The sequence below is a fragment of the Mangifera indica genome, chromosome 19 (assembly GCF_011075055.1).
Source record: "Mangifera indica cultivar Alphonso chromosome 19, CATAS_Mindica_2.1, whole genome shotgun sequence".
Taxonomy (NCBI): Eukaryota; Viridiplantae; Streptophyta; class Magnoliopsida; order Sapindales; family Anacardiaceae; genus Mangifera; species Mangifera indica.
Genome location: NC_058155.1, coordinates 6279129 through 6351217, shown reverse-complemented (window position 1 = coordinate 6351217; position 72089 = coordinate 6279129). Strand labels below are relative to the sequence as shown.

The following is a 72089-nucleotide window of genomic DNA, read 5'->3' as shown; positions in this document are numbered from 1 at the left end:
AAAGGACCAATGTTGTCCTTCATGTCATCTAGTATAGATGATGCTAGTCATCCTCTAGACAACGATGAGTCCTTCATCTGTCATAGGGCTATCGTTCACTGATGAAAATAGTCGGATTCAGGTTTAGTATCCTATAAGAGAAAAGTAAATTTTTTTAAACTTAATTTTGGTATAAATCATTAGTTTTATAAACTAAAAAGAAAATTAAGATATAATTTTAATTATTTTAATATTACTGATAAAATGATGATTTTATTTCTTAATTTTAAAGAAAAAATTTTGGATATATCTTAATAACTAAAATTTGAATAAATATTTAAAATTTTTAGCAATCATAAATATATATTTATTATTTTATTAAAATTTAAATAAAAAATAATTCTCCGACCCTTATAAAGTATGAGGGACGATAGCTAAAAGTAAGGCTGTACAACTATTGTTGACCACCATCAGATTTGTTAATTTTCTATTAGGAAAACTAATAATTAAAATTAAAATCAATGATTCGGTATCAGTACCGGGTGAATATTCTTGAATCTTGATTAGAATTTAAAGTTGTGTTTATATTAGATATTAATTTTTGCGACGAAAGTAGGCTTAAGTCTAGCCGGTAAGGTTGTTCTAGCTTGATTGACGGCGTTAGAACAGCGCGTCTGCCTGCCAACGAGGCTGGCCGCTGTCCTAACATGCCATTACTTACTGGCATTGCACGTGTTTTTAAAGTCATTTTAATTACTGTCACTAACTATTTCTAGCGCACGTTTTGGCAAAACACAAGTAGCAACGGATTCAAATTTGAAAAATTATACTTACCTTTCAAATCTTATTATTTTATTTTAAATATATAAATTAGAAAATTTAATTATAATTTTTTAATCAAATTTAAATCAATTATTTTTACTTCAAAATTGAGCTTTTAAATCTTGAGTTTATCAAAGTCAAACTTGATATATACACAATCAAGTCAAACTCAAAATAGTTCAAATCAATTATAACTTTAGTAGAAAATTTATATATAAGTTGCATTAAATAATATTTTACTCTTTTAATTAATACATAACTTATCGTATATAATCATATATGTTTGACATTTATTTTTAAATTTTATTCATTCCAATGAAACCTGTTACATATAATTCAATTAAAAAATTAGGTCTAGAGGTATTATTGTTAAATTATTTATCTTGTTTGGTAAGTTTATTTTATCTAAGATATAATTGTTATTATATATGTTATTATATAATTATGTGTTATTCTATTTTTAATTTAAACTTATCTGATTACATGATAACACATATAAATATATATATATATATTTAAAATAAGTATATATAATTTTATTATTATACATAAATAATATTATTTTATAGTTAAAATTTGATTAAAAGAATTTAGGTTTAAAGATATTTTTTAATATTTGAAAGATGTGTGTACGCAATGACCAAGTAGCCCTTCTTAGGCATTATGATTGCGAGGCAGACTTTAAAGTATAGTATAATGCAACTCAAATCATAAAATTAAACTAAATTATTCAAAAATTATAATTTAATTTTGATTAACAAATTAAAAAAACTTTATAATTTAAGTTAAAGTTTAAATAATTTTTAAACCAAACTAAACTATAAGTTATAATATTTTTAATATATATATATATATATATATGTTACAAAGAAATTTTTAATAAATAATTAGATATCTTATTTATTTTTATATTTAATTTATCATTTTTTTATATATTATTTTATGTATATTTTATGCTCTAAATATCTATAATTTTATTATTATTTATTATAAACAAAACATTTGAAATGTTTTTAGTTTAATTTAATTTGTTTTAAATTTTAAAATGATAAAATTTAATTTAAAATTTTTTAATTTATTTAAAAAAATTTCTTAAACCGTATTAAATTAGGCCATTCCCACCTGTACTGACTTCGGTTTTGCATTCCATTAAATCTACAGCTTGTAATGGATATTAATTTAGTAATTAGACAATACATTTAATTCAAAAATTTTGCCCTTTTCTAAAATGATGTTTTAATTTTATAATATCAATTTTTTTCCTACTTGCTCCCTCTACAGTTCTTATCTCTGTAGTCTCTCCAACCTTCCGTTTTGAAACACTGTGATTAACCAAGTTTCATGCTAAAACTGAATTGCGCTCTGTTGAGGAAAAAGAAAGGAGTTCTTTCAAGTACTTTGGTTGCTGTTGTGCAAGTAATTTATGAGGGTATTTTGTTTGTTTGTTTGTTTGTTTTGACTATATTTTTGAATACCTAACTATCAATTCCAGTTGTCATGTGCCTTGCTTCATTCTTGTCGTGAAAAAGGCGAAGTTTTTACTTTAGTTAGACGATTCTTGCATTCAGTTAGTGTCTAATGATCTTTAAGTTTTGACTTCACCTAACGTTCTAGCGGTTTGATTGACTGGCGGGTGTGTGCTGGTTTGTTTGTTTGCTTGATGGGGTTAAGTATTGTTTAGCATTTATATAAAGTTAATGATTCCAATACTATATTTCTGAGCCGTCTTTGAATTCTGATTCTGGCAAGTGGGAATTGTTGCTCAACGTGTCAAAGTTTCTGGGTTCTTTTGGTTTTACTTCTTGATTAAGAATTAGTGAATATGGGTTGAATGTCGGAATTTTTTATTGAAGGGTTTTAGAGTTGTGAGTTTAGTAAGTCACCGATTATTGCTGGTTGAGATGGAGGATTTGGTATGAATGATTGCTTTAGAATTATGACGCATTGTTAGAGGGCTTTAGAGCTGTATGTTTGGTTCTTTACTGTAGTATTGCACTTTTTGAGTTTTAATAAGTGCTGTTAAATTGAAAAAAGTTGGGTGCCGAGAATTGAAATTTGGGGGCTGGCGGAGTTTAGTTATTGAAGCTGTGGTTTGTAAAATGGGGAGCAATGGGTTTAATCATCCATTACAAAATTCAGAGAAGGGGGAAAGTGTTAGCCGGAACAAGAAATTAAAGGAGTTGGAGCAGACTGATGGGGCTGATGAATCAATCAAAGTGGATTATTTGTCATCAGAAGAAGACTCCAGTGCAGGCTCATTTGGTGAGGAAGAAAATCAGGGGACAAGTTCATCAAAGCAGCCATCAGTTTTGGAGATTTTCAAGGCTAGAGACTGGAGTGTTAGTTCTTCACCTCGACGAGGTTAGTGCCCAGTGACTCTTAATTGTAGTTCCCTTTGTTCTTTTATATGCATTACAGGTTGTAATTGATGTTGTCCTCTTTTTGAAGTAACACTTCATAATAGCTTTCTCTCTGGATGTGAAATTAGGTATCAACAACTTATCATTATTAGTTAAGTTCTGGTACTGAATTGGATGGATGAATTTTAAATGATGGCCTAAAATGTGTTTTGCTAAAGTGCACTGAAGATCTATTACAGAACTATAGCGTGTAAGTGGATCTAGTTTTTTGTTACTACTTTATCTGAGCTAGAAGAAAGTGACTGTAAGATTAGCAATATATAATTAGAGTGCTGACATTCTATTGAAGTGATTAACTAGTAATATCGTGGAGAATATAGATTGCTTGTTTGTATTCTATATTCGTTTCTAAATTTGAGGTCACCTATTAGTAATACTAGAATTGCACTTTGTGCTGTCTTTCTTTAGGTTATTTTGGTAATAGCTTAGCACTGAATCCTTCAACTTTCAATATATTTTTTGTTGACTGTTCTGCGTAAAGAAGCTGCTAAATAATTGAGGAATTTTTTGTTTTCCTTTAATACAAAGTTTATTATTATATTCACTGATGCTAAAAATCTATTCTTGAAGGCTTGGATCATTGCACCACTGCACCTATAACTTCTCGTGACAATCCATTAGTTGATGATGATGAGATCATATATTCAAGGTCCTTGACAGAAAAGAAGACGGTACCAAGGCATGACCTGAAATTGGACAGACTATCAGAGCGTGAAAAGGTACAAAATTACATGCATTTGACAAGTTTTATGCCCTTGCTCATGAGAGCCTGAACAGTTAGACACAGAACTGAATGCACAAGACTATGATTTTCCATATTCCTGCTTTTTCACAAACACTGGTATACATCATAGTGCAAATAAGTCATGAACTAGTTTTTATACATTGGAAACATGGATTGGATTCATTTCTGTAACTGCATACTGTGAATGCTTTTCCCTGTTTACTTACTTTTGGGGGGATGATGTTGGCCTTGTTTTACATCATTATACACCAATTTAGGGTGTCTGGAGAGTTTGACATTATAAATTTACTGATGTTATATATTCATTTAATTAGCAACTTGGGTGACTGTGGCTACATATCCATTTCTTCGCTTATTACAAGTTATGGCTGGCTCTGTTACATATAGAACCATTAATTGTGGCCTTTGTGTGAGCCACTCATCCTTTAATGTTATTGAGGAATGCATAACAGTGCTTATTTTGTATTTCTGTCTTGTCTCAGTGTCTGTCCTTGCGATTGTTTTGAATTTCCTTTTATTTTCATTCCTTTAATTGTTTAGGATTTATTCTTATCTTTTCCCTTCAGAAAAAGCTGATTGTGGAACTAGTCAGGATCCAAAATGATGGCACAGTTGAAGTTGATTTAGATAAGGGCAAACCTGTAGCTTCAGAACTATTAGAGTTTCAGCCTGTTGAAGTGACACCTGTCTCTTTTGAGAATACCAGTTTTTATGAATTAAAAAAATCAATCCCAAGATTGAAGATTGCCATGCTTGTTGTTGGGACAAGAGGAGATGTACAGACATTCCTGGCTATGGCTAAGAGACTTCAGGCATGTTTGACGTAATTTATTTATTTTTGATCTTTCTCTCCTATGCTATAAATTATGTTCTCTTGTTGCCTTTTCTTTCTAAAAATTGTGTTAAACACTTTTTTGTTGTTTTTACTGTGATATTCTGTTCTTATTTCATTGGTTTCTGTCATCTCATGTTCATATTCACAATATATAAGTATATGGCATTTAATTCCCAAAAGGATAGCTTAGTTGGTGGTCGGTAAGAACTTTTATTGATTTTTCTTGTTGGGGGGTTGTGGGCAAGGGTACTAGTTTAATTTGTGGTTGAGCTTTAGAGGATGTGGGATAGGGTGTGGTACAAGAGGTTCAGCTTCTTTTAGATTCATACTGGCATAATACATGTATAAATTACATATCAGGACTACTAAAGTGCTCTGAAAAAAAAAAAAATCTATGGATCAAGTGTATTATGTGTTCAGAAATACGTGGTTTCAAAGATATGCATATTATAGTTCACTTCCATTATGCAATTTATAATTCAGAAGGCCGAGGAATTACTTAATTGCAGTATTCTGCTGTATTTCATCTGTTTCTCTAATATGTTCTTTTTGATAGGATGTTATCTAATGTGGTTCTTTTTTTTGGCATTCAGGAGTTTGGTCACCATGTTCGGTTGGCAACACATGCTAACTTTAAAAATTTTGTGAGGTCAGCTGGTGTAGAGTTTTTTCCTTTGGGTGGTGATCCTCGGATTTTAGCTGGATGTAAGGTCCTAATAAGGGATTGTTCTCGTTTTTGTGCTTTATTTTTTATTTTCCAATTATTTCTTCAATTTAGAGATCTCTTTGTTTTTAATTTTTGTATCTTTTGGTTCTACTACATTTTGTTTTAAGTGATCACTTTGTAGGATCCTTTTTTGTCCTTGTATTTTCTTAAGTTTTAACACTTATGTTTTTTATATTAGATATGGCCCGGAATAAAGGTCTGATCCCTTCTGGACCAGGAGAAATATCGGTACAAAGAAAGCAACTGAAGGCCATTATAGAATCTCTTTTGCCGGCATGCACAGAGCCAGATATGGAAACTGGTGCACCTTTTAGAGCTCAGTCAATTATTGCAAATCCTCCTGCTTATGGTGAATTCTCTCACATGCTGTGTTGCTTTAATATTATCATCATCCCTTGAATCACTGCTGTGCTAATTTTTTCATGATTCTAGAGAAATGTGAAATTTGATAGATGTGCATCTACCTTGTGTATGCGTTTTATGAGTGTTTCACATTCCTTTGAAATTAGATCTGGATATCCCAATATTTTGGGAGGGGAATTGGTTTACTTTTTCTCCATTTGATTGGGTTTTATATTTATATATATTTTTGTGCAACATTAAATTTCAACATGTTTCTGGATGGCAGGGCATGCACATGTTGCTGAAGCTCTTGGTGTACCGCTTCACATTTTCTTCACAATGCCATGGACGTGAGTTTGATTATCCTTGCTTGTTAATAAAGCATAAGTATACTGTTTAAATCTCTAACGTATTAAACTTGTTGTGCAATTCAACTGAGAAGATACTATATGCAAAATTTCATTTTCGGTTATGCCTTCTTACTTCTATTTTCAATAGGCAGGCCAACTTATGAGTTTCCTCATCCACTGGCACGGGTACCCCAAAGTGCTGGATATTGGGTATGTTTACTGTTTGATATGAATTTTTGATTACTTTATTGGTTATGCTTGATTACTTCATTGACAAATTTACCTGTTCATTTGTCCTTTTCTCATCCAGCTTTCATATATAGTAGTGGATTTACTGATATGGTGGGGCATAAGGAGTTATATTAATGACTTCAGGAAAAAAAAGTTGAAGCTTCCTCCTATTGCATACTTCAGTACATACAATGGATCAATAACTCATTTACCAACTGGCTATATGTGGAGTCCTCATCTTGTGCCAAAGCCAAGTGGTAGGGATGCCTTTTTCCCTTTCACATCAATGTTATAACTTGATATTTGTTCATTTAAACTGGGCTGTCTTTCACTGTGGTCAACAGAGTTATTTTTATGTATATATTGATCCACATCTTGCTCTGATCGGTGTTGTATTTTCTTCTTCATGCTCAATCAATTATTGTCTGGATGAGTGTCCATTGCTCCTATGGTATTAAAATTCAGAATCATGCTGTGTTTCTTGGCATATTTGTGAATCTTTTGCTTAAGCAGCATAGAGGATGGTAATATAAGATGTTACATCTTCCTTTGCTCTTTCTTGCTCCGATGGATGTAACTTGCATGGAGGAAACTAATTCACCTCTAGAAGTGTGTATCTTAATCTATTGGACCATTGAATACGTCAATGTTTTACCTGCTGACACAGTTCATTTTATCTCCCCCAGGTCTAGTTTACCTAGGTTCTAGCCTGATAGAACAATAAAGTCTAACCCTAATATAGATCCAATTTATTCACCCTATAAAATAAAAATCACATCCTGTCTACACTGAGCAGAATTCACTTTATCAGGGAACTTCCACTCTCAAACTAAAATTCATCCTGATGGCTGAAAGTTTGTTTGGTATAAAACAGAAGTATAGAACTATCAATGTATTAGATCTCCATGCATGTGCTTGTGTGTGTAAGTATATGGCTTCTCTGATATCAATATTGTGTAGTTATGCTATGGCTGCAATTTTGCATCTCCAAACTTGTTTGTTGTTTAAATACCAGCACAATTTACCACTACAAATTGTGTGGCGTAAAAATCATAATGTTATTATCATTCTGGAGTGAGTTCTTTAATTGGTGAGAACTTGAATAGAGAAATTTTTGAACATAGTATCATTCTCAATATCTTCTCTTGACAAAAACATTAAAGCTATCACTACTCCCAAAAAATTGATCTTCTTAGTTTGCTATCAACTTCTTGCGTTCTTCCAATATGAATTAGTTACTTCTGTTGATACATTAAGTTTCCTATCTAGGTCTTACTTATATTCTTTTATATACCTATGCAAATATTTATGCCTTCTATATTTACAGCTTTGACAAGTTGACTTCAATTAACTACTTGCAGATTGGGGACCTCTAGTTGATGTTGTTGGATATTGTTTCCTAAACCTTGGGTCGAAGTATCAGCCACAGGAAGATTTTGTTCAATGGATTGAAAAGGGACCAGAACCTATATATATTGGGTTTGGTAGCATGGTAGATGACCTTACTGATATCTTTGCTAATTGATTTATATTGTGACGTGATTTGTCTGTCATCTGCTATAGCTTCACGAAATCATATTTTCCCTTGAATTTGATGAAATATTATGAAATTATTTCTAAACCTCAGCATATAATTTATATTCCCAGCTGGTCTACTCTTATATCATTTGTGAATTAAGCAGTCTTCAATTCGGTTTGCATTTTGCACCTCACATTTGTTGATCAGAACTCATATATGTTTTTGTCACTTATTATTGATTGGTTGATTATTAAAATGACCATCTACTTATAAACATGTAATATTATTTTTTTTTTCCTACTTGCTTCTTAGCCTCTTGATGATCCCAAGAAAACTACAAATGTTATATTGGAGGCACTAAAAGATACGGGACAAAGAGGAGTAGTTGACCGAGGTTGGGGAGATCTTGGAAGTTGTAAGTATCCTTTTTATTTGCCATTGTATTTTACTCACTTATTGATATATCAAATTCTATTTGGCCTCTCGAGTAATTTACGATATTAGGTTTTAATTTGTATTATTACTAGGAATATATTATCAATTAGGAACATTAGTTTATTAGGAATTATTATTGAAATTAAATAATTTTACCAATTAAGATTAGGAGTCCAATTAGGGATAGATATTTAATTCAATAAATACTGGGGTGTAAGGGAGTATTAGGATGAGCATTTGGGAATCTAATTTTAGTGTAGTGTTGTATACCGGGAGGTAGAGCACCATCGGTAATCTCTTGGCAAAGTGTTGAAGATATTAGTTTCTTGATTGTAATCTTTATTCTTTCCTTCAATAAAATTCAATACATTCAATGCAAAATTCAAAATTGTTTCTTTATGATCAATAAGTGTCAACCATACAATCCATGTTCACAATAAATGATATCAGAGCTGACGATCCAAAATCTATAGTCAATATCAGAATGGACGATTGGGTAGAAGCATTGAGAAAGAATTTCAGGAATTAAAATAATTGTGAGAACAGAAGCAAAATGAACACAATAATCAATTTTAGAAAGCCAGGCAGAAATCTGAGTGGAGCAGCGGATTGTGGAGATGTTGACTCTGTTGGCGGTATTGGGGAATAACCTAACCGAACAACAAGGGATCACCGGATCCACTTCTGTCGATGAACAATCGACAGTCCATTTTGTCCAGCAAGCCATGATTCCAGCTGCACCACTTAGCCATCACCAGAATCACAATTGGCTCCGCGCACTACCCACCATCCACCTAGCCAATTCCATCAACATCACTACCTATCCACTCTATATTACATATCAACAGATCACTCGCATATCACCCACAGCCCACGCTTCACAGATCCAACCCTGGATCATTACCAAAATTACCTACAACAAATAATTTCACAACCCTCTTACGGTCCAACCTCACCAATGTATATAGCCCCCCTTCATCAAGTTACTGTCCTCAGTCAACCAAATGCATGTCAACACTGGCTTATTTACCAAGCAGCCACCTCCTTCACCAATTTGTGAGTGGAATGTCAACAAGCTGCTGGGCCTTGAACTGTTGCCAGGGAACCTGACTTTTCGTAATATAGCCTTGGGGACAAGGCTGTTGTTAAGGGTGAGGATGTGTTAGCCCCTTAGGTAATTTAAGAAAATTAGTAATTTATGATGTTAGGTTTTCATTAGAAATATTAGTAAGAGCACATTATCAATTAGGAATTTTAGTTTTTTAGGAATTAGTATTTAAATTAAACAATATTACCAATTAGGTTAGGAGTACAATTAGGGTTATGTTCTAAATTCAATAAATAGTAGGGTTTTCGGGAGGATTAGGATGAGCATTTGAGAATCTAATTTAAATGTAGTATTTTATTCTGGGAGGTGGAGCACCACCAACAATATCTTAGGAGAGCACTGAAGATATTAGGTTCTTAATCTTTATTCTTTCCATCAATAAACTTCATTACATTTAATACAAAATTCAAAATTGTTCCTTTACAATCAATAAGTGCCAACTGTACAATTCGAATTCGCAACAAATTCTCACTGCATGATTGAAGAATATATTATCTATCATAGTATTTGGGTTGATGAACCTCCAATTATTCATAATACATATTCATAATGGGGTTGGTTATAAGTTCTTGTTAGGAATAGAAATCCCATTCTATTTTTGTTCTATAATTACTACTATAGGTCAGTTGTCTTTCATCATTTTATTAGTAGAATTCCCATTCTAATATGTTTTTACTAGCAACTACAATATCAGAGCCTAATTTACCAAGTTGCCTTTAAGTTGAATCCCTTGTCTTCTTAATAAAGTTATAGAAAGGGTTATGTTCATGGTTGTGGTTGTATTGATTCCACATGCCTTACACATGATTGGGCATATTAGAGCTTAAAATACCATTGTTGGGCATTTGCATATAATATTAAACTCTATGAGTACTTTTAGAGTTCATTTTCATTGTTTAAACTATATCCATTACATAATTGAATGTTGGATTCGAGTCGAGTTTGTTCGAGCTCGAAAATGAACTCGGCTCAAGCGAGCTCGAGCTCAAGCTCGAGCCTGAGAGTTAAATATTTTCAAGTTTGAGCTTGAGGGGTGTTCGATTCGTCAAGTTCGTGAGTCTGGAAAATTTTCATATGAATCGACTAAAATGATATAATTTTGATTAATATACATAAAAACGATATCGTTTAAACATTTTTTGAGCTTGGCTTGATCAGCACTATAACTGAACTCAAGCTTGAACAACTTTGAGGGGAGTTCGAAGAGCTCGAGCTCGAGCTTGGCTCAGCTCAAATCTGGCCCTTATTGAATGGTAAAGATCAAACTTACTAATAATCCTTGAGAAAACATATGACTTCATTATTCTAGTGTTTTGACGGTAATAGTAATTTTAGCATTCTACAAATGAAGATTGTCGTGAATGAGTAATATCATTTTTAGAACTTTTTTCCTAGTGATTGCAGCAGCCAAGCATTAGCATATTTTGGCTTTTCATCTAAGTCAATAAGAACTTGTTAATTATATTAATTGTATGTTTAAGAATATAAGTGCACAAGTTTGTTCCCATTTTTTACGATAAATAGGCCTGCATAATTTTTCTTACAATATATTTCACATTGTGCAGTGACAGAAGTTCCTGATAATATTTTCCTTGTTGAGGACTGTCCTCATGATTGGTTGTTTCCTCAATGTTCAGCAGTGGTAAGTCTTCTAAACTTAAAGTGAACTTTGGGACATGGATGCAATTCACCAGATAGAGAATTATGATGGCTGATACCACCGCCTATATATTTAGTGAGAGGGGAAGAGCATGGAGCAATAAATGAATCTTTCTAAACATGAAAATCAAAAAAAAAAAAAATGGTCTTCAGTGTTGAGAATTGTGATTAGTTAAATTTTACATAATGAAAGAAAAAGCAATATTAATACAAAAGCTGTTAAATATTCTTTCTCTCTCTGTATTAGAAAATTTATACAAAGAAGAGATTAAAAGAGCATATTAACTTATCAAGCTGTTGGGATCAAGTATCAAGATTTATTGTGAAAAGCAACAATCATTATATAAAAAGTGAATTTGGTTTTGATTTCACTAGGTATTAGAATTAAGGTTGGGGAAGTGAATTTTCTATAATTATGCGCATAAAATCCCATTAATGTTGAAAATATATTGCCCCAAATTTGCAGGTTCATCATGGTGGTGCTGGAACAACAGCAACAGGACTAAGAGCTGGGGTAACATTCTTTTTACTTTGGGCTGTTTTCATTTATTCTTCCAGATTGTATTTCTGAATGAATCTTTTTGCTTGGTTCATTGCGCCTAGTCCTTAGGTTATTGAAGACATAAATGGAATGGCTGATCGCTTGTTTAGAAATTGTATTGCTGGTTGGTTTTGTCTAACCTAGAAATTGTTAATTGCAGTGTCCGACAACTATTGTTCCTTTCTTTGGAGATCAGTTCTTTTGGGGTGATAGGATAAAGGAGAGAGGGCTTGGACCTACACCGATACCAATTTCTCAGCTTACTGTCGATAATCTTTCAAATGCTATAAGATTTATGCTACAGCCCGAGGTAATGTTGCATTTTGCATTGTGTGTCTTTTATTTTTCTCTATTGTGCTATTTGAAGGCTATTATATTTTACTGTCAGTTTAGGTTATATTAGCACATGATACATAATTTACCTTTCTATTTTCATGAACTTAGTAGCGATAATCGAGTGTGCTTCAATACTTAAAAGAACTTTTGTTTCTGAACTGGACATTGATTCTTTCAGGTGAAATCTCGAGCAATGGAGTTGGCAAAGTTAATAGAGAATGAAGATGGTGTTGCATCTGCAGTTGATGCATTTCATCGGCATTTACCTCCTGAGCTACCGCTGCCTCCCCCGTCACCGGAGGGAGATGATGGCCCAAACCCTGTTCAGTGGTTCTTTATTCAACTAGGAAAGTGGTGCTGTCAGCCTTGTGGTGGTGTGTAAACTTCATAGTGAACTTATAGCTTGATATAGTTAGGCATTTTTTCTCAATTATTCTATTGCTATCATCTTAGTTGATTCATTCATTTCATTGGCAGTTTTCTTCTATCGGCTTCGTTTCCTTAATGTATCTCTTATACCTGTTGGATTGACAGAGAAAAAAGATATACAAGTGCATAACAGTGTAGATTTGTCTCATAAACAATATCACATTGCTTGTCTTTATTCATGTATTGTGAATCTGAAGTACTGAGAGGTTGATTGTCAAATCCACAACTGGGTTGTTTCATTTTTCATGTCTTCTACAGTTTGACATCCATTCCGAGTGAAAGAATTCTGCACTTGGCTGGTATAACGGTTAATGACATATTCTAAGAACATTATTGTGAACATAGCCGAGTGATGGTTTGTGTGAATTGCAAAGTCCCATGAATTATCGGAGCTCAGACTTGAAAGGCTTGTAATGCTTGTAAACCCAGAAACTTTAAACTCCATTCCGGTCATTGCAGCATGCACTCAAGAGCATATTATATGGTTATTGTCTGAGAATGGTAGTTGAGTGAATACATCGTTAGGATCAGCAACACATTACTGAAACTCACTCAAGAACATAGAAACAGCAATACCAGGAAACTGCAGCACTAAAAAGTCTTCATTTTCATGGAATAATAGTTTATATTTCTGAGAAATCTAGATGCTCGTTAAGCAGTTTTAGCTAACCATTTGCACCCTGAGAACATATCTATATCCAGATATTCTTGAAGTTAAACAAAATAAGAACCTTTGTTTGTTGCCAGAAAGCATTAGAACAGCAGTAAGATTGTTTCTATAATGTTAAAAAGGATGTTAATTCAGAATTTTGAGTTTGCAAATGAAAACACTTGTGTCAAATTTTGTGTATATATTTGCGATCTTGAGGGTGGCAACTGCATGAATATTTTGGTTAATTATTACGCCATGGAAATCTGTTATTGGGACAGTAAATCTTTAGTAAACTATATGAACTCCTAAATTTTCACATTTACCTCTTAGATTTTAATATCTCTACCGGTACTTCGATATTTTATTTTTATTCTATTTTAACCCCTAAATTTCATTTTATGGTGAGTAGAGATAATAATTTTGACAGGAATTTAAGGTCTCAAACCCTAATGGAGAGAAAATTTCCTAATAGAAACAAGAAAGGAGAGACAGACAGAGATGAGGAAAAAAATATCTTCGCAATCAGGATGAGTTGGGGACAAAGATATATATGTTGCCTCCTCTCCTCACCCCATCTCTGCCCCTTCGTATTAATATTTTTACCTAAAATAGTAACATATTTTTATAATTTTAGATTATTTATGTTTTTTCAATTTATTTATATGTTTGTTGTGCATATTAAGATGATTGATATATGATATTTAAAATAGTGAGTTGATTTTAATTTTAATTAATTTTGTTATTTAATAATTTATATTATATTTAAAGGGTATGAAGAAGAAATATTTTTTCACAAAGATGGGGATAAAGAGAAAATTTTTTTTCAATAAGAACAGGAGTAGAGATGGAAAAAGAATAGGGAAAAGATTTTTCTTTACGAAAAAGTGGTGAGAAATTCTTATTATTCTTGTAATAGAGACGAGAATTGATATATTTTATAAAAATAGAGATGGGGATTGAAATCTTTTTCCTGTCTCTCTCCATTGCCATCCCTAACGGGACTATTCGCATGAATTTGATTTTTATGCGTATAATCGTGTTGAAAGTGAGTCCCATCCCCATGTTATTTTTACCTAGTGCAATGTACATGCGGCCAATCGGAAGCTGGGTTTCTATTAAGAGGTTTGTGTAAATTTTTTCATTAAATTTTCTCACAATTTCGTTTTTTAATAGACAATTTAACGTATTTTTGTTATAATAATTAACTTGAATCATTTTGGCACATGAATATACGAAGGATAAAACAATGTAAAACCATAAATAAAATTATAACAAGAGGGCAAAAAGACAAAGATAAAACTATGTGAAATAATTTTCGCTATATAATTTATATATATAGTTGATTTGTTATTATCTGATTGAGTAATTTTAAATTAAAAAATAAAATAATACCTAATCATATGATGATATATTATCTTTGTATATAAATTATATACCAAAAAGAGATATATATATATATATATATATATATAACATTGTTTAAAAAACAATTAAATGATTAGGTGTCAAGATGTAATCTAATCGAATAAAATAGTGTTTAACTTAAACTCCGTTGATTAAATTTAGAAAGAGTTCAAACTCTTTATTAATTTTAAAATTATTAATTTAAATATTATAACTTTTATATTTATTTATTATTCTTATATTTAAAATAAATATTTTAGAACCGGTAAATATATAATTTAAAATTTTGACATTAAAAATAAAACATAAAAATTGTAATATAATATGGTTGACATGTTAAATCTATTAAGTTTGTACAACAAATATATATTTTTATACCAATTTTTATAATAACTTTCTCCTAATATGCTTTTTGAGTAATGTCAAAAATTGTGTATTTTAATTAGATATTATAATAATACTAATTTTATTTTGACGCTAAAATTAAATTTGTCCCAAATTATAGGATATGATAATATGGATAAGAAAAAATTAATCATTAATTAACACTAATAATAAATTAAGGATAATATTATGTGTATTTATTTTTGGTATATAATTCATGTATATAGTGATATGTCATCATATAATTAGGTAATTTTAAAATATGTATCATTATATAATTAAAAAATATCTAATCATATAATAATATTTTATCTATATATATAAATTGTATATTAAAAATAAATACAGATAGTTTTATTGATAAATTAATTAAATATTATCGTTAATGAGTTATTACAAGAGTTGGGTAGTTGGACTTTGGGCTATAACAGGCATGACGCAGAGTCATGCGGTTCCGGGCGGCGGCCAGAACCTGCGGGGGCCTCGGCGTCGCCGCAATATCCTATGTCGTAATTGACTAATTGCGCCACATTTCGCTGACGTGGCACGCGCGTTTGCAGCCGTTGCTCTGGACCGTACTGGCTCTGATTGCCGTAACTCGCGTGCCCTTTTACAAGCACTGGAACGCTGAGTTCAAAGCTGCAATTCCGTTTCTCGCTTCTATGATTTTCATGCTTTCCGCTCTACTGTTTGAGGCTCTATCAGTACGCTTTGTCACGGCCGTGCTTGGCCTCGATTGGCATAGGTAATGTCACTGACTTGACTTTCTTTTTTTTTTATTTGGTTTTGTGTTTTTTATTTTGAAAGAAAGTTGAATCGGGTCGAATTTGGTTTGTATAGTTTTTTCTTTTTTTTGGTTCTGGGTCGAGCTTTATTTGTATTCTAGTTTTGGCTTTTATGTGTGTATTATGTGATTAGTTAAGCTTGATACTTTGTGGGTCGAATTTGGTTTGTATCTCCTTTTCCACCCAGATGGTGAATTTGTTGAAAGTTATTGTGGCGTTGTTTATATATCTGTTTATTTGCTGTGGCCTGAGTTTGGTTTTTGTTAGTTTTAGATTTTGTTTTTATGCATGGAGCTCGATTCTTTTTGGTTGACCTTATTTTGTTGGAAGATGAGGTTTTAAGGGCATTGATTAAAGAATTTAGATTTGATGTGCTTGCAAAACATCACTCTTGTTTATAATGAATTTCAATGCTGCCATTTGTAGGCTTGATGAACTATAATTAGTTTATCGATCACGATTTCTTTAAAAGATTTATTTCCAACATGCTTGTTTGCTTTATAACAATGTCCCACTGTTTATTTTGCATGCATATTTGAAGGAATTTTGCAGTAATAAGTTTCAAGGTATATTTTGGATCGCCATAATGTTAATAAATTTAAATTTTGGGGTCTTACATCCATGGGTGGGGATTAGTTCATGGGTGTGGTTGACTAAGAATTGAGACCATTGACTACTGATAAATATTTATTGCTACGGTAGAAATTTATGCTTCTCTCTTTCTGTTCTCTCACTCAGTCTCTCTTATCTTGGTTATCTTGTTTAAATTGCATCTTTACCAACACGACTGGAACAAAAAAGCTAGTGCCAAGGACTCACTCTCAGAGTGGCAGCCACAAAGGCATCCCCTTCTACATTCACTGGTCCTTTGAGTTCCATGCAGCTAAAACATTTCTTGTTTCCATATTGTTCATGCTTTCTCACTCCATCGATTTCCATTGTTAATGGGGTTGTTCATTTTTTTGTGATTTTAGCATTATTATCTGGGTAGGTGTCGGTGTACAATGCTTTTTAAATTGCTTATATGACTCAAATTTGTACCTGTTCTTAGTGACTTTGTCTGAGTCTCTCTTAATTTAAATCCAAGGCAGAATATTCCAGGCAGCTAAGGACTCGGACATGGACAAGATCAATGAGCTTCTCAAAGAGGTTGAGTTGGGCCGCCAAGAGAGCCAGCACAAAGGCCTTAGCAAAGGCATGTGGTTGTTCCCCTATGCAACAATATTCTCAGCTCTCACCATCGTTCTCCTTGCCTTCACATGGACAAGTGATGGATGATTGATTATCGATTAATTGTCATCTACACGGGTTCTGACTCTGGTTTTTGAGGCTAGACTTTACTGTATTTGTATAAATGCAATATTTTGTTGTTACAGAAAGTTTGATGGGGGTACTTTTTATAGATACTCCTGTGAGAAATGGCCCTGGAAATGAGCCAATTATGAGGCTTTACCACGTTAGCTAATATTATCCGAGCTTGAGATGGATCCTTGAACATTTGTTGGTCACTTTCTTTTTAGGGAAATTTTAAAAATTAGGCAAAATTAAAGGGGTCTAAGCGAAATTGCCCAAAAAATTCAGGTTAAAGCAAAAATGCCCAGGTTTTGTGAAATGACGAAAATGCCCCCATATATAAACACAGCAAATTTTCACTGTGTAATTCAAAGAAAATTCGAATTTTTAACGCATCCCACGGCAATCCCACGGCGAACGTCATTTTCGCCGATTTGCTTACTTTCCGGCAACCGAAAATGGAAAATAATGTTATCACATCTCCCGTAATCTTGTTTGGATCAAGTTATTACTCATATTATTGAGATTTGATTGAGATATTTCGATTTGAAATTTTAGGGTTTACAGTTTGAACAATGCTTAAAATGTTTTGATTCTTGGTTGTTTTTGTTGAATTAATTGAGGGGTTTTGTGTTATACAACGTGTAGATTAGATTTATGTAAAAATCGGTGGCTAAAACGACCAAAATTTGGCCGGAAATGACTGCCGAAGCGATCGGCAGTCGACTGGGAACAGTGTTTCCCACGTCAAAATCAATATCCCACGTTCAGCCTAATTTCGGGGGGCGAACTTAGCTTTTTAAAACAATTGGGGCGACGTGGGAAATCCTTAGCCCACGTGGGGTTTTTTTGATATTTATCACGTCAACGTGAGTTTTGCAAAATTACGAAAATGTCCATATATATAACACAGCAAAAATTGCTATTTCCCACGTTAATATCAGCGAAATTACTGTGTATTTCTCTGAAATTTCAAAGCATTTTCACGTCACCACGTTCATCCCACGGGGGAGCTGATTTCCGTCGATTTCCGTCGATTTTCTTGATTTCCGGCACCCACAAATGGCAAAGAAGGTTAGTATATCTCCCTTAATATTGTTTGGATCAAATTATTGCTCATATTATTGAGATTTAATTGAGATTTTTCGGTTTGGAATTTTAGGGTTTACGGTTTGAATAATGCTTAAAATGTTTTGATTCTTGGTTGTTTTTGTTAAATTGATTGAGGGGTTTTGTGTTAGACAACGTGTAGATTTGATTTATGTGAAAATCGGATGCTGAAACGACCAAAATTTGGCCGAAAATGACTGCCGAAGAGATCGGCAGTCCGACGTGGGAACAGTGTTTCCCACGTCAAAATCGTCCAGTCCACGTTCAGCAAAGGTTGGCTGTTTTTGGGGGGGAAAAGTAGCTTTTTTAAACTATTGGGAAGCTGGGGAAATTCCTTAGAACACAGTGGACCTTTTAGATTTTCAGTTTTCATGAGGGGGTAAATTGATATTTTTCTTATCTAGGGTTTTTGAATGTGTACTTTTCGAATTTTATATCCGTTTTTTCTGTTCTAGGGTTTTTCAACTTTTAGAATTCGAATTTCAAATTCGTTTTTTCGAATTTCATCGTTTTACGCGATATAGACTCGTATTTTTAAGATTTCCGAAGGATTTTTCGATTATTCCCATTCTAGGATTTTTCAACTTTTAGATTTCGAATTTCAATTCCGTTTTTTCGGATTTCATCGTTTTACGAGATATAGACTCGTATTTTTCAGATTTCCGAAGGATTTTTCGATTATTTCCATTCTAGGGTTTTTCAACTTTTAGAATTCGAATTTCAATTCCGTTTTTTCGGATTTTATCGTTTTACGAGATATGGACTCGTATTTTTCAGATTTCCGAAAGATTTTTCGATTGTTCCCATTCTAGGGTTTTTCAATTTTTAGAATTCAAATTTCAATTCCGTTTTTTCGGATTTCATCGTTTTACGAGATATGGACTCGTATATTTCAGATTTCTGAAGGATTATTCGATTGTTCCCATTCTAGGGTTTTTCAATTTTTAGAATTTGAATTTCAATTCCGTTTTTTCGGATTTCATCGTTTTACGAGATATGGACTCATATATTTCAGATTTCTGAAGGATTTTTCGATTGTTCCCATTCTAGGGTTTTTCAACTTTTAGAATTCGAATTTCAATTCCGTTTTTTAGATTTCACCGTTTTACGAGATATGGACTCTTATCTTTCAGATTTTCGAATGATTTTTCGATTGTTCCCATTCTAGGGTTTTTCAATTTTTAGAATTCGAATTTCAATTCCGTTTTTTCGGATTTTATCGTTTTACGAGATATTGACTCGTATTTTTTAGATTTCCGAAGGATTTTTTGATTGTTTCCATTCTAGGGTTTTTCAACTTTTAGAATTCGAATTTCAATTCCGTTTTTTGGATTTCACCGTTTTACGAGATATGGACTCTTATCTTTCAGATTTTCGAAAGATTTTTCGATTGTTCCCATTCTAGGGTATTTCAATTTTTAGAATTCGAATTTCAATTCCGTTTTTTCAGATTTCATCGTTTTACGAGATATGAACTCATATTTTTCTGATTTCCAAAGGATTCTTCGATTGTTGTCATTCTAGGGTATTTCAACTTTTAGAATTCGAATTTCAATTCCCGTTTTTCGGATTTCACAATTTTACAAGATATTGACTCGTATTTTTCAGATTTCTGAAGGACGTTTTACGAGACATGAACTCGTATTTTTCAGATTTCTGAAGGATTATTCGATTGTTTTCATTCTAGGGTTTTTCAACTTTTAGAATTCGAATTTCAATTCCGTTTTTTCGAATTTCACCGTTTTACGAGATATGGACTTGCATTTTTCAGATTTCCGAAGAATTTTTCGATTGTTGTCATTCTTGGGTTTTTCAACTTTTAGAATTCGAATTTCAATTTCGTTTTTTCGGATTTCATCGTTTTACGAGATATGGACTTGTATTTTCAGATTTTCGAAGGATTTTTGGATTGTTGTCATTCTAGGGTTTTTCAACTTTTAGAATTCGAATTTTAATTCCGTTTTTTCGGATTTCACCATTTTACGAGATATGGACTCATATTTTTCAGATTTCTAAAGGATTATTCGATTGTTTTCATTCTAGGGTTTTTCAACTTTCAGAATTCGAATTTCAATTTCATTTTTTCAGATTTGATCGTTTTACGAGATATGGACTCGTATTTTCAGATTTCTGAAGGATTTTTTGATTGTTGTCATTCTAGGGTATTTCAATTTTTAGAATTCGAATTTCAGTTTTGTTTTTTTGAATTTCATCGTTTTACGAGATATGGACTCATATTTTTCAGATTTTCGAAGAATTTTTCGATTGTTGTCATTCTAGGGTATTTCAACTTTTAGAATTCGAATTTTAATTCCGTTTTTTCGGATTTCAACGTTTTACGAGATATGGACTCGTATTTTTCAGATTTTCGAAGAATTTTTCGATTGTTCCCATTCTAGGGTATTTCAACTTTTAGAATTCGAATTTCAATTCCGTTATTAGGCAGTTAAATCTTGTTTTTTAAGTTTTGTTATTTCCTTTTTTATTATTTGGTATTTTCCATCTTTTATATTTTTTCCACGTATACATTTGTTTACATATTTGTTTTTACTCATGTCTAACAAATTTTTTACATTGTCTCAGGATATTTCTCGCAAAAGAAGACGGGTTGACAGCGAGCTGCGAGTCCCCGACGAGACCAGACACTTCCGGGCAGAGGCGATATGTCGTGCACAGCGTGCCGCATTATCTCGGATTACTGCTACATTGACCCCAGATCAGCTACGACTATTTGGGAGGACATGTTTCGGGTATCTCCTTCGTTTACCCAAAACCAAATTCTCGGGGATGTTAGTTCATGCGTTTCTACTCCGACAGCTACATCGACCCTCTGCCAGAGACGAGTTTTGGTTTAGGGTTAGTGGGGTTGATGTGAGATTTAGTCCGTTCGAGTTTGCACTAGTGACAGGTCTATCGTTTAGTCGACGGACTGATGTCTCTTCATATATACCTCGCTCTTCCGGACATAGGATCAGAGATACTTACTTTCGAGGATTTTCGACGGTGCAGTATCACGACTTAGAGTGTATTTTCTTGTCGAGGCCATGGGGGGATGACGATATTGACGCTGTCAAGATGGCCTTATTGTATATTCTTCACCTTGTTTTGTTGGGGAATGATCGACGAAAGAAGGTGTCCACGGATTACTTCCAGTTAGTTGATCATTTGGACGGGTTTAATTCCTACCCGTGGGGCGTTGTTGTGTGGCAGATGACATACGATTCTATGTCACAGGCGAGTGAGAGAGTCTGTTCTGGACGGATGTCGGAAATCCGTAAATACGACCTTTACGGATTTCCGTTCGCATTTCAAGTAAGTTTTATATTATCATTTATATATATTAATTGACAAAAATATAAATTGATTTATTTACATCGTAAATGATTATATTACAGTTTTGGATATACGAGACTCTAGAGACGTTACATGATTGGATTGACCTTGTCGATCTCTATTCGTCCCCCCGGATGTTGAGGTGGCGTACGCGAGACGTCCCTAGTTGGACTCATATAGGGCGTATTTTCACTGGTGATCCGGTATGTACTAGTTAATTAATAAGTCGATTAATTCATTATATGTTACAATTATTTTGACTTAAATATCTTCATCATTAGGAGGATGTCACATTCCCTCTTGAGCCATCATCGATTGAGGAGGGTTTACCGTGGTACGCTGAGATTCGTGAGTACACCGGTTTACCCGATGCTGATTCTTCCTCATCTTCTTCGATTCCGATCGCTACTAGAGACGAGGCTTCTCCATCCTCATGCCCTTCAGATGTACCCGTCGAGACTTCTGAGACACATGAGGAGCCCATTCAGCATCCTGTTATGGATCAGTCGATATGTTCCCCTGTTGTTCAGAGCCCACGGACAGACCATCCTGCAGTGGAGGACCACCCTGGACTGGAGGACGATTCTACCCATCATGCCACCGAGCAGCGTCCCCCATTCGTATCACCCAGTTTTTCTACATTAGATGCTACATTAGCGCACTGTGGTGCTACGATTTTACGTGAGATATCGAGTTTTCGTGACGATATCTCTTCCTAGATGACCCGATTACGTGACGATGTCTCTTCCCAGATGACTCGATTAGAGGATCGTATGACTCGTTTGGAGGACATCGTCACGCGTACATATCCAGCCTCCGTCGCTCAGGTTGTAAAACCACTTTTAATTTATTACTTATATAAAATGTCTACAGTGTTATTATTCTGACAACTATTATTACATTTGCATAGGAGAGGGCCGAGGATATCCCATCGACATCCCCTATTGATACCGCAATACCATCCTGTCACCCACACGAGGTCCGTATGATATTTCAAATTTATATTTATTGTTAAATGACATTATTATATTATAGTATTGTTATATATGAAATGTTACTAATTAAGTTATTATTACTAATATCTTAGGGTAGTGCCCCGGAGGACGCACCGGTTAGTCCTTCTGTTGCGTCGATCGAGGGTTCTCCCCGAACACCTTTCCCGGAAGTTCAGGTTAACTTTATTTTTAAATCGTCATTGATTGATCTATCTTTTCAATTATATTATTTATTTAATGATGTTTTGACTGTTTTTCAGGACGAGCGATTATGGTTACTTGCTGATATCCCGAGCTCGACCAAAAAAATTATGGATATTGGTTCACAGGAGGAGGACTTCCAGGAAGACGATTTTGAGGCCATCCCTATTGAGGTATATCAATCATACTTAGTATATAAATAGTTGTATATATTGGTCATTGAGATGTTCAAAATTTGTATTTTCTAGTCCACCGAGGGAGCACGCGTGGTGGACTTGACCGTGCTTCAAGATTCTCCAGCTAAACCTCCTCCCGCATACGTGGAGAAGGTAAGATAAATCGATTAATGCTAATTGTTACGTAAGATGAATGATGAATTAATTATTTTTTTGGGATCATACAGATGATTCGTACAGCACGTGGCCGGATCGTCCGGAAGGGTCCGCTGGTTCGCACCCCGTATACGAATCCACTCAAAGGGAGGGCGAAACAGCGACCTACGGCCTTTCCATCCTCTGCCTCTGAGCGTGAGGAATCTTTCCTCACGTGGTACACCAGCGCCGCGACTTCCGACTCACATGATGTCTACTTCATCGGGTCGAAGTCAAAGCACAGCTTCTGGAGGCTTGTTGTAGAGTTGCGCGAATGGTTGACCGACGATGTGAGTTGTCTATACTATATAATTTGATAAAAAGTTAGATATATTTATTAATAACTAACACATGAACTTGTTTATACCATTTTAGCATGTGGATTCCTTTTTGGCTTTATTACGTCGGCAGCAGGACGATCACCAGTCGACTATCTCACAGCGTTGGACGACTGCCCACACATTCTTCGGAGGCCATATTGAGATGGCCTGGAAGAGTTGGCAGACCACCCCGATTGGCGAGTTTGAGTTTTCGGGGCTCTTCACGAGGATGGTTGATGCAGCGTACACCCCGGGATTGTTATACAAACCATGGGGGTTGGTCGATCAGGTATAGTTTATATATATTTCTATTGCATTCAAGATGTTTCAAACGACAACGATAAGTAACTAAAATGTCTCATTGTTTATAGGTTTTAATCCCTATAAACTTCGAGAACGCGCATTGGGTCGCCGGAGTTATAGATTTCCGTGAGTGGTCGATTACGGTGTACGATTCAGATATTTCATATTCGGGGAATATAGGGACTCTGGAGCAGCGCATGCGACCGTACATGACCTTTATTCCCGCGTTATTAGAGGCGACGACTTTTTGGGCAGCTTCTAGGAGGACTCCACGACGTGATCCCCTCACTTTACATCGAGCGTCGGATGTTCCTCAGCAGGGGTTGGGCTCCGGTGACTGTGGCGTCTTTATGTTACGATTTTTTGAGTGTTTGGCATTGGCACGGAGCTACGTTTTTCCCCGAGAGTCGTCTACCTCTATGCGTCGACGATTAGCGACGCAGTTGTATTTTCATTGTATCGAGTAGCTCACGGATATATATTTATCGTTATTTCTATGTTTAGATGTATATATTTATTGTATGTTCATATGTGTATGATATATTTTATTTATGGTTATATATGGATGTGTTGTGTATTTGAGTTCATTTTTTAAATAATCTTGTCATAAAAAATCAATAAAAATATATAATTACTCAAACATTTACACACTTGAAACAATTAGAGAAAATATAGTAATGATGAAATAAATTAACACTAAATTTATTACATCAAATGACAATACAATTACATATTTGAAACAATAATAAAAATATATCGGTTAGATACACCTGAAGTACAACAATGAAGAATCATATAAAAAACAAAATTGAGTATAAGCATGTCAAGATCTCGTTCCTTTGCCTTTTGTATGTGAACGCTGGGGGGCGGAGCTCGGGACTGGTGCTGGGGATTTACATTGGGTTCGTGTATGCCCCGGTTCATGGCAACGACTGCAAATCCTCGGTGTAACAATTTCTCCTTGTGATGGACGTCGATTTCTATTGGACGGACGACCTGGACGACGACTATCAAGGACGGGGGGCAATATAACTTTGTCTTCCGGTGAGTGTAACCAATCACATTGATTTCCAAGAGGATTGATTGGTTCCTCATATATTGCACGATAAATATCGGTGCGGAAGAATGGATGAACCCATGCGTGCACATTCGTTAGTCTCATATGTCGTGCAACGGCAATGGCATGCTTGCACGGAATACGTGAAAGCTGAAACTTTCTACACGTGCATGACATGTCACCAAAGTCCACAATACCCATGAATCCACCAAATCCAACAACCTGATACCGAGTAGGTGTAATCGGTCGAACATCCAGACTTGCAGACTTTGAAAGACGATTATTGATCTTATCTTCCGCCCAAGGGGTGAGGAAGTTATGACATTCACCTATAATCCAGAAAAAATATTAAGAACACATTTGGTAATATGATTAACAAAGTGGAAAAAAGTATATGAGACAATTTTTAATTAATATCGATTTGATACTTACTTGCATGAGTTCTCCTCTCGTAAAACCATCGTTGCATTGTACCACGAATAAACTCCAAGAGCATGGTTATAGGTAGGCCCCGTGCATGTCTGACAAGGGCATTAAATGACTCAGCAATATTTGTGGTCATGATATTGTATCGATACCCTGGAAAGTACGCTCTACTCCAACGGTGAAAGCCGACATCCCGTAGATAAGCTCCAGCTTGGGGGTTCATTGAGTCAATGGATTGCATCATTTGCCCAAATTCAGACTCTGTGTATGATTTAGCGGCTTTCCAATATGCACCCGCGACTTGTAAGAGGGAAAAAAATATGAAAACTCATTGTAAGCAAAATGTTTGAAAATGATAAACTGTTATAAATTTAATAACTTGTTTACAATATACCTTTGAGTCCCGTTTATACTTTGCCCGCATGTTACACAGAAGGTGATGACAACAACATCCATGATGGACATCTGGAAAGACTTCAGCCATTGCCGAGTAGATAGCATGATGTCGATCGGAGATTATTGCAAGCTCAGAGAGGTCAGGGATGCATTCTTTAATTCTCATAAGAAACCAACACCACGTGTCGTGATCTTCTTTTTTGCCGACACCGAAACCAATAGGGTATATTTGATTATTACCATCAAGAGCCACCGCAATAAATAAATGCCCCAGATATCGACCTTTAAGGAAAGCGGCATCAATGCAAATAACGGGGCGAAGATATTGACTAAACGCACGAACGGAACATCCTAACGCCATGAAAAAATTTGTAAATCGATGCTCATCGTCTGTTTCAATAGCAGTAATAGTGCCTGGATTAGTACGTTGTAAATTGTAGCAATAATCTGGTAACAGCATAAAAGATTCCTCCGGTGAACCTCTCAATGAATTGATAGCCCAATTTCTTGCCCGCCAAGCCTGTGAGTAGGAAATATCAATTTTATATCGGTCGGCGATGTCTACAATTATTTCTTTAGGTCGATAAATTCGATCAATCATCACAAACTTTGATCTCATTAATTGACCTAAAGCTCGGGCCCCAGCTTGTCTGTGATGTGGCATGATTTGATCAACTAAACATGTGTGGGTAGGATTCATAGAGTTGATCCCCCACACATCACCGACAGTGGACTTGGTTGCATGTATATACCACTTACAATTTTCACCCTTGCATTTAATTTCCCACCGTTTCTTGTCAGACTTTTTGACACCAAATTGAAATCCTTTTAGTAAGGCGAATTGTCTCGTGGCGTCAATCAATTGGACTTTACTGTGAAAAATATCACCAATCTTGACCCCATTCTCCTCTCGGATTGATCTGGAACCACTTGATGATGTTGCTGGTTGTGGAGGAAAATCAGGAAGCCACCTAAATGGATCAGTGGGGACATTGTCAAAAAATGGCCCAGAATAATTTTCACCACCTGAAGTAGGATCTTCAAGCCGTAAACAATCTATACCCTCGGTTACTGATGCCATATACTCAGGCTCTACATCGTCTGAAGGAATGTCAGGCATATCATTTCCATCGAAGTCACCCCAATAGGGAACTATATCTTTTTCTCCATGAGCCCATGAGTTTGCAATATATAATGGGTCATTACTGAAATCAATCAACTTTTCCAAATCGTATTCTTTTTTGACCCAACTGCTTTCTTTTTCATCTTCATCCTCATCTTCTTCCTTCTGCCCTTCAATTGAGGTACATGTAACAAAAACAGGAATACATTCCTGAAAGTATTGGGACATATCAAGAAGACCTTGCACATCTTCATCATTTTGGATCTGGATGGGACAGTCGAGCTCAATTTTTCTTGGCTTCATTGATACTTGAATGTAGTTTTTCGTTGGATCAATATTGCAATACTCCGTCAAAAGCTCAATAAATCCCTCGAATGTTGTTCCATAAGGGATTTTAATCAATTGTTTGGCTCCTCCAACATATTTCATTGTGTTGTTGCGACCTTGAATCCATTCTCCCTGGTAACGAACCGATGCATAACTCTCCATTTTAAATATCAATCCTACAATAACAAGTTTTTGAAGATAATTATTCAGGTATAAAAAAAAATCAATAATAACTATGTAAATCAGCCGTACAATTATTAATAATTAAAAAAAACTCCTCATATTTTTCTAATATGTTATTTATCCCCCTATAATTATTTAACAATTTATATAACACTTTCGTATGTTATCTTATATCAAAATGCATCTATCTGTTTGTAACGTTCTATTTAAAACGTTCTTATAATATCTATACTTTGAAATAGATATTCAAATTCTATACTTTGAATTACTTTTAAATGTCAATAATAAATAATTTCTGCAGAAATCTGAAAAATACTAGTGGATATATCCTAAAACGATAAATAAAAAAAAACTGAGCTTAAATTCGAATTCTAAAAATTGAAATACCCTAGAATGGTAATAATCGAATAATTTTAAAAAAATCTGAAAAATACGAGTTGATATATGCTAAAACGGTGAAATTCAAAAAAACAAAACTGAAATATCAATCCTAAAAGTTGAAATACCATAGAATGACAACAATCGAAAAATTCTTCAGAAATAAGAAAAATATGCATTGATATATCATAAAGCGGTGAAACTCGAAAAAACCTATAATTTTAATTATAATGCGCCTACAATGTTTAATATGAAAATACGCCCTAATTTAAATAACATTTCACTTGACACCCTTGTATGTCGTCTTGTATCAAAGCAATCCCTATATATTTTTAACATGTTATATAAATCCTGTATATATTGTAAAATATCTAAAACCTCTATTACAATATAAAATATCCAAAAACCCCCTATATTTATCCTAAATTACATTTAACCCCACATACTTGTCAAATATTACATTTAATCCCCTATTTACGACATAAAAACTTTACTTAACAAATAAAATGAAGTTTTAGGGTAAGATTGGCATAAATACTTTTTTTTGATGAATAGTATTTTTCGAATCGAATTCAGAAATACGAACTTTCTTCGTCCGAACAAATCCCTACTAATTGATGTTAACAAAAAAAATGAAAGTGAGAGTGAGTGTTTGAGTGATATGAGAAGTGTGTGGAAATAAAATGAGTGAGGAGGGTTTATATAGATGAGGGGAAGGGTATTTTTGACATTTTAGAAAAAGTAATAAAATATATAAATAAATATGAAAATGCCTTTATAATGTAAAATATCCAAAAACCCCCCATATTTATCCTAATTTATATTTAACCCCACATACTTGTCAAATATTATATTTAACCCCCATATTACGACATAAAAACTATACTTAACAAATAAAATGAAGTTTTAGGATAAGATTGGCATAAATACCTTTTTTTGATGAATAGTATTTTTCGAATCGAATTTAAAAATACGAACTTCCTTCGTCCGAACGAATCCCTACTAATTGATGTTAACAAAAAAAATGAAAGTGAGAGTGAGTGTTTGAGTGATATGAGAAGTGTGTGGAAATAAAATGAGTGAAGAGGGTTTATATAGATGAGGGGAAGGGTATTTTTGACATTTTAGAAAAAGTAATAAAATATATAAATAAATATGAAAATGCCTTTATAATGTAAAATATCCAAAAACCCCCCATATTTATCCTAAATTACATTTAACCCTCAATACTTGTCAAATATTACATTTAACCCCTATATTACGACATAAAAACTATACTTAACAAATAAAATGAAGTTTTAGGATAAGATTGACATAAATACCTTTTTTTGATGAATAGTATTTTTTCGAGTCGAATTCAGAAATACGAATTTTTTTCGTCTGAAAGAATCCCTACTAATTGATGTTGAAAAAAAATGAAAATGAGAGTGAATATTTGAGTGATATGAGAAGTGTGTGGAAATAAAATGAGTGAGGAGGGTTTATATAGATGAGGGGAAGGGTATTTTTGACATTTTAGAAAAAGTAATAAAATATATAAATAAATATGAAAATACCTTTATAATGTAAAATATCTAAAAACCCTCCATATTTATCCTAAATTACATGTAACCCTATAGTGAGTGAGGAGAGTTATATAAATGAAGGGAGGGGTAATTTTGTCATTTTAGAAAAAATTTTAAATAAATAAATAAATATTAAAATCTTTTATAGTGTAAAATATCTAAAAACCTCCCATATTTATCTAAAATTTCATTAAAACCCCTATAGTGAGTGGGAGAGTTATATAAATATGAGAGAAAGGGTAATTTCGGTATTTAAAAAAAGTCATAGGCATTTTTTTTTTAAAACAGTGATTTTGGGCATTTTGGCTTAATGGGAGGGCATTTTGGCTATTTTTTAAAATTTCCCTTCTTTTTAACCGTTGTTTCTAGGGCTTGGCTTCATTGGATATGCATTAGAATACAATATCATTAATAAATAGATTAATTAAGGTGTGTATAGTTAAATTTGATACAGTTTAATAATTTTTTCAGACTAAATTAAAAAAATGATTTAGAAAAATTTCAAACCAAATTAAACCATTTTAAGTTTTAAACTAAACTAAATTAAAATGAAAAATATAATTTTGTCTAGTTTAGATTAAGATTTGAATTTATTAAAATCATTTCATATTTAATAAATTATAATTGATAAATATAGTTTTTTAAAACTTGAATAAATATGTAAAATAAATATACAATAAACAAGTGATAAAAAAGCAAACGATATATTTAATTGCGTATTAAAAAGTTATATTTAATATAGTATTATATATATGAATTTATTAAAAAAAATGGTATATTATTTGATTTGTTTTGAAAATCATCTAAACTATAGATTGTTTTTTTTTTAAATTAATCAATCAAAATCAAATTATTCTATAAACTAGATCAAAATAAATTATAATTTTTAAATAATTCAATCTAAATTTATAATTTAAATCAAATTATATATACTTTTACAATTAATTATAAATGTTTTAATTAACAAATTCTTGAAAAATTATGTTGTGTTTTAGAATTTTTAACATTTGTCAAGACTCCTAACTGATGTGATTTTATTACTAGGCATATAATAATAATAAAATTATATTTATATGTATTATTATAAAATTAAATAATTTTAAATAAAAAATAAAAAAAATATTTAATTATATAATAATATATAAAATATATATATATATATAATTATATATTTAAAATAAATATATATAATATTATATTTAGATAAATATCTAAAAAATAAATAAAAGGGAATCATAATTGATATAAAATACGCGTGGTGTTGAAAATTTTCCAAAGACAATGGAGCCCAGTCTGCGCCAAAAATGTCAGAAAGCAGTGCGTTCAAATAGATATTCTTCCCTCGAGATAGTTAAGTAGAGCCCAATCCAACCACCGACTACTCCGTTTTGATCAACCAGTCATTTCTCTGCCATTGGATCTACCATCAACAATTCCCACCCCAGCAATCCCACCTAATTATCTACACCCTTCCACACAAAACCCACCCCTCGCATCACAACAGATCTAGTAATCTGCTCGTACACGGTTATCTTCGCTTCACCTCCTTCCTCCTTCGAGCTCTGCAAAATTCCTCCTTTGAGCTTTGCAACATTTTCTCGAGATTCAATTTAAAGATTTATGGCGATTTCGGTTTCGGCTTCAACGATTCCTTCCTTGAACACTAAAGCTTCTGCTTCTTCTAGAAACCTCTCCAAACTCTCGTCTCTATCTTCTTTGCGGTTCCCTGTACAGTTCCGTCAGATTGAAGTTATTAACAACAGACGAATTTCATCGCACTCCAGGCATCGTTTTCTTCCTCCGGTACTTAAAGTTATTTATTTTGTGTTTTGTTGGGAGTAGTTATTGTCGTTGTTGTTATTTTTTGCTCAATTGGCAGAAGAATGTTTTTGGATGAATATATTTGTTTCAGGATATAAAATTATGTGTACTGTAGAGATTCATAATGTATAGTGAATAATAGTTTGTTCTACAAGTGGAACTACCAACAGATTGCAGAAAATCTCTATAAATGCAATTACTTGTTTGGACAAAGCGATTCAGTGAAAGAAAATGACTCGGACACTGAATTTCTACAATTTTCAAGATAGTATGATATTAGTTTTGACTTGTGATACTGGCTTGTAGTCGATGAATGATTGGAAAGATCCATGTATAGGATTAGGGCCGAAGTTGTTAGCATCAACGCTTTGTGGTGATGAGTTCCAGAGTAATACTGGTTGGCTTCCTTAATAGCTATGTATCTCTTAAATTTGTCATGTGTAGGAAGCTTTTGGGCTATTTATAGATATTTATAATTCGTCTCCAAAATGAGTCAAATTGTACCTCAAGTTTCAGGAACCATTGCCTTTTTAAATCCTCTTTTTTTTCGTGCAAGAGTGATGCTATCTCATGCTAAAAACTTTTCACACGTCGTATTCAGTTTCAATCTTGAAGAGCCATCAAGTGTTCTCTAATTTTGCCTTACATAGGATGGAATATATTTTATCTTTTATGGGGCCTCGGCTTCTAGAAATGCTGATGTGCCTGAAAATTGTCAAGGATTATGTATCACAGTTTAAGAGAGTATTAAGTATATCTTGGGAGCTGTGACCAGTAGCCATAGATGTCAAAGTGTTGTGCTTGTGTTTTTGCAAGTGCATGGACTCTATTTTCTGGCTCATTAATGATTTGTTGTCCTCACAATAAACTAATATCTTGAATTTTAATCCCTTATTTTCTGAAGGTTGTGATTTCTTGACTGCAAACTGTTAATTAACTTATCCATCCATACTCTCTTTAGTATGCCATTCAATGTTAATTTTGTCTTTTATTTTTGCCCAACAATTTAGTAATTTGCTGATAGTGATAAAGTTTGACCCTAAGTTCTGCAAGCATGTGGTGATGTGCTTTATATATCAAAGTAGGAAGTCAACATATTTACCCTGTATTGTGGGAATTCATGCAAATATTATCTGACTAAGGACAAAAGCAATAAATAACATGCTTATATCTATTCTTTAAGCTTTGAGGTGTTTTATTTTTGGTTTCTTTGTTTGAGGGTGTATAAATGCTCAATTATTTGGATTGACTTTATTGGCTGTTGGTATTAGGCTTAGGCCTGGCTTTGTTGGATGCTTGGTTGGTGACACTTAGCACATTTCACAAATTATGATTTGGCTTTATATATTCTTTTTAAAATTTATTTGGATTTGGGTGACTTATGAAGTTCAAACTGCCTTTGTTAAGCAATCACTGACAGGTTGTCGGATGAAAAAATCACTGTAGGTTGAGGCAAAGAAGCAAACATTTTCCTCCCTTGATGATTTGCTGGAAAATTCTGATAAACCTGTATTGGTTGACTTCTATGCAACATGGTAATTTCTTTTCTTCCTTACTGCTTGTTTCTTTCCACGGAAAATAGTTTTTATGGTGTGCAAAAATATTGAATTTACATAATCACCCTTTTGAACACACACACACACAATGCAAATGTAGAGTTTTTTTCTTGATGGAAAACGTTAAGTAGATAGATAAAGGAAATTGTAATTATTTTGGCCATTGGCCGCAGAATCTCTAGTGTAGAAAATAGTAGGAAATCAAATTTGTTAAATTGTGAATTAATATTGAAAAGCAAAGAACTTATGCAATGGTTTCCAGGTGCGGTCCCTGTCAATTCATGGCTCCAATCCTTGAAGAAGTCAGTGCAGCTCTGAAAGATATAATTAAGGTAGTGAAAATTGATACTGAGAAGTACCCAAGGATTGCTGATAAATACAGAATAGAGGCCTTGCCAACTTTCATTTTGTTCAAGGATGGGAAACCCTTTGATCGCTTTGTAAGTTGAATTAATACTTCTTTTTTTTGTTTTTCTGGATCATTCAATCTGGGAGATTTTTTCCTGTGAGTGTGTGTGTGTTTATCTGTGCAAATAAAGTTTTTTCTTGTTGGAAAATGTTAAGTGGAAAGATGAAGGAAGATTGATTTTTTTAGCCATTGGGCCAAGTGTTGTAAGTTTGCATTTTTGGTCAGTTGTCTGAATCATGAGGATCATGACCGGTGGCTTCTGACCTGATCACTAGGAGTAATTCTCGTTACATTAGCTTTCACATTCTTGGATTCTGTTATGTTCGATGCATAAGTTCTGGAGATGATCCAGAATAATTGGCATTTGTTACTTGGTATTGGAGATTCCTTACATGCCTAAAGAAGCAGTTAATGGTTTGTGCATTGTCTAGTTTAAGCCACTGGTAGACTGCATCGGCAGCATGCTTGTATTTTATTGTCATAATTTTTTTCATGCCTTTCCTATTATTATTTTTATTTTTTAATTTCCGTGTTGATCATTTCTCAGGAGGGTGCTTTAACTACAGATCAGCTCATCCAACGAATTGAAAATTCATTAAGCGTTAAACAATAATCCGGTGGGCATTTCAGATTTACTCCTTTCATATTAAGTGTAGAAACTGAAACATTCTCTCTATTTGATCATGCGCTTAAATAACCTTTTTGCCTTTCGTCCTCCCATGTAGATGGTCAGATTCTACTGGTAACTGGTGTAGTCAAGTTGTTAGATTGGAACATTGAATTGAGTAAATGAAGATTTGACAGGTGATAACCCTTTCTTCTCTTGTGTATTTGAATAATTTGGTATTGTATGAAAAAAAAGAGTTCGTGATGTTTCTTCATCTCATCGATCTGCGAAAACATAATTTTCGATGAGCTATTTGTTGGGCACCTGAGAATTTGCACGATGCTTTTTGGTTTCAAAATTCTGATGCTGAATTCAACCACTTGGCACTCTTGCGCTCGATGATCTATAGAGAGATAAATTAGATCTCGATTTTAGTATTAAAACTTTCGTTATAAATATTTGGGATGCCTTCTTGACGAAAAGCATACAATTACATGATTTATCACATGATTCCATCACTAATTTTGTTGCAATTAATTTTTATTTAATGTAATTAATGAAATAAGGTTTCCCTGTTGTGGATTACATAGTAAAACTAATTAATAGAAGGTTAGATTTTTACAATTACAAGTTACTGTTAAGAATTGTTGGCCATGTATGATCCTCTTTTTGTTTGTTTTTTGATAACAAGAGAACTCTATTCAAGTGCAATTATCAGACCCGTAACTAATGAGTTTGATAAATTAGAGTTTTACAAATATGATAAAAACTTGAATCAAGAGTTTTTTTTTTAAATTTAATATTTTACTAGTTTTATTAATCTTTGAGATTGAGATCCCTAGATAATGATAAAAAATTGTATGTATATATTATAAAACAAATTATTTTAAACCTTTCAGTTATATTACCATGAAAACACATTTTAATAGGAAAAAGGGCTATTTTTTATCCAAATTTTAGCCAATCTCAAAGTCACACCCACGGGAGATAAAAAACTCAAACTCTCACTCATGGTCAAACTGTCGTCTAAATTTTTAATTAGAGATAAGGTTAAAATCGTTATTTTATCTGTAAAGTTTAAAATTTCAAAATTTTATCATTTTTCCCCTTCAGGTTTTAAAAACTAATATTTTAACCCATCCTCAAAATTTGAAAAGTTTAGATTTCACCTATAGGGTTTGCTTCCTTCTTCGGCCATCATCGACGATCGATTCTTTCCACTGATCTCCCTTCTCCGGTTATAAAGGACGACGAAAGGAGAACCTCTGTCTCCCAGATCTGAATGATGAAACATCGTCTAAATTAGGAAGAACAAACAAAGGACGACGCTTCGTCGTCGCATCTAGACGATGGGACAAGCGACAAAGAACAATGAAGTGTTGTCCTTCGTTATCTGCGTTGTGTGAACCGTCGTAGCATCAGGAGAAGGAAGAGGTCGAAGATGACGTTGAAAGATGAAGTTGAAGAGTGGGGGTGAAACTGTTGTTTTTGAAAGTTATGGGGGGTGATTGAACTTTGAAAAATATGAAAACCTTAGGTTTGGGAGTAAAAATGTTATTTTACAAAGTTTAAAAACTTTAAGAAAGATAAATAGTGGTTTCTAAAACCCAAGAGGTGAAAAATAATAAATTTTATAATTTTTAATATAAACAATAAAAATGGTTATTTTATTCTTTTTTTTAATAGAAAAAATTAATAAAAATTTGGTCATATGTAGGAGTTGGGGCTTTTCATCTTCTGTGAATGCAGATTTGAGATTGGGCTAAAATTTAGGTCAGAAATAGCCCTTTTCCCATTTTAATAAAAGTTGTTTGTTAGCAATACTGGAGTCGTCAACAAAATTAGTCCTATTGCTTGATTTTATCAAAGATCGCGTTATGAAAGAAAGAAATGCCTAATTTAAAAAATATAGAAGAAGACAAACTTCTTACTGTACTACTTTTTTAACCGAATCAAATGAGAGGAGTTTTTAATTAAACTAACATATTTTTACCATCCTAAAATATAAAATATTTAAAATATTTTTAGGATTTATATTTATTCAACCAAAACTTATCCAATAAAATATAAATTTATCCAGTTAAGATATAAAATTTATTTATTCATCTAATTAAAACTAAAATTTGGGGTGAAATAAAATAAAAAGGTTAACCAAGTGGTTGATTGGTCGACAAAGAACCCAGTGATCCAATTTACTTTTAAAAAATTGGTTGGTCAATCAATTTATGTTTAAAAAGTGGTTGGGCTGGTGCTTGGCCAATCGGCTAATCCAATCAGTCAATCTCAAATTTTATAATTTTTTTCTTTTAAAGAAAAAATCAATTTAAAAAATAACTATATTTTTATAATAAAAAAAAGATGGTTATATATATAGATAAAAGACCTATATATGTGTTTTACAGAGTGTATGCTTTGTTCAACATTGTAAATATAAAAATATAAAAAGATTTTTAAGCACTAACTCTTTAAATAGTTTATTTTTCTTTCATATTGCTGTGTAATTACTGAAACATGTAATTTAAAAGTTCACAAAGGCTATAAGGGAGGGAATTGAACTCCATTACATCAATGTTTGACCCTTGTGAAATTATTAATTAAATTTTAGTCAAAGTTGATTTTACTCATTTTATTTATAAAAATGAGAATCTTGATAAAAATGCATTTTGCCTTCAAGAGATAAACAATAGAAAAAAGATGATGATAATAATAATGCATGCTAAAAAATGGGTTCAGTCATGTTGATGTGGATGTATGATATGTCATGCTCTAACCATAACATAATTTAATCATCCCAATTGATATATAGTTGCAACATAATTTTTACTTTCAAAACTGTCACTTTTCATAACTTATGCATGTTAAAAATTCAGGGGAAATTTGATTATAAATACTTAAAAGTGGCATTACAGTTTGAGATTTACATGTCTAAACATATTTAATGAGATATTGGAGAGAATTAATTATTTGTTTCACAAAGGTGAAAAGAAACTTTTTCAAACAAAAAGAACCTAAAAATGATAAATCATCAGCATAAGGAGGTGCCTGGACAAATCATGGATAAGTCCTAAAAGAAAAATCACTTTTATCAAAGTTAACGCTCACGACTGGGTGGTTTATCTTGGGTTATTTTGCTGCCCGCTGTTGAGTTCTATCTTTGAAGAAACTTAGATAGATTTCCAAGATTGGTTGTTACATATTCCTTTGCTCCCATTTGTAAAGGTTTGTGTATAAAATTAAAGTTAAAATAATACTTAATTATATAATGATATATTGTTGTTTGTGTATAAAATTATATACGAAAGTTATACATATAATTTTATTAATTGTGTTTTAAGATTATAGCAAAATGGATAAATAATTTTTTAAAATTTTGTGTTTTTTAATTTGTTATAAAATTATTTAAGACCAGTTATTTATAAAGTTTTGTCCCTTTGGCAATTATCTCATTTGATGTATTATAGTATATATAATTAAAATAAATAGTCAAATAATATTAACTTAAATATGTTGTTTAGGAGCATAATAGTACTGGTGGATTAACACAAATACAATTATACATAAATTTTTAAAAAATAAAGATCTTTCTTATCGAGTTGCATATATATACATGACTTTTGCATTTAAATAATAATGTATCGTAATGTGATTAAATAGTTAAAAATTAAAGATAAAATAATATTTAATCAGATAGTAACACATCATTATTAATACATAAAATTATACACATGATTTTATTGTGATATAAGTTGTTCACCTAAATCGTAATATGAATATTATTTTTACTTTAATATGGTTATTGAATCATAGCTTTTGCATGCCTGTTTAAAATATATATACAAGTGAAATCTGAATATAAATCATAAAAAAAAAGGACTACTAAGCACTATCTTTTTAAAAGTATAGTTCATATTTTCCGTCAAATATGAAGATTCATACTCATTATATATCCACAATTTTCATTATGAGATATGGGAGGAAACTGAATTCTATTACATTAATTTTTGAATGTTTAATAAAATTAGTAAATGTTTTTAGAATTCATTTACTGGTTTTAATATATTGTAGTCAGGAAATCAAGAAGGTGGTCACACCTAAAAGTTTTTAATATTTTCAAAGGGATGGAAGTTGTGGATATTGATTCACCTTAGCTCCCAATTCACCCATTGGTGTTTGTCATTAGTAATATATATATATCAAGTGCATAAGAAGAAGACACTTTCAAGTGTTTACACATATGAATCCTAGTCTCGCTGGCAAAGCTATGTAAACGAGGAAAGGTGTTCGACAAAAAAAGTAAATAATACATATTTTAAAAAGATGTTGACTATATTATTTGTGTATTCAATTGCGTGTTTACAATTTTTTTTATTTTCTTAAATATACATGTAACAAAATTTAATATATTAAAAATTCTCTAAATTTGAATCATAAGAAGTCGATCATATCTTATATTAAAGTTTAGAAATTTTCATTTTTTAATATACTCTTTCAAGAATGGCTATTTTATTAAACTCTGTAAATTTTGAAAACAAATCAATTGGGAGATCAACCGCTCTACTATCCCTAGTCTCTCCGCAACTCCTTTCTCTCCTCTGAGCCGCCCTCTATCTTCTCTTCCTCATACAATTTCCTCCTTCCATGTGTTTCAACCTCCTCCTAGGGTTTATAATAAGAAATTCATTTGGATCTCAATAGAATAATTATCTAATAAAACTATATGTTTTATCAGATTCCTTATAACAATACTTTAAAATTAAATTCTTAACTTAAATGTTTTAGTAATTGTTGTAAAACTAATCATTGAATATAGGATTTCACATGAAGGGGTGGTTCGGAGGTTTTCTTGTTACACAATAAAACTATATATATATCAAGTTTCGAATATTCAATTGAGATTTGATAATGTATTATCATATAATTAAATAATATTAAATTAAGAATAAAATAACATTAAAAAACATAATGACACAACATCACTATACCTAATTAAATATTTAAAAATAGATACACCCAATTTTGCTCATAATTATCACCGGCTAATATTGATTAATTAAAGTCAAACCTACTGAGCAAATAACAGCAAAAACATTAAAGAAGGAACCACTAATTAACACTTATCAAGTTAATGACATAGTATTAGTTTATTTGTTAAAATCAACACTTAGTCATCATATTTACAATTAACTTAGCCCATTTTCAAAATTTGTGAATTTACTAATAAATTTTAAATTATATATTTAACACAAAAGATAAGTCTACACCATGAATCCAACCTAATTCAGCAAATAAGAATTTAATTCAGAATAGGATTAGACTATAATACTGTAAAGAACAATACTATATGTATATATTTTTTATATATAATTTGGGTATACAGATTATATGTTATCATATAATTGAGTATTATTTTATTTTTAATTTAAAATTATTTAATAACATAATCATACATTATCTGTATATTAAAAATGTGTACATATAGTTTTATTGTATTGTGAATTTATTAAATTGTGGTCAAAGTTGGTTTTACACATTTTATTTGTTGATTTAGTTTATAAAAGGAGAATCTTGATAAAGATGCATTTTGCCTTCAAGAGAAATACAATTGAATTTTCGCTTGACTGTGCCATGTTAGTGATAGAGATGATGATAATAATGCATGCTAAAAGGGTTGAGTCATGTTGATGTGGATGTATAATATGTCATGCTCTAACCATGATATAATTTAATCATCCCAACTGATTGTAAAATTGCCACTACTCATAACTTATGCATTGTAAAAACTAAGAGGAAATTTGACTATAAATATTGAAGTTAAAATTTGGGATTATTCAAACATTTTGAAATTTATATGTCTAACCATATTTAATGAGATATTAGAGGAAATTAATTTAGAACAACTTTAGCTAGATGATTAGGGTTAAGGATATTACATATTTTGTTACATCATTTAACCTTCAACTTTCAAATTCAATATTTTTGTTAAGAGTTCTTGGAGTTTCTGCCTCCAATACTACATTTCCTGTCAAATGGCTTGGTGCAATTTCGATTCTACACTAATTTTTCATTAGATATCTTTGTAGTTACTATTGGTACAAAATTCTTATTAAAACTGAAAATAATATAAATTGATAACATTTTTTATATCATGCATCAATTTACTGATATTATGTAACACCTTTGCTAATGATTATTTTTAATGAAGAGTTTGTTCAATTACTTAGTTTTCACAAAAAATCCAAGTAAATTAAACTTGATTCACTATGTTTTAATCAAAGGCTACTTCAAACACAATTATGCATCTCTAACTCTTGATTTATATGCCCATCAATATTCACCACCCCTCTCTCAATTTCTCCTTCAGCTAGAACCCTCCATTTACTCTCTCTTTTAAGTGATGAGTTCTTTGCTCACATAAACCTTTTATTGTCAAGCAACAAAGTCTAAATTAAAGGTAAGCAAAGATGAAAACAGTAGCAAAATCTTCTATTCATCTTCAACCTCATCAATAGAAATTGAAAATAATTGAAAAATCAGTCTATTAAACTTATTCAGATGATCATAGAAACTCATACATTTTTTTATCTTCAAAGGATGTAGATACATCTTCAAACACAATTTGTTAGTCAATGCCTTCAATGCATAAATTCTCCCAAGCTTATCCCACAAACCATTTTGTCTTAGTTAAGACATTACATTTTATCTCTAGGAATAAGACAATCTGATGGTTATAACAACTTTCTTCTAAATTCTATTTCAATGCACATTTATCATTCTCTCAAAGCTTAATTATCATCGTCTAATGTTTGATCTAACTCTTACTACACTAAGAGATCTCAAATTGTATTTTGTTATAACATAAAATTATATTTTTCATCAAATTGATCTACAGTTTATTACACTACCACATCTTGAATTAATCATACTTTACCACTACATAAAATTACTTTTCCTATCATATAAAAAATCTCAAACTTAAACATTCTAGAATATCTCTCAACATTTTGAAATACAAGTTTCACATAAACTAAGATTTGAACTCTTATCTTGAATTGAGCTCTTCTTTAGATCAATCACGAACCTTCATATTGATACCAGTTGTTGAGCACAAAATACGTAACACCAAACCTGTGAATATTAGAGCAAACCTAATAGAAAAAAGAGCACACAAATATATTTGATTTGGTTCAACCCAACCCAAAGAGGTCCAAATCCTAGTGAAATCTATTTGCAAAAATCTCACATTATAAAGAGATATCTTGATAACTCACTTCACACATTATAAATAAATTTAACCAAATTTAAAAAATCCCACACTTGGTAGAAAAATTCTAACAACTCACCTTACTCTTTGTAAATAATTTTGAAAAATATAATTTTCTTTTATTAAAAATATAATTTTGAAAAATCAATTTTAAAATTAAAAATGTTGTTTAGTTGAGCTCGAGCCTAACCCTTCATGGCTCGAGCTCGATAATATCCTAAACCTATATGGCTCAAACTCAAGTCATAGCTACTAATTTTGGGTTTGATCGACCCGAGCTAGCAATCCAAACATAACCATAAATGCCAATTTGTAGAATATTTTATTCATTGTATTTATAGTTGTGATATTGTTTTGAGTTAAAAGAGTCTTTTTTTTTTAAGAATTGTTTGTTTATACTTATGTTAAATGGTAAAAACTTTCTCCTTGATCCAATTCACATCGTTCAATGCTTAGGATGTGATTGTTCATCGACAAACTACAAGAGTAATGACCAAACTATTCAACTATTGTCAATCATCTAAGAGCTCAAATAGAAATCCTACTACTAAAAACTAATGGGAAAATCTCCATATGGTAGAATTTCTCCTTGAAATATACAAGATTCTTTTCCTATTCCATCTCATGTTACAGAGAAAAACAATTTTATCTTATCATATCAAGATCATATTATCATACTAATTATATTATTATTAGCATAATTAGAATAGGTATAAATTTTTAGGTTATATTTGAATTAAGAATATTCAAGTACCTTATTTGCATGTAACTGCACTTCTCCGTCTATCAAAGGATCACCATAGAGGAAGGGAAACTAAATAAAAACTCAAGAGAAGTTTGAAAGCAAAGCATTCACACATTTGGCAAATTAAGTTTAATCTAACCCTCTATTAAGAATCCTTATGATAAATAATTTGTATATCAAAGTTTCGAAAGTGTCATTTTCTAATAAACCCTTTCTACCATGGCTATTCTCCATATCTCACAAATTTTAAAGGCCAAAGAACTTATTCCTCCCCAAAGTATGCTATTTTGGAAGTTTTCGTCCATTAGTTTTAAAAATCTCATTTACCTACCTATGAGCAGCTAAAATTAATTGAGTCAATTGGTGATATTATTTCCCTCCAAACCCTAAAAACTAACAATTTTCCTTCAACACAAGTTTTTAAAAACAACATTTTCCCGCTAAGGTTTTCAAATTCAATTTTCCAACGATGAAGAGGCTTCTCCAACGATCTCCAGGCAACATCTCTTCCTCTCTGACGCGTTCTCCTTCTGATCATCCTCTTTTCAACGTTGTGTGGCGTCATCATCGACAAAGATGAACCGTTTTCATCTCTGATGAAGATAAATCGTCTTCATCCAAAGACTAAGATGAGGCCTTTGTCGATGATAAAGACTCTTTGTCGTCGAAGAGTTTTCGTTGATGACGATATCGCACAGTGTTGGAAGGAGGATGATTGAAAGGAAGGCGTGTTAGAAAGGAAGAGACATTGTTTTGAGATCATTGGAGAAGCCTCTTTATCATCGAAAAATTGAATTTGAAAACCCTAGGAAAAAATACTGTTTTTGAAAATTTTGGTTGGGGGAAATTTTAGTTTTTTATAGTTTGGAGGGAGAAATAAAATCAAATGTAAATTTGTTTTTAATATTAAATATAAAATAATAATTTTATCCTTAAAATTAAAATACTTAACTATTTATAGATAAATAAATAAGATTTTTAAAATTAATGGAAAAAACTTGTAAAAACAGTAAACTTTGGTGGGAATAATTCCTTTGGCCGATTTTAAAACCAAATCAAGTGGCAAGCATACACAGCGAACCCTAGTCCAGGTCAACTTAGAAATGGAAACGGAGATGGAGATGAAAATGGTAGCAAATGAAGACATAGAAGAAGGCGAAGACATAACTCCACCTCTCTCTCCTCTCTCTTACTCTCTTCAGAACTCCTCTCTATTTTCCGCTGATCTTCGCGTCGCCCTCCGCCTCCTCTCCCTCCTCCAATCACCTCCCTCCACGTGTTCTCAACCTCGTCTCTTCGGCTTGTTGACCAACCGCGACAAGCTATTGTCTTCGGAGGAGCCGGATGTGTTGTTAAAGATTCGTGACGGTGCGCAGGAGATGGCGAAGGCCAGAGGAAACTTTTCAGGCGATATCGTTTTGGAGGAAGCTGCCTTGTGTTTGGTGATTACGAATGCTGTTGAGGTGCAGGATAAGAGTGGGCGCAGTTCAGGAATTGCCGTTTACGATAAGGAATTCTCCTGGATCAATCACAGTTGCTCTCCGAATGCTTGTTACAGGTTCTTGCTTCCTGAGACAAACTACACGGCGTCCTCTCAGTGCCAGCTAAAGATGCGGATTGTTCCTCGTGTAAAGTTCCTGTAATCATAAAAATATGATATCTGAAAATCCATTTAACAGTTAATGAATTTTATTACATTTAGTTTTTTTTTTTTTTTTTAAATTATGAAATGAGAATTAGAGGTATTGATGTTGGGTGCAGGGAAAGATTGGTGTCTGTAGCTCTAGTGAATTAGCACAAGGTTGTTAGTTGCTTTATGGTACAAGATTTTGGGAGTTATTTGATTAAAGTTTGGTACTCATTTTTGCTGTAATTTGTTGTTGAAGGTTGTGAGAGAAATGATGGTCCGAGAATCATTGTTAGGAGTATAAAGCCGATAAAGAAAGGCAACGAAGTGACTGTTGGTTACACTGATTTATTGCAACACAAGGTATATCCCAGTTTCAGGCCATTGTTGTTGATTGTGTAAGGTAACTTGTGTATATAATGTCATTTGTCATGTTAACTTTGGTGAATATTTTAGTATTGGAGTCATTAAAAATTCAAGGTGCAATTAGCGTTTCTAGTGATGAAATTGTTGCTTAATTTTATCATGATCATGTTATGGAAAACATGCTTGAAATGAGAGTGTAGAACCAAATAATCTTAATGGCACAAGGATGGCAAATGAGGGGGAAGGATAAATTTGGTGGGTTCACTTTTCTGCTGTAGATCAATGTAAGACCTTCCAATGTTCTCAATGGATTGTGTTTTATTGATTATATGATTCTTCAATATTGTGTATTCCATATACGTCACCTTGATTCATTTCTGTATGTCTTACTCCATGATTCATTTCTATATGTTTTCTTGTTTGCAACATTTGTAATTGATTGTTGACTTGTTGCGATTTTGCGTACTTTTTGCAAATTAGCTTTTCTAATTATTTGCCAGTTCATAATTTGTTTAAACCAATTGTTTGTTTAGGCAATGAGGCAGGCAGAGCTGTGGTCAAAGTACCAATTTGTGTGTTGTTGTAGGCGATGCACTGCATCACCCTTAACTTATGTAGATCGGCTTTTGGAGGTAAAAGCTTTACTGGTTGTTTTAGATCCAGTCTTATAAATTTAGCTCTTTCCTCAGTTTATATAATATCATTTATATTCTTCGTATTTTCTTAATTGCTTTCAGTTTTACCTCTTAGCACGATCATTATTACATATCTAGATTGTATGGAAAGCACTTTTTCAAGTTTAGAAATGAATTCTTGTCACAGTATTCTCGTATTTTACCTCTATAAACCTCATTTGAATTAGAAAAAAGCTGTGCAGGAAAGTGACTGTACATTGTCTCTTTATTTGAGATATGGAGTTGCATGAAATTTATAGACTAAGTGTTTTGAAAAGTATTTAATTCCATGTGTTTTTTTTTTAAAGGAAATTTCTGTTTCTAATATGGAGTCTGTGAGCATTAGTTCTGATGACAACTTCCTTATGGATGAGGCAAATCAAAAGTTGAATGATTACATGGATGAAGTTATATCCCAGTATCTATTGGCTGACAATCCAGAATCTTGCTGCAAGAAGCTTGAGAACATGCTTATGCAAGGTCTGCAGGTTGAGCAGTTAGAAAGCAAGGCTGGAAAATTACAGTTAAATTTCAGGTTGCATCCCCTGAACTATGTATCTCTGAATGCATATACAACACTGGCCTCTGCATATAAAATCCGATCAATTAACTTATTATCTCTCTGTTCTGACACTGATGAATGTCACTGGGAAGCTTTCAACATGAGCAAAACTAGTGCAGCATACTCATTATTGCTTGCCAGTGCTACGGACCATCTGTTTCAGTCTGAATCCTCACTGATTGCATCTGCTGCGAATTTCTGGGTAAGTGCAGGGGAGTCCCTATTAACTCTTGGTAGAAGAAGCTCATTGTGGAATTTATTTGTGAAGCCAGGGTTGTCGATGTCAGAAATTTCCCTTCAGGAATCTAAATGCAGAAAGTGCTCACTTCAAGTGGATTCATTTATACTTCAAGCTCAAAGTGCCAGTCTTAAGAACATATTGAACAAGCTTCACGATTGTATCTCAAATTTGACTGGAAAGGTTTGGAGTTCCCTAATACATGGGTGTCATTTCTTACAAACGATTCAAGATCCCACTGATTTCAGCTCGATTGATAAATCTATATCAGATTTTAGCTTACATTCGAACAAAACCAATGACGGTTCGAGCTCCTGGATGGAGGAAAGTATTTCCAAAAAGAAAGAGCACCAGTATACGAATGAAGAAAGGGTGAATGTCTCTCTGCTTGGTGTCCATTGTTTATTTTATGGAGGATATTTGGCAAACATATGTTATGGTGAGGATTCCCATTTGACTTGTCATATTAAAAATGTTCTGTATGATGAAGAGAAATCAGTACATTGATTCATGAAAGAATCTGAATTGAGAGGAAATGTTGAATATGAATTGCTTCCGTGCATAAACCGAGAGTCTTCCTAGTTAATTAGAATTACCTGGTTTGCCATTTCAGTATTTTAGATGAATAACTTAAACAAATATGCAGAGTAGTCACCTTATTTATACACTTGGTTTATGTATTTTAGAGGTTGATACGCACCGGGTGCACTCTGGACACCTCTTGGTTTGAGTTTTTCTCAGATAGAAAATGGTTTAGATCAAGTTTGTTGAGCTAAAATTAAGAGTGATTCGAATTCAGTTTGAATAAAAACAATTTGGTTTGATTCATAATTCAATTCAATAATTCAAATTTATAGTTTGAATTTATGAGTCATTGACAAAACAACGTTGTTTTATTCAAATAATATATAAAATCATTAATTCAAGTCACGAATTTGAGTAAAACTGACTCATGAATTCAAAATATGAATTCAAGTTGATCTGAATTATAAATTCTAATCGAATTAACTCAAATTCAAATTATTGATTTAAACCAAGATGAACACTTTTTGATTTGAGTTTAATTTAATTTCCAAAATGAATCAAATATTTTGGTTTAAATTTAATTCAGATTTAAATCAAATAAATTCGAATTTAGTCGAAACGAATCAAATTGATTTTCAAAACCAGGTTGGTCTGGTTTGGATGGAGCCCTACTAAACTAAGTTTTTTTCTCTTCGTCTACTAGCAACTAACCATAATGATTTCGTTGTGGAAGAATGTTTTCTTTCTTTTAAGCGGTTTGCCATTTCTGTATTTTTTCATCAGTAACTTAACAAATTAAACACTTTTTTCTTGACTTAAATGCTGCATTATTAAACCGCTTAGTAGCGCTTTGGATTCAGATATTTAAAAATTATTTTAATAATCTATTTTTAATTATTTATATTATCTTATTTAATTTATCAGTAATAATATATTACAATAATCTTTTATTACCAATGGTAATGTGACAGATAATATAGGTGATAATCTAATTATCACTTTCATCTTAAATATTAAAATATTACTAAGGTAATCTTGATTTTATTATAATTATATTATTATTTATTAATTTTTTGATACAAAAATAAATTTATTTTTAATTAATATAACAAATAATATAAAAAATATTTAAAAATAATTATATCCAAGGACATTTAAATAAAATAATTTACTACTATTCTTTTATTACCTTTAATCAAATAAATAATTATTTATACTTATCTATTTTTATAAAATTATATCAAATATAATAATCATTTATACCTAATAATCTTATAAGTAATCTATTTTTAAGATAATCTTTTTATTTTAATAATAAAATATTATTCAATCAAACGCCCATTAAGGGTTCAATCACATCAATGATTAAGTAATTGGCCTAATTATCATAAGATTTTCACTTTAAACCATTTTTTCTCAATTGTTTTTTGAATTTTGTCTCAATATCAGGGCCTTGCGACACTTGTATAATTTTGCAATTGGAAGTTACGGGTAATACCAACAAAATACCAAGACGGAATTTTAGCCTATTCTAAGCACAACTCGGCAAAGGTACGAAACTCATGGCCTAGTGACTACCGTTGTGCCTTCTTTATCAAATAGATGAACAAAGTGAGCTTGAATTGGGACAAAACTGTACCAAAAGGGCATACGATGAAGTTGAACAGGATATTATTAAGCTTGAGCTCGGCTTAATTAGATTTATACAAAGTTCAAAATTAGCAAGTTTGGGAGTTATAGGCTCAAGTTTAAGAGTTGAGCAAATTCCTGACTCAAGTTAATATAGGTAAATCTTTGTAATTAATGTATTCATCTATTATTCATTATATTTAAAATCAAAGAATAAAATTTTAAGAGTTTAAAGAATAAAGTTTTAAACTTTTGGAGATTTATTAATATTATATTTGAGTTAAGTTATGAGTTCGAGTTCAATTTAATATGAATTGAGTCAAAAATAGCTTATAAGCAACTCGACTCATTTGTAGACTAGAGCATATCTTATGAAATCATCCATCTAGACCATAAATTTCTCATAAAAATAAATAAATAAAAGAGAAATATGAAACTACCAAAGAGTTTTCTTAGTGAAAATAGATTTGTCGACTAGGTTGAGCATGTTCAATCCTTTGTCCGAAAAATTGGGCCTTATCTTTGGGTCTGCACATTTGGACCTCAAAATTTTGGTTTAGGTTTGATGCACTAAATTTATTGGGCTCCCATAATTTAAAAAAATTGGAAAAACCCCTATGATTTTAAGAACTTGTAAAAACACTGTTGCCCCGTTGGAACTTGGAAATTCGATCACATAAATCTAGCACCTCTAGCCACACATGAATACAATAACATAATAGCTTAACATTTTTTCCAAATAAAAAATTTACGGAATAATTAGAATTTTAATTACTTTGGTTATCAATGAAATAATTAAGTAATACATTTACAAGGTCAATAATTATAAAATCAATCATTAGAGTTGAAATTTTATCTATTTAATATAATTAATTCAGTTTAAAAAAATGATTTAATTTAGATAAATTTTCTCGATATCGAAAAAAATACTTGGTTGTAAGATCTGACTAAACATTGTTACACAAAAATAAGAAAACAAATAGTTTTAATACAACGTGAAAAACATTGGTAGTGCTCACTTTGCATGCAATAGTTATAGGGTTCAATCCTCTGCATCTCTAGATTTTTTAAGGTCTAGGTTTAAGTCTTTATCATGCTTATAAAATCTTGATTTATTTAGTATAGTGGTTATAGGTTCGATTACTGTGCGTCAAGTTTACTCATCCAATCATTATGGGCATGCTCTCTGATTATAAAAAAAGATAAAAGCATGAAAGTTGACAACAAAAGTCCAAGTACAAGTAGAGCTAACAAATGTTAGGTTAGGTTGATACAAATGAAGGTAAAATGGGTGTTAGTTGAAAACAGGTTGAGTTATATGAGTAATAATTTCTAAAAATCGTATTCAAACTTACTGATACGGTTGACTCGTGGGTTAGCATTAATATTAATTTTTCACTATTTTTCTTTTGTTATTATTTCATAATTTTTAACATAATAAATTTTTTCATTTTAAGGTGAATTTGAATTTATTTTATTTTAAGAGGAGAAAAGATATATAAAATTATGATAGATTTGTTGTAAATTTAATGTTGAACAGGAAAAAGAAAATGAATAAAAAATATATATAAGTGACCTGTGGGCATATTAAATCTATCTCCAAAAATTCATTACCTTGAGTTACGGATCTAAAATAGGTATAAATTCAAAAATATAGAACTCAAACCTTTAAAAAGACTGATTATAGGGTGTCACTCCAAAATAATTTTGAGAGATACCATTTTTGTTTAAACACAAGTTCAATAAATGATTAGTCTACCCAAATGTTTGAAATATTTTTTGAGCCCAATAATCAAATTTTGGACTTACCAAACCCAATTGAAAGACCTAAATGAAACAACATATCAATATTGTAATTGGGATTAATTCGTACTGAATTTGGTACTTGAAAAGATTGTGAAATGCAGGAACAATTATTTCCCACACAAATTTTGTTGTAAAAATATTTTCTCACCTTTGAAGTCTAAAAATACGTTTTACTTAACCATTGTCCAGTTTCAGACATTAGTTTTAATTGATTAAAAAACACTTTCATTGATTTCGAAATTTTGTTTGTGGTTCGTGGTAGTGAGTGTGATGGAAAAAGAGTAAGGTTGATGGTGTGGTGATGATGGTGTTAGTGTTGGTGTTCGTGATAACGTAAGTGTAATGGTAAAAGAGTGGGATTGATTGTGCTGGTTGGTGGTAATAGTTATGATATGTGTCATGGTGGATGTTGGTGGAATAGTGGTAGGGTTGACATGTATTTTTTCTTTCATCTCGAACTATCCTATTAGGCCTTCTACAGTTTGGTCTACTGTAATACTTTATTCTACCCTAGGTTTAAGAGAAATAAATCTGATAATTAATCTCACAATAATAACAAAAGTGACAGAAATAAGTGGATTCATCAATGTTTGTTGTCTTTGAAGTAGGAGGGGTGGAGGTTTCATAACATAGAAACTCTTGGTGGAATTTATTGGATAATTAAACCTTAATTAGACCAGTTGGTGACAAATTAAATCTCATAATTGTAATGTAGTCCACTTATCCATCCACATTCATGAAGCACCACCTGAAAGTCAAACATTTGACCAGTAGGTACACGTGTCGACGATCCATAGTAGATGGTTCCCCACTCCCGCCACTATTTAGCTGTCAATCATTTTCCTAAAGATAAAACGTGGCCACACGATCTTGCTTATCTGGGGCCCAGTTATTGGTTAACCTAATCCAAAGTCCAAACAAAATTGCTTCAACTGGTCGCTCACTGACATCAACTGCTCCAAATAACTACTTTACCAGCTCCCGCCAGCCAACATTTTGGATCTGGCTGCCCTCAGTCTCTTTGACTACATTCAATTTAGACAACTTTTTATTATAATTTTTTCTCTAAATTAATTTGGTTTTATAGCATTACTTTTTAAATTTAATCATAAAATATAGGGCAAATAATTCAAATTTTGGATTGCATATTAATAATAAAATAATTTTAATATATAAAAATATGATCAATATAATATAATATTAAAATCTAATAAAATAATCTTAATATGTTAGTGGTGGCATAAATGAGATTGACATCTTACCTTTGCTCTAGATTCATGAGTCATGTGGATCCACTTAAACAGGAACACATCTATATTTATTTATTAAAAATAATAAAATTAAATGAAAAAAGAGAGAGAGAGAGAGAGAGTGAGGATATTTTCACAGCATAAATATCACAAAATTTATATACTTTGAAAAATAATATTTTTTTTTATTGTTAATAACAATATTTTTAATTTTAAATTATAGGTAAAATTCTAACCGTTATCGTGGATATGATTTTTTATTTAATTTTTCTTAAATCGATAAAAATACTTATTTTCATCAATCCCTATATAATTAATATTTTACTATTAACAATCATATAGTTATTGATTAAAGTTGAAAAAGAATAGAAGAAGCACCTGGACTCTTTCGTGCTACTTGCATATATTATATTATTAATTAATGTATTTATAATTTAATTAAATATTAAAGAAAGAAATTTTCTCTTGCCGACACACAAGTTCCAAGTGGCAGTCAAAATGACCCTACCACCGTCTCTCACATGACATTTTGAGAAAAAAATGGAGCAATCTCAGCCTTTAACTTTGTAAACCTTCGTTTTCTTTGTAAAAAATTTGTAATTGGTGCTTCGATTTGAAGCCCATGTCCCCTTTGCGTTAAATTGTCAGATAATTCCCACACACGTATTGGTTTGGGTGTTAAATATTATTATTATTATTATTATATTTTTTAAAAATTGATAAATATAAATATAAGGTTTTTAGATAAATTTTATATTAATAAAATATAAAAGAAATATTAAACTTGTATATGTGTATCATATCAATTAGAGATGTTAAAATATAATCGACTAAATAATTTATGTGTTTCTTAAATTATCAAAACATGTTCTGGATTATAAAGTCTAAACACAAAATTATAATAAATTATAAAAAAAATACTAAAATATTATTTTATTTAAATATTTTTTTAATATAATTTATTTTACTTATTATATTGACGATAATTAAATTATCTTTATATTAAATTTTTTATTATTTAAAAAATTAAACAAAATAATATTATTAATAATAGAGTATAAATTTATAAAACAATCTTTGAATATTTGAACCGGAGGCCCTTAAATATAACACATGGTACATCTTTATGATGATCCATTCTCCAATCACAAGATTGAACATTTGTTGGATAAAATTTTTTATATATAAACTTAGGGTGCGTTTGGTTGAGGGTTTATAAAATTACCTTGGTAATCTATCTTTTATTTCCTTGTTTGATTTGTCAGTAATAAAAGATTACAGTAATCTTCTATTACCAATGCTGACGTGACAGGTAATATAAGTGGTAATCTGATTACTACCTTCACCTTAGGTATTTAAAGATTATTGGGGTAATCTTGAGTTTATTATAGAAAAATTATTATTTATTAATTTTTTGAGATCAAAATAAATTTATTTTTAATTAATATGATAAATAATATAAAAAATATTTAAAAATAATTATATTCAAGGGCATTTTAATAAAATAATTTACTAGTAATCTTTTATTACCTTTAACCAAACACAATAATTATTTATACCTATCAAATTTTATCAAACATAGTAATCATTTATACCCAATAATCTTTTAAGTAATCTATCTTTAGGGTGCGTTTGGTTAGGGGATTTTATGATTACCTTGGTAATCTATCTTTTATTCCTTTGTTTGGTTTGTCAGTAATAAAAGATTACAGTAATCTTCTATTACCAATGCTGACGTGGTAGGTAATATAGGTGGTAATCTGATTACCTCCTTCACCTTAGGTATTTAAAGATTACTGGGGTAATCTTGAGTTTATTATAGAAAAATTATTATTTATTTATTTTTTGAAATAAAAATAAATTTATTTTTAATTAATATGAAAAATAATATAAAAAATATTTAAAAATAATTATATTCAAGGGCATTTAAGTAAAATAATTTACTAGTAATCTTTTATTACCTTTAACCAAACACAATAATTATTTATACCTATCAAATTTTATCAAACATAGTAATAATTTATACCCAGTAATCTTCTAAGTAATCTATCTTCAAGGTAATCTTTCTATTTTAGTAATCAAACATTACCCAAACCAAACGCCACCTTAAGGTAATCTTTATATTTTAGTAATCAAACATTACCCAAACCAAACGTCCTCTTATAGTAATATACTAAAATTTAAAATTTCCAGTCTTTTTAAGGATTAATCTCATTTATAGTGTTAGATTCAAACTAAGTTTGTTTAAGTTTGAACTTAAACTCAGTTCAAATGAGTCTAAAATAAATTAAGTTCAAATGAGTTTAAGCTCAAATTTAAGTCTGAAAGTTCAATATTTTCAAACTCGACTCAAGCTTTAGAATGTTTAACTCGTTAAGTTCACGAACTAAAAATTTTAATACAAAATAATGTCATTTTGATCAATATATATTAAAACGATGTCGTTTTAATAACGCGTTTATTAAAAACTCTATTTGAGCTCGAGCTTATCTGTAGCGAGTTTGATGAGTCCAAACTCGAGCTTAATTTCATATAAATTGAGACAAATTCGAGCTTGATTTAGCTCAAATTCAATTCTACCCATCTATATTAAACAAGTTACTTTGTTCCATATTGTCCAAAATTATCATATACTCTTAAAATCACCCCAAAAAAAAAAAAAAACCTTAAAGAACATAAAAAAAATTCTGAGATTTTAGAAAAGAAAAAGTACTCAATAGATCAAAAATCATTGAAACATTTGGCAATTAATGATGATGATTGAACTGATTACTTTTTTTTTCTTTTTTTTTGGGTTTTTGATTGGTGTAATATTTTATTGCTGTAATTGTTAGTCAATGCACTCTTGATATTATTTTGGATACTTATGCTTGAAGCTCTTAGGTTGCGCAATCAATTCACCAATTTAATAATAATTTAAGCCGGTCCATCATGACTTAATTCTTACTTAAAGTTTTGTTTAAAGCAATGTATTTTAATTTTGTGTGTGGGATTGATTTTCATAATTAAATTTTACGCTTTGGTATAGCTACTTTTAAAGGCCAAATTTAAAACAATTTCTCTATGCATTGAATTATAATTATATAAAAAAAAATATGTTTTCTTATAATTGCTATTTATGAACACATTTGATATATTAACTTCTAAAAGCAATAATAAGACAAAGCATGAATTTAATTTCATGTAAAACAAACAACGCCCCCCCAAAATTTTTTCTTGACTTAAATGCTGCATTATTAAACCGCTTAGTAGCGCTTTGGATTCAGATATTTAAAAATTATTTTAATAATCTATTTTTAATTATTTATATTATCTTATTTAATTTATCAGTAATAATATATTACAATAATCTTTTATTACCAATGGTAATGTGACAGATAATATAGGTGATAATCTAATTATCACTTTCATCTTAAGTATTAAAATATTACTAAGGTAATCTTGATTTTATTATAATTATATTATTATTTATTAATTTTTTGATACAAAAATAAATTTATTTTTAATTAATATAACAAATAATATAAAAAATATTTAAAAATAATTATATCCAAGGACATTTAAATAAAATAATTTACTACTATTCTTTTATTACCTTTAATCAAATAAATAATTATTTATACTTATCTATTTTTATAAAATTATATCAAATATAATAATCATTTATACCTAATAATCTTATAAGTAATCTATTTTTAAGATAATCTTTTTATTTTAATAATAAAATATTATTCAATCAAACGCCCATTAAGGGTTCAATCACATCAATGATTAAGTAATTGGCCTAATTATCATAAGATTTTCACTTTAAACATTTTCTTCTCAATTGTTTTTCGAATTTTGTCTCAATATCAGGGCCTTGAGACACTTGTATAGTTTTGCAATTGGAAGTTACGGGTAATACCAACAAAATACCAAGACGGAATTTTAGCCTATTCTAAGCACAATTCGGCAAAGGTACGAAACTCATGGCCTAGTGACTACCCTTGTGCCTTCTTTATCAAATAGATGAACAAAGTGAGCTCGAATTGGAACAAAACTGTACCAAAAGGGCATACGATGAAGTTGAACAGGATATTATTAAGCTTGAGCTCGGCTTAATTAGATTTATACAAAATTCAAAATTAGCAAGTTTGGGAGTTATAGGCTCAAGTTTAAGAGTTGACCAAATTCCTGACTCAAGTTAATATAGGTAAATTTTGTAATTAATGTATTCATCAATTATTCATTATATTTAAAATCAAAGAATAAAATTTTAAGAGCTTAAAGAATAAAATTTTAAACTTTTAGAGATTTATTAATATTATATTTGAATTAAGTTATGAGTTCGAGTTCAATTTAATATGAATTGAGTCAGAAATAGCTTACAAGCAACTCGACTCATTTGTAGACTAGAGCATATCTTATGGAATCATCCATCTAGACCATAAATTTCTCAAAAAAATAAATAAATAAAAGAGAAATATGAAACTACCAAAGAGTTTTCTTAGTGAAAATAGATTTGTCGACTAGGTTGAGCATGTTCAATCCTTTGTCCGAAAAATTGGGCCTTATCTTTGGGTCTGCACATTTGGACCTCAAAATTTTGGTTTAGGTTTGATGCATTAAATTATTAGGCTCCCATAATATTAAATACCCCTATGATTTTAAGAACTTAAAAACGCTGTTGCCCCGTTGGAACTTGGAAATTCGATCACATAAATCTAGCACCTCTAGCCACACATGAATACAATAACATAATAGCTTAACATTTTTTCCAAATAAAAAATTTACGGAATAATTAGAATTTTAATTACTTTGGTTATCAATGAAATAATTAAGTAATACATTTACAAGGTCAATAATTATAAAATCAACCATTAGAGTTGAAATTTTATCTATTTAATATAATTAATTCAGTTTAAAAAAATGATTTAATTTAGATAAATTTTCTCGATATCGAAAAAAATACTTGGTTGTAAGATCTGACTAAACATTGTTACACAAAAATAAGAAAACAAATAGTTTTAATACAACATGAAAAACATTGGTAGTGCTCACTTTGCATGCAATAGTTATAGGGTTCAATCCTCTGCATCTCTAGATTTTTTAAGGTCTAGGTTTAAGTCTTTATCATGCTTATAAAATCTTGATTTATTTAATATAGTGGTTATAGGTTCGATTACTGTGCGTCAAGTTTACTCATCCAATCATTATGGGCATGCTCTCTGATTATAAAATTTGACATGTATTTTTTCTTTCGTCTCGAACTATCTTACTATAGTTTCTACAATTCGGTCTACTGTAGTACTTTAATCTATTCTAGATTCAAAAGAAATAAATCTAACAATTAATCTCACAGTAATAACAAAAGTGACAAAAATAAGTGCATTCATTAATGTTTGTTGCCTTTGAAGTAGGAGGGGTGGAGGTTTCATACCATAGAAATTCTTGGTAGAATTTATCGGATAATTAAACCTTAATTAGACCAGTTGGTGACAAATTAAATCTCACAATTTTAATGTAGTCCACTTATCCATCCACATTCATGAAGCACCACCTGGAAGTCAAACATTTGACCAGTAGGTACACGTGTCGACGATCCATAGTAGATGGTTCCCCACTCCCGCCACTATTTAGCTGTCAATCATTTTCCTAAAGATAAAACGTGGCCACACGATCTTGCTTATATGGGGCCCAGCTATTGGTTAACCTAATCCAAAGTCCAAACAAAATTGCTTCAACTGGTCGCTCACTGACATCAACTGCTCCAAATAACTACTTTACCAGCTCCCGCCAGCCAACATTTTGGATCTGGCTGCCCTCAGTCTCTTTGACTACATTCAATTTAGACAACTTTTTATTATAATTTTTTCTCTAAATTAATTTGGTTTTATAGCATTACTTTTTAAATTTAATCATAAAATATAGGGCAAATAATTCAAATTTTGGATTGCATATTAATAATAAAATAATTTTAATATATAAAAATATGATCAATATAATATAATATTAAAATCTAATAAAATAATCTTAATATGTTAGTGGTGGCATAAATGAGATTGACATCTTACCTTTGCTCTAGATTCATGAGTCATGTGGATCCACTTAAACAGGAACACATCTATATTTATTTATTAAAAATAATAAAATTAAATGAAAAAAAAGAGAGAGAGAGAGAGAGTGAGGATATTTTCACAGCATAAATATCACAAAATTTATATACTTTGAAAAATAATATTTTTTTTTATTGTTAATAACAATATTTTTAATTTTAAATTATAGGTAAAATTCTAACCGTTATCGTGGATATGATTTTTTATTTAATTTTTCTTAAATCGATAAAAATACTTATTTTCATCAATCCCTATATAATTAATATTTTACTATTAACAATCATATAGTTATTGATTAAAGTTGAAAAAGAATAGAAGAAGCACCTGGACTCTTTCGTGCTACTTGCATATATTATATTATTAATTAATGTATTTATAATTTAATTAAATATCAAAGAAAGAAATTGCTCTTGCCGACACACAAGTTCCAAGTGGCAGTCAAAATGACCCTACCACCGTCTCTCACATGACATTTTGAGAAAAAAATGGAGCAATCTCAGCCTTTAACTTTGTAAACCTTCGTTTTCTTTGTAAAAAATTTGTAATTGGTGCTTCGATTTGAAGCCCATGTCCCCTTTGCGTTAAATTGTCAGATAATTCCCACACACGTATTGGTTTGGGTGTCAGATCGGTAATCTTTTATTATTTTCAAAACAAAATAAATTATTTAAAAAATTATTAAATATTATTATTATTATTATTATTATTATATTTTTTAAAAATTGATAAATATAAATACAAGATTTTTAGATAAATTTTATATTAATAAAATATAAAAGAAATATTAAACTTGTATATGTGTATCATATCAATTAGAGATGTTAAAATATAATCGATTAAATAATTTATGTGTTTCTTAAATTATCAAAACATGTTCTGGATTATAAAATCTAAACATAAAATTATAATAAATTATAAAAAAATACTAAAATATTATTTTATTTAAATATTTTTTTAATATAATTTATTTTACTTATTATATTGACGATAATTAAATTATCTTTATATTAAATTTTTTATTATTTAAAAAATTAAACAAAATAATATTATTAATAATAGAGTATAAATTTATAAAATAATCTTTGAATATTTGAACCGGAGGCCCTTAAATATAACACATGGTACATCTTTATGATGATCCATTCTCCAATCACAAGATTGAACATTTGTTGGATAAAATTTTCTATATATAAACTTAGGGTGCGTTTGGTTGAGGGTTTATAAAATTACCTTGGTAATCTATCTTTTATTTCCTTGTTTAATTTGTCAGTAATAAAAGATTACAGTAATCTTCTATTACCAATGCTGACGTGGCAGGTAATATAGGTGGTAATCTGTTTCTTAAATTATCAAAACATGCTCTAGATTATAAAGTCTAAACACAAAATTATAATAAATTATAAAAAAATACTAAAATATTATTTTATTTAAAATTTTTTAATATAATTATTTTAAAATATAATTTATTTTACTTATTATATTGACGATAATTAAATTATCTTTATATTAAATTTTTTATTATTTAAAAAATTAAATAAAATAATATTATTAATAATAGAGTATAAATTTATAAAATAATCTTTGAATATTTGAACCGGAGGCCCTTAAATATAACACATGGTACATCTTTATGATGATCCACTCTCCAATCACAAGATTGAACATTTGTTGGATAAAATTTTCTATATATAAACTTATAGTAATATACTAAAATTTAAAATTTTCAGTCTTTTTAAAGATTAATCTCATTTATAGTATTAGATTCAAACTAAGTTTGTTTAAGTTTAAATTTAAACTCAATTCAAATGAGTTTAAGCTCAAACTTAAATCTGAAAGTTCAATATTTTCAAACTCGACTCAAGCTTTAGAATGTTTAACTCGTTAAGTTCACGAACTAAAAATTTTAATACAAAATAACGTTATTTTGATTAATATATATTAAAACGGTATCATTTTAATAACGCGTTTATTAAAACCTCGATTTGAGCTCGAGCTTATCTGTAGCGAGTTTGATAAGCCCAAACTCGAGCTTAATTTCATATAAATCGAGACAAATTCGAGCTTGATTTAGTTCAAATTCAATCTTGCTCATCTATATTAAAAAAGTTTCTTTGTTCCATATTGTCCAAAATTATCATATACTCTTAAAATCACCCAAAAAAAAAAGCCCCCTTAAAGAACATAAAAAAATTCTGAGATTTCAGAAAAGAAAAAGCACTCAATAGATCAAAAATCATTGAAACATTTAGCAATTAATGATGATGATTGAATTGATTACTTTTTTTTTTTTTTTGGGTTTTGATTGGTGTAATATTTTATTGATGTAATTATTAGTCAATGCACTCTTGATATTATTTTAGATACTTATGTTTGAAGCTCTTAGGTTGCGCAATCAATTCACCAATTTAATAATAATTTAAGCCGGTCCGTCATGACTTAATTCTTACATAAAGTTTTGTTTAAATTAAAGGTATGTATTTTAATTTTGGGTGTGGGATTAATTTTCATAATTAAATTTTACGTTTTGATATAGCTACTTTAAAGGCCAAATTTAAAACAATTTCTCTATGCATTGAATTATAATTATATAAAAAAAAATTTTAGATCTCCAATTAACATTCAATTTTAAAAGGAATTTGATTCACAATATTATTACGAATTTCAGTATTTCTAAAAATTAAAATAAAAAAATTAATTAAAATAGAGTAATACTATACGTATCTATTTTAAATATATAAATTTGTATATACTTATGTGTATTATTATAAGATTAGTGTTATTTTATTTAAAATTCAAAATTACTCAATCATATAATAATACATATAAGTGTATACATATTTATATATCTAAAATAGGTATATATAATTTTATTAGATAAAATAATCTAATTTTATATGGTCTATATGGTATTAACCAATATTCTTGATATTATATTAATATAGTTAAAATTAATGTTTGTTTTACTTTCACCTCTGACCTAAAGCAAACCCTAGCCACACAAACATTTCTTTATCCACAATTTCATTTAAAATTCCGTTAAAAATAAAAGAAATTTGATAATAAACTCATATTGATTCAAATGAGTAAACATTTCATTACGTTGTTTCTTTTTTTTTTTTTTTTCAAGAATTGAATCCAAATTTGAAAGATTTCTCGGAGTAGAGGTCATGAATAACTTTAATCTTATTCTTTCATCAATTCTTCATCATTGTTGTGTAGTTTAATTAGAATTATAACACCATCTTTGGTTTTGTTTGAAATTTTGATGAAATCGTGGGTAGGAGCGATGACACACCTACCCTATGTTTTTCGCTTTTACCCTATTTTTTGGGTCAATTCTCAATTATCATTATTAATATTAGTATGATTATTAACCTTATTTATATGATTTAGAGTTCATTTTTATGCAAAATATACAAAAATCTTGGGTAGGATTGAGATATGAGTGGTAGGAGCAATTACTCTACCTCGTTATTTCATCAATTTTGGTTGATATTTAGCTCATTTTAGTTTTAAAAGTAGTATTTAACATTTTATTTGCTTCAAATTTGCATTAATATGAAAGATTGATCTGATTTTGAGTTATAATTTGTATAAAATTAGATGAAACCGAGGGTATAAGTATTTTGGACATGGTAGGCGAGGTAAGTGTGATAGGGCTAAAAGGTAAGGGTGATTGCAAATATGTAATAATATAAGGTTTTTTGTATATCACAAATTATGTTTTAATATATATTTTATCATACTAAATGTGTTGAATCATCATATATTCATGTATTATGGCAAATGTTGTTATACCAATTTTGTTTTGATGATCGTAGGAATTTTCTTTTTATAAATGGTTAAAGTAGTATTCCTAATTAGGTATGCAAGACAGTGGAAATTCAAAGATGACAACACGATGAGATACATTGGTAGGAGTCAAAATTGGTGATTGGGCAATGCACTACAAAAGAAGATTGGTTGAAACTTTGAGCTCTCATTTGAGAATCAATCTAAGGCAAAAGTGTTACATATTACAATGAATATTGAAAATTCAATCAATAGATTGTCTCATAATTTCCAAGATGATTGTGATGTTTAATGTCTGATACATTAGCTAGAAAAATGAAACAAGTGGCATCTCTTTATGTGACAATCAATTGTAAGAAAAGAGGAAGAAAATTTCAAGAAGCATAATATGAGGAATAACACACAAATGAACATTCCACTTCAGCAAAAGAGGTAGCCATAGCGTGACCTGAAAGAAGATGAAAGGTGTAATTAAACGTTGATATTGATGATAAAGATCTTGAGGACGGTATAGAGTTGTTACTGACCTTTGAGGAATGGGGGGGAAGGGGGGAGAGGAGAGGAGGTTGGTGGGGGGTGTGCTGTAAGGGGAGGGGTGAAGGGAGGGGTGAAGGGAAGGCAAAGATGGATGATATTCTGGTGGAAGATCCTTAGTTTGATGAAGCATTAATTCATACTGAAATAAGTCCACATATAATGGGTATGGATTGGAGTGGCATAGCCTTGTCTAATGGAAGGCATGAAGGTCCAGTTATCATTGTGCAACTTTAGTAAATGTTCATGTCATTGTTCCTGATTCAATGCATTAGGTTTTGTTGTCTTTTTCGAATCTTCCTTATGATGGTATTAGTGATTGTTCTACATGATATGATATCAGTTTTAAAGTACATGGTATATTTTTTACAAAAAAGAAGCAATACAAGATGTATTTTAAAGATATGCATTAGAAAGTGACTTTTAATACAAAGTTTTGCAATTAACCAAGTCTCGGTGGACGATCAAATGTTTATATGAATAATGTCAATAGCAGGCATATGCAAAAAGGATTAAAAGTTGGGCATTTATGAGATTATCAATGACACTTAATGGGATATCATCATATGTTACATCCTCAATACTAGATGTCCTCATTGAACTAACATGTGGTCCAATGGTTTCAACATCCTTGTAGCCTAAGAAGTCTATTACAAGTTAATACCACTCTACTCCTTTTTCCGTACTCATTAGAAGCAAAAATTGTATTAAATATCATGATAAGTACATATTGCCTCCATAGGTCTATCACTAGACCTTTCCCAATAAGTCCTAATAATACTTTAGTAAAAAATTAACAATTTGAAAAAAAAAAAAAAGGCAAATATTAACATATTATCTCTAAATCAAAAAAAATAGGCATATCCTCTCAACTTTAGATGTTTTAGTCCTCCATTTAAACATATAGGAGATCTTTCCATATCTTAAGCTCTTAACAAATTCTCCAATGTTTTGTATGATCTTGTAAAACTAAACCTACAAAATGAAAATTTGTGCTTTTTGTTGGTCAAATATAATAGAAAGGAATAGTTAACAAATAGCCAAAAATTCTTACTTGAAACGCTAAAGGGAAACACATGAGCACAAAATTAAGCATCAAGGGGATTTCTATATAAGGTGGATATCCACGAGTAACGTCATCATACTTCCTTTGCATAACTTATCTCATTGAATCAACCGTCAAATTCTACACTAGAACACCCAATGGGTAACAAGTAAAGGTATCCAAATTATCTATTAAAATGAGAAGGTGGTCCAAACCACCTATCTATTATATGCTCCCATAAGGCTATGATGAAGAAAATAAGGAAATACCAACTTGACAACATCCTCGTTGATGTCTCCCTACCCATCTTTCCCCAACTTACCTTGAAAACTAAATGCAAATCTCCATAACTAACTCAACTACATTTGGAAAAATATATTAACTTCAATTATATAACTCTTAGACACATATGACTATATGTTGTCTGGTGATTAAACCTCAATTTAATCACTAAGGTGAACTCCAAGTGGCTAACACATACATCCACTCTATTTAGGTGAAACCAAAACTCTAACGAGGGTTTTCCATGATTAATTTGCCAAAAAATCACCAAAAGGAGGAGTACAACACTAAATCTATGCTCCTCCATATCAATAAACTGCCTAAAGTAACTCCCCCTGAAAAGTTACCTTTGACTCCTACTCAACTTTCCTTAAATTTTTGCAATGGTGTCCGTCTGCTCTCTCATAGTTAATTGCATTCTAAAATAGTGCGCTTCATGGATCTATAATATCATCCTTTGAAATTAATTGTATATACTGAGCAAATAGTTTTCTCTTCTCCGGAAGTTGATCTATGAAATAAAACAATAAAATTTATATTATATTAAAAGAAATAATTTAAAAAAAAATAATATGTAAGAAAATTTAAGAAACAGACATTTTATAAAATGAAAATAAATATAGAAAAAATTAATTAAAAAATATAAAATATCATTTTATCTATCCCCTGTTAAGTGTGGTTGGACAAATATCCATTTGTTGGTAGGCACCACTCCGATCATTTTAACCCTTGCTTTTACTGAAAAACATTTTATTCATTTATATAATCCACAGAGTTACGATAGAATCAGCGTGTAGAGGTTATATTAATTAATTTCTATTAGAATAATCAAAATATCATTTATTATAATAATAAGAACAGTAATAATAATAATAGAGTCTTTGAATACGGACCCATAACAAATATTAAATATTTATTGCCACAAAGTGTCCACCCACGGTATAGCAAGATTGAATCTCAGAAAATCTTCCCACCATCACCTATAAATACCCTCACTGCCCCACCAGTGATCAGACAAATCTCTTCTCATCATATTTTCTTTGTTAAATTTCCTGTGTTAAAATTCTCTTTTGCAATCAAACTTTAGTTCACCATGTCTGAGGAAAAGCACCACCACCACCACCTCTTCGGCCATCACCAAAAGGAAGAGGACAAGCCCGTCGACGTTGTCTACACCGAGACTGGCTATGGCGAGGTGTCGCCGCCATCTGACTACGCTGAGGTTGACTACAAAAAGGAGGAGAAGCACCACAAGCACCGAGAGCACCTAGGCGAGCTCGGTGCTGCTGCAGCTGGTGCTTACGCTTTGGTATAATAATTTCAATTCACTCAATTTTTAAAATTTTTTTAGAATCCAAATTGTTCACTTCACTATCTTCTTTTTTATTGTTATTTTTCAAAATTTTAATTTGATGTATAATTTGAAACAAATTAATTTCATTTCTCTGGAAAACTTGTTTTGACAGCATGCGGGCTACCACATACGATCGATTTGAAAAATTGATTTCGGATATTTAAAAAAATATAGAAATATTTACAGATTTAAAATAGTCAAATTTGCAATTTTCCTAAATAATACTTTTTGACTTTCTGGTTTAATAGTTGTAAAATTAACCATTGGAATTAAAATTTTACCTGCTCAGTATGATTAGTTTTTACCTTAGTAAGGCGATCCAACTCAGGTTCCTCAAAAAAAAAAAAAAAAGGTTAAATTTGCTTGATTCGTTTTGGGACCATTTGTAGTAAATATATGTTAGTGATCCGAGTATATTGATAAATCTGATCTTTGATAATTGATATATATTGAAAATATTTCAGCATGAGAAGCACAAGGCGAAGAAGGATCCAGAGCATGCACACAAGCACAAGGTCGAGGAAGAGATTGCAGCGGCTGTTGCAGTGGGAGCTGGAGGATACGCCTTCCATGAGCACCACGAGAAGAAAGAGGCCAAGAAGGAAGACGAAGAGGCTCATGGCAAGAAGCACCACCATCTCTTCTAAGCGTGTGCTTCTTAATTAAGATTATTGTTAATTAATTATGTGTTCATTTTCCGTATTTTGTGTTGTGTTTGTTTGTTTAATATCACGTACGTACGTATGTATGTATGTATGTATGTTTGTACCAGTGAGCAACTGCCCTAAATAATATCTGAGTGTGTGGGTCGCTGCTTTGTGAGTGCTCTACTGGGGATGGCTTCAGCATTTGCCATTTGTTGTTTAATGTTTACAATAATAATATTTCAGATCTTTTTTATTAGATAGTATATTTGACTTTATCTCTCATTTCATCATCTTACTAATTAAATTAAATTAAATCGTCATTACAATCTAATCATGATTTAAAAATTGGGTAATGATATATAAAATATTAATAATGTTTTTAATTAAATATTACTTTATATTTAATTTAAAATAATTTTTATATATAATAATAAATCATCAATAATATTTATTTTAAATATAAATAGTTTTATCATAAAAGATATTATTAAGCTGGCTTTGAAATGAAATAATTCCTTCTTAACTCTTGGAGTAATAACATCAAAAAGAAAACTTAAAACTTAAAACCATCTCCAATTTCATGAATTTATTATATATTTAGCATACAACAATTTTTTGTGAATTTTTCCTTTGAAAAAACAAGATTGATAATTTAACTTTGGCAAGGAGATTTAGTCTTACTCAAGGTTTAGTTCATTCTCAAACTCTCATTTATTAAGTTTTAAAAACTTAAATATCCACTCGTTAATTGTTAAAGTTGATAAAATATGTTAAATTTAAAGGTGTAATTATCATTTAACTAGAAATATTAAAAAAATAAAATTTTATCTTATTTTCACTCCTTAGTTTTAAAAACTTATAATTTTCCCTCAAACCTAAGTTTTGAAAATTTATATTTTCCCTTGTAGTTCTTATTTTTCTTTCCCACATTTTTTAGCCACTGAAACTATCTCCGATCGTCTTCAGTTGTTCCCCAATCTCTCTCCTTTCTGACATTCTCTCCCCCCAGGCATAGATCAGACGAAGATGATCCTGAAGAACATTTCTCTTGAATGCCATAGGGTCTCTCGAGACAACCACGAAGAATGTCATCTTCGATTTGTCTGATTTGTTCTTCATGGTTGAAGAACGGAAGGTTGTCTTTGCCTTACAGGATTTGGCCAATTGGACCTATTTTATCAAGTCTTCTGTCGTTGAGAGTGACAGAGAGCATCGAAAAAAGGTTATCGGTATCGGAGAAGACGGCCAAAGCAAATTTTCTCATCAAAAAATGTATTGCTTTAGGGGTTTAGGGTTATAAGGGGACAATGCAACTTCTTAAAACTTAGGTTTTGGAGGAAATTGTTAGTTTTTAAAACTAAATAATGGAAATAAGATAAAATTTTATTTTTTTAATATTACTGATTAAATAACAATTATATCCTTAAATTTAATAGATTTTGTTAATTTTAATAGTTGACAAATAAGTATTTGGGTTTTGAAACTTCATAAATAAAAATTTGTGAATGGACTAAACTTTGAATGGGAGTAAGTCTTTTAGCCTTTAACTTTTAACAAATTATAGCTGGTCATGCATTAACAAGCAATAATAGAATGGGTATATTAATCATGGATATACTAATTTAATTAAAAAAAAACTGCACACTAAGAGTTAAATGATCAATGGCCAACAAAATCAAAGCTCATAGTTAATTAATTATTAACCCATCAGTTCACAAAGAGAAGAGAACGGCAGAATACTTTTACTACTGTTGATAAGTTAGCCGCAATATGGGTTTATTGCAAATGAGCTCAATTTTAATTAATTTATCAATATTAAAATATTAAAAAAATGTATCAACTAATTGACATTTGAATGTGAGGTTTTGCCTTTATTTTCGTCCATTAATTTTAATTATATCTTATCCAGATTAAGCAAAGGCAAACCCACTCAGATTTACAAATCTATTCTCTTGTCACCATTTCAATGTAAATATACAGTTTTATGTTTTGATTATCATTTGAGCCTAAAGTTAACCTTTGAATTACCATACTTAGTAGTATTATATACATAAATAATTTATAAAATTTTACAAAAATAATGACATATTATCATGTAATTGAATAGTATTAAATAAGTGATAAAATAATAGATAATTATATTATAATATATTATTATTTATGTATAAAATTAGACTTATTATTCATGTAAGTTTTACTGTTTTCCTATGGGAGGACTAATCATCTCAGCGTGAAAATTATTTGACTTGCAAGAGAGGTTGATATCATACATAATTATACTTATTATTTATGTTTGTTAAAGTAGCTTTACATAGATAGATTCAAACCTGTGAATTATTATTAGGTGAGATTATCTTACCAGTGATATTCATACTTATCTTTTTTTACTGTTGAGGATTTTAACCCTATTTGCTCAGCATCTCCTCAAAACCTAATTACTGACCCACTTCTCCTTTCCTATAAATCAACCTTCCTTTTGTTTTTGTTCTTGAGTTTTGGATATTCTCTTCTTGATACTCTACTTTTGTTTTTTGTTTTTTTGTTTTTTTTGTTTTTGACCTTTTGAAATTTTTTACTGTTGAGGATTTTAACCCTATTTGCTCAGCATCTCCTCAAAACCTAATTACTGACCCACTTCTCCTTTCCTATAAATCAACCTTCCTTTTGTTTTTGTTCTTGAGTTTTGCATATTCTCTTCTTGATACTCTACTTTTGTTTTTTGTTTTTTTGTTTTTTTTGTTTTTGACCTTTTGAAAAGCTCATTTGCAATTATTTGGTTTTGAAGTTTCAATAATCTAATATCTTAGTTAGCATATACAAAAAGGAAAATAAAAATGGTGTAAAAATTATATAGATATAATATAATAAATGGGAAAAATATATTTATTAAAAAATTATCATAAAATTCATATACAAAATATAAAAATATACAAGTTTAATAAAATATATCATCAATAATATATTTTAAAAAATACGATAATATCAATTATAATTTTAATATTTTTTATATATCTATTAGTTAATATTAGTATAACAATTCAAATATTAAATATTAAATTAACTATTAAACTAAATATAATATAATTTATAATCAAAACTAATATAACAATAAAATATTAAACTTCATCATCCACAATTAAACTATTAAACTTATGAGAAGTTTTTGGTTTGAAACATCTCTGCAGTTTTTCACACATTACAATAAAAGTTTGAAAATTTGCTTCTAACTTTTTAACAGAGAGAGCTCAAAAAAGAATTTTATGCAAAAGACAATGAAAACATACATTTTTCAGGAATTTCAAAAATGAAGAATGGAGCCCAAACACTGATCTGGTGAAGAAAAGCCAATGAAAAACATTTTTCTACTGCTATGAAAGTCAAAAAGTAATAGAGAGCAGGAGAAGTTAGAGATTTAGATTATGAAAAATTAAATTTTTATTTTATATAATTATGATATTATAGTAATTAATTAAAAATAGAAGAGACATTTTATACATTAAAAATTCATAAAAAATAAAATATATAAAACGATATAAATATTTGTTTAATACGAAGAACATATCAAATACGTATTTAATATGTTTTTAGTTCAAAAATTTATAATAGCATATTTAAAACACGAATTAAACGAGAACACAAATTAAAACAAAGAATTGCCTAGAGCGCTATCATTCTCCCGTTTGGTCTATAATCCATAAATTCATACTTGGTTTGTAATATATAAATTCACATATGAAGCAAAAAAGTAAAATAAAATACATAAATCTTGACAATACGTCCTCTAAGAACAAATATTATCTTTCATATATCACAACATATTCCATTTTTTTATAACTTGATGAATAAATCTTATATTTATTATAAATCCCAAATGATTATTAGTCTCAACAAAAATCTACATATAAAATGAGAATAACAAATCAACCAAATGAACTGAATATATTATCAAAGATGTTTATACATCAAATCATATGATGAAACACAATCCCATAAAGATTACTCATAAAACCAACTCTCATTCACAATACATGATCTGTAAAACTTTTTGGCCTTTTGTTAAAGAATCAACAATCATCAATTTAGTGTTAAAGTGTTTAATGATAATTTGATTCTCTTTTATATGTTCACTAATGGGTAAATATTTAATATTGATATTTTTACTTTGATTACCACTTGTTATTTTCACTCAGGAAAACAACTGTCACAGTAAATCTTCATTGACTTAATAATAAAATTCATAATTCAAAGCTCAAATATGAAATGCTTTGACCATACACTATGTGATGTAACCTTTAAACATGAGATGAACTTGATCTCCATAATAGATTTAACAATTAATGATTATTTGACAATCCTCATAGACTCTACTAGAAAATATGAAAATGTATCCGATATTAATTTTTTTGAATCAACTCAGCAAAATCCAAATTAGAGTAACCAATTGCAAGGTTTTCAATGCAATCTAAACATTCAATCAAAAAACATAATATTTTTGCACAAAAATCATTCCCAAGGATCAAAATGCAATTATACATGTAAAATGAACAAGTTAGAAACTTCATACTAGCGTTCAGTGACTCATTCTCTTTGAATCCGCCATGAATGTCCGGGATGAAAGTGCTTTTATTTTATGGGAAAATCAAATTCATTATTCCAATTTGGTATGGGGGTAAATCAAATGGATTTCATTTGATTCTCTTCATGCTTACTTAGTGATTTACCTTTGGTAGCTTTATTAAATTACCATTTATATAATATTTTATATCAATCACACTTAATAGGATTTGTCTGATTCAATGTAATCAGTTCTGATGTAATATAACTGTTTGACTCAAATAAAATTCTTCATCACCAAAAGAAAATTGGTCTTTTTTCATGTATTATTACTGGCGTTTATTATTGAATTTCAAAGTTTTATAACTGATGACTAGTAAAACAACCAAATTACATAACCCAAAACATAAAACACTCCTATAATTAATCAATATGACTCCACACACACAATTCAGACAACAAAACCACACTTAAATTATTCAAATTATCTTAAAATAAAAACATCCAACTCCAAAGCATGCATGCATTCATGGAACCAGAGTCCTCATCCTCACAGTCGAAACCCTAGACAACCCAACGGCCTCTTGCGGAGGAGGAGACGTTTCACGGTCACAATAGCCTTCGAGGATATCTCCCTCTTCATCAGTAAAACCCAGAGTATCCATCATGTTCGGCCAGCACTGGTCCACAATTATACGAATGGCTTCGCAGCATCCATGGCCGAGGTACGTCTCCCCGTTCATAAAGAAGAGTATGATTTCTGAAGTGCACGCTTGAAGCTGAATTAAAGAGTCCCAGCAATTCGATGCCTGATCACCATCATCCCCAACAACCAATTTCAGTCGTGCTCTGAGATTCGATGAGCTCGAGTTCAAGAGCGGCCTCGCAGTGGCCACATTGGAAACCAAGAAAAAGGCTGATAGCACAACAATTAAGAAGAGTTTAATACAGGAGGAAGAAGAAGCCATTTTTGTGAGTAATGGCTACTAGGGAAAACTAGGGTTTTATAGAGACATTTGCATAAAGTTGAACGTTATGGGAATTTGGAAAAGCCTTAAGATTAGTGCTTAATTAAATTCTATTGCGTCGTTATGGGAAGTTGAAGAGGCCAAGGAAGAAATGTTTAATATTATCATTAATTTATATATAATAGGGTAAAGCAATTGTTATTTATATTTGTATTTATTTTTTTGGGAAAAGAACTATTTCCCACCCAAGTTTTAGTATAATCTCCAAAGCATACCCACGGTAGTTGAAAAATCTAAATATTTACCCATCGGCTAACTTCTGTTAAAATTTTTTGTTAGAAGGAAGAGTAAAATCGTTATTTTCTCCCTAAATCCTAAAACCATAAAAATTTATAACATCCCCCCCCCCCCCCCTTCAAATTTTTTTGATAATAAATGATTGTTCTCTCCCTCCCAACAATGGCTCTCCCTTCGGCTCCAGACAAAACCCTTCGTCTAGATGACGACAACACTTCCAGATTAAGGGTCATTGTCTCCGATGTCTACCCTTGGTTTGGATGCATCGTCCTCATTGCCCAGACAATGAGGATTCATCTGGACGATGCTTTCATCGTCCAATCGAAGGGTTTCGTCTAGATTCTTTAAATCTAAATGAAATCCAACCGAAGGGAGAGGGATTTTGACTAAGAAAAGGCGTTGAAGGGAGAAAGTAACCGTCATTCGTTGGAAAATAATAAGAAATTTTGAATGGGGGAACATGTCACTTTTTAAAATTAATTCTAAGGGGGAAATTTTAGTTTTCCAAACTAAAGGGGGAAATGTTATAAATTTTTAAGGTTTTAGGGTTTATAGAGAAAATAACAAATTTATCATTCTCTCTAACAGAAAATTTTAACAAAAGTTAGTTTATAGATAAATATTTGAATTTTTCAACTATCGCAGACTTGTTTTTGATAGTGGACTAAAAATTGGGTGGAAAATTATTCTCTTCTCTTAATTTTTTACTTTGGTTTATGTGATAATTATCATCATTATTATTAATAATTATTCAAATACATACATAAACTCTCACCCATGTCTGACCTTTTATTATCTTCTTCTTTATTATTTTGGGCAGTTACCTTAATACTCCGAATTAATTACATATTAATAATACAATTACAAATTGTATGCCTCATGTTACCTCAAGCAATTGATTAGATTAACACGAATTTGGGATAATATGTTTCCAAAAATTTAAGATCAAATTACTCTTAAGAACAAAGATAGAGATAAACAGATGAAAGATGAAACTCGATTTCCGTGATGTTCATGTGCTTGAAGTATTAAAAAAAAAAAAAAACTAAATTTCTCAAATCACAAAAAATGCTTAATTTGTAGGTAGGTTATGTTAGGTCTAAGCCTTTTTGTCACATAGCCTTTCAACATTGTTTCTCATTCTTGTGGTAAGTCTGCCTCAATTTCCTCAAAAGTCTTAGATTCATCAAACTCAAACTTGGGTGCCTTAGTTTCACTAACATTTTTCTTCAGTCAATTGAAAACCAATGTTTTTAAGACCGAATCAATAATCGAATCCATTATTTTATTGATTTATAGTTTGATCGGTTTAATCAGACAATTAACTGATTCAACTTATTATCAAATTATTATGTATTTCTTAAATACTATCAAATATTTATCACATTTTTTAAATTAAATAATTGACACTCATTACATTAAAAAAATATATAAATTATTAGTTTTAAATAGTTTTTTTGGTTCAACTAATATCAAATCAATATTTATGCATCAACGGATTAGATTACGAAATCAGATCAAATTATAAATTGATTTATTATTTAATTAATTAAATCAATCGATCCGATCCAATTTTAAAATCTACGCTATTCTTCCAATTTAAGATCCACAACACAAGCCTGTAGCAAGTGCATCAATTTGGACTAGGCCCATTTGTTTTGTTGGCCTCCAAATGTTTACAACAAACACATTTCAAATTTCTCCTATTACAATTTCATGATAATTTGGCATTCTGACTATTAATATATACAAGTTTAATATAACATATCTACTTATATTCCTGTCATTACCTTCTTGAAATCAGAAAGAATTGATGACAATGAAGCTCAGACTTGCGATCTGATTCTACCCACGCTTACAGCTGAATGCATTCATTATATTAACTTAGAAAATTTAATTCTATATAAAACCCAACCCAAACCCACAATTTTTTTCCTTCAATTAATTGCAGAAAATTTTTGGGTAAAAGAATCCTTGAATGGTGTTCATTATGTTTGCTTTTTCTTACTTTTTTTTTTTTTCCATCTTAAAGAAGAATAAAGATAAAGCATAAAACTCAATTCCCGAATCATGTGATCGAAATATAAAAAAAAAAAAATACCAATTCCTAAATGCACAAAAATGCTTTACTTGCTTGTTCAACATTGTTGTTGGCACGCCAACCCTCAATTTATACATGTGATGATGAACCCTTGAGGCTTAATCTTAATTATCTAGCCATTCTGGAGATTAAGAAAATTAGAAAAGGCCAAATTGAAGATCTTGATCTTTCTTCTCATTGGCGTTCATCGTTCTTAGGCTCAAATTTCAGGAAAGTTATGGCTCAGACTCACACTTGGCTCTTGGAATTAGTGACATTTG

At 30.8% G+C, this 72089-nt stretch overlaps 6 protein-coding genes across 8 annotated transcripts; 5 read left to right on the top strand and 1 right to left on the bottom strand.

Annotated features, from left to right (window-relative positions):
• The first annotated feature begins 2096 nt into the window (after positions 1-2096).
• LOC123203283 (sterol 3-beta-glucosyltransferase UGT80B1-like) lies at positions 2097-12657 on the top strand. Of its 2 annotated transcripts, none has more exons than XM_044619599.1 (14): positions 2097-3162; positions 3792-3940; positions 4533-4778; positions 5395-5506; positions 5707-5877; positions 6157-6220; positions 6373-6430; positions 6531-6708; positions 7813-7943; positions 8283-8382; positions 11079-11155; positions 11639-11686; positions 11874-12023; positions 12228-12657. In XM_044619599.1, the coding sequence occupies exons 1-14, from the start codon at positions 2901-2903 to the stop codon at positions 12429-12431; spliced, it is 1950 nt and encodes a 649-aa protein (XP_044475534.1). In that variant the 5' UTR covers positions 2097-2900; the 3' UTR covers positions 12432-12657. The 2 variants fall into 2 exon arrangements, with proteins under 2 accessions (XP_044475534.1, XP_044475533.1); XM_044619598.1 differs by having other exon boundaries at positions 2098-3162; positions 8283-8385.
• Positions 12658-15333: 2676 nt separating this feature from the next.
• Positions 15334-17198, top strand: LOC123203659. Its single transcript, XM_044620106.1, has 2 exons — positions 15334-15663; positions 16795-17198. The coding sequence occupies exons 1-2, from the start codon at positions 15581-15583 to the stop codon at positions 16979-16981; spliced, it is 270 nt and encodes an 89-aa protein (XP_044476041.1). The 5' UTR covers positions 15334-15580; the 3' UTR covers positions 16982-17198.
• Positions 17199-30472: 13274 nt separating this feature from the next.
• LOC123202629 (thioredoxin Y1, chloroplastic-like) lies at positions 30473-33876 on the top strand. Its single transcript, XM_044618597.1, has 5 exons — positions 30473-30887; positions 32352-32440; positions 32724-32901; positions 33418-33487; positions 33596-33876. Exons 1-4 carry the CDS (start codon positions 30705-30707, stop codon positions 33481-33483), a joined length of 516 nt encoding a protein of 171 aa, XP_044474532.1. The 5' UTR covers positions 30473-30704; the 3' UTR covers positions 33484-33487; positions 33596-33876.
• An 8651-nt stretch (positions 33877-42527) lies between these two features.
• LOC123203773 (protein SET DOMAIN GROUP 41) lies at positions 42528-45516 on the top strand. 2 transcript variants are annotated; one of them, XM_044620247.1, is made up of 6 exons: positions 42528-43111; positions 43245-43284; positions 43370-43473; positions 44010-44108; positions 44459-44914; positions 44981-45516. In XM_044620247.1, exons 1-6 carry the CDS (start codon positions 42587-42589, stop codon positions 45455-45457), a joined length of 1701 nt encoding a protein of 566 aa, XP_044476182.1. In that variant the 5' UTR covers positions 42528-42586; the 3' UTR covers positions 45458-45516. The 2 variants fall into 2 exon arrangements, with proteins under 2 accessions (XP_044476182.1, XP_044476180.1); XM_044620245.1 differs by having other exon boundaries at positions 42529-43111; positions 44459-45516.
• A 17323-nt stretch (positions 45517-62839) lies between these two features.
• On the top strand, positions 62840-64160 carry LOC123202952 (abscisic stress-ripening protein 1-like). The gene is made up of 2 exons (XM_044619100.1): positions 62840-63217; positions 63727-64160. Exons 1-2 carry the CDS (start codon positions 63002-63004, stop codon positions 63907-63909), a joined length of 399 nt encoding a protein of 132 aa, XP_044475035.1. The 5' UTR covers positions 62840-63001; the 3' UTR covers positions 63910-64160.
• Positions 64161-68990: 4830 nt separating this feature from the next.
• Positions 68991-69431, bottom strand: LOC123202868 (egg cell-secreted protein 1.1-like). The gene has a single exon (XM_044619020.1). It carries the CDS (start codon positions 69429-69431, stop codon positions 68991-68993), a length of 441 nt encoding a protein of 146 aa, XP_044474955.1.
• Between the last annotated feature and the right edge of the window lie 2658 nt (positions 69432-72089).

Coding starts and splice junctions, on each gene's coding strand:
- LOC123203283 (XM_044619598.1), top strand. CDS start 2,901: ATGGGGAGCAATGGGTTTAATCATCCATTACAAAATTCAGAGAAGGGG. Junction 5,878..6,156: donor TGCAAATCCTCCTGCTTATG/GTGAATTCTCTC, acceptor TCTGGATGGCAG/GGCATGCACATGTTGCTGAA. Junction 11,156..11,638: donor TTCCTCAATGTTCAGCAGTG/GTAAGTCTTCTA, acceptor CCAAATTTGCAG/GTTCATCATGGTGGTGCTGG.
- LOC123203659 (XM_044620106.1), top strand. CDS start 15,581: ATGATTTTCATGCTTTCCGCTCTACTGTTTGAGGCTCTATCAGTACGC. Junction 15,664..16,794: donor CTTGGCCTCGATTGGCATAG/GTAATGTCACTG, acceptor AATCCAAGGCAG/AATATTCCAGGCAGCTAAGG.
- LOC123202629 (XM_044618597.1), top strand. CDS start 30,705: ATGGCGATTTCGGTTTCGGCTTCAACGATTCCTTCCTTGAACACTAAA. Junction 32,441..32,723: donor GTTGACTTCTATGCAACATG/GTAATTTCTTTT, acceptor AATGGTTTCCAG/GTGCGGTCCCTGTCAATTCA. Junction 32,902..33,417: donor GGAAACCCTTTGATCGCTTT/GTAAGTTGAATT, acceptor ATCATTTCTCAG/GAGGGTGCTTTAACTACAGA.
- LOC123203773 (XM_044620245.1), top strand. CDS start 42,587: ATGGAAACGGAGATGGAGATGAAAATGGTAGCAAATGAAGACATAGAA. Junction 43,474..44,009: donor CTGATTTATTGCAACACAAG/GTATATCCCAGT, acceptor TTGTTTGTTTAG/GCAATGAGGCAGGCAGAGCT. Junction 44,109..44,458: donor ATGTAGATCGGCTTTTGGAG/GTAAAAGCTTTA, acceptor TTTTTTTTAAAG/GAAATTTCTGTTTCTAATAT.
- LOC123202952 (XM_044619100.1), top strand. CDS start 63,002: ATGTCTGAGGAAAAGCACCACCACCACCACCTCTTCGGCCATCACCAA. Junction 63,218..63,726: donor CAGCTGGTGCTTACGCTTTG/GTATAATAATTT, acceptor AAAATATTTCAG/CATGAGAAGCACAAGGCGAA.
- LOC123202868 (XM_044619020.1), bottom strand. CDS start 69,431: ATGGCTTCTTCTTCCTCCTGTATTAAACTCTTCTTAATTGTTGTGCTA.